The following is a 52,391-nucleotide window of genomic DNA, read 5'->3' as shown; positions in this document are numbered from 1 at the left end:
CTTTCAGAGGTCTATTCCACAAAGATCTCTTACACCTGAGTTGACATTGACCACAAATTGACAAAATCTTGTTGAGGAATGGCCCTGAAATGTGAAAGTTAATTTCACTACTTCGTCTTTGCAGCGCTGTTACAAATATCTTGAACACTGACCGTAGCTATTTGCCCCCCTGGCATATAAACTCATAGAGGTTTTGACCACTGACTTTGGCGGTTTGATATCTTTTGCTATTTGGTATTTAAACTCATACAGTTATTTGTGAATATGGTGAATGCGAAGATTTGTTGTTGCCTGTTATACAGGGGAGTGTTTGAAAGCTGTCTTACGTTGAAAGCAGAGAGAATTCATATGCCAGATATGCATGTAGTATGGAAATCATTGATGTAGTCTGTGTTGTTGTCAAAAAAAGTCTAGAAATCCACTCATTGCCCCCAAAAATCCATGTCTTTGTGCTCTGTCAGTTGAGAGTTAGATGATTAATGCATTGTGAAGCTTTATTTACATGTTGAAAGAGATAAGACTTTATTTATATTCTGAATGTATGTTTCATTGTTAAAGTCCTAACTTGTTGCCATGTTACACACATGCTACTCCTTTTTCATATCCCCTGTAGTTCAGGTTCATATTTACCTAATATGGAGAAATAGTGGATTAGCTTTTATTTTTCAAATCATGTAAAACTTCCTAGATTAAACAATGATCTCACTTCCATCTTGTGTTTTTGATAATAATGTTAATGAAATTACCCCTGTGGTCTCGTGGTTGGTTTGTTGTTTAACGCCGCACTCAGCAACATTCCAACTATATGGCAGCCGTCTGTAAATAGAATCTCGACCAGACAATTCAGTGATCAACAGCATGAGCATCAATCTACGGTACGTAATTGGGATACGATGACCTGTGTCAGCGAAGCCAGCGAGCCTGACCACCCGATCCCGTTAGTCACCTCTTACGACAAGCATGGGTTACTGAAGACTAATTCGAACCCAGGATCTTCATGAGTTGGTACATACCTAAAGACAAGAAGAGATGGTACTTGTTTTCCTGCTTGCCAGTAGGAAGACGGAATAAAACAAGGACTGGTAGTCAGTATTCGTGTCTGAGGGAGGTGCTTGTGCAGACAAGTGCATACACTTATCGTAATGATGCAAGTTATGTTGACCCAATTATACCAAACCACCTTGTTTCAAGGAGATCAATTAAAGGTATTTTAGGATGGAAACGTTTCCACATCCTCTTTCCATTTGGCTTGAACAGGGTACCAAATCTCACATCAGCTCAATCAGAACCCAAGTATTCTCAAGTGAGATTATCCTGACAACATTGACGACATAATGTGCCTTTATCTGCTTTAAAGCACACAGCTATGGGCTAATGAGTGTTAATCATCTGGGGTTCTCATGTAGTACAATGCTTTCCCAATAACCAGTTCATTTTGTTTCAAGATGTACCGAGCAAACTTCCATCTATATGACAGCGTAAATTATGGAATAAGAATATACAACATGTTGTACTTACACTTGTTTATTGCACACATAGATACATATACTTACAGCAAGTTTCATAACGGAGCAGAATAAATCATCAGTATTGAACAGATCTGTTGCATACCATAAACTGTTTGACATTCTTGAGGGATACACATTCTTGAGTAAAAGGAAAGCACCACCAATGTGAGATCCTGTATGCTGAGCTATATCACCAGTGTATGAAATAAGGCCCGTCCGACAGCCCGAGATGGGCTAGATTTCTGAGGGACGGTCTAAATTTACAGCCAGTCCGATGGTCTGGTAAATGTTTTTTAGATGTTCCATACATCTGAGTAAATTAACCATATATTGTGCATTCTCTTCCCACAGAGGTTACTCCTGTCATATCTTCCTACGTAACCTCTGTTCTAATACGGCCATATTTCCAGGTTCTCGTAAAATCCCCTAGCGGCAAAAGATCGCAACACGAATTATCTCCCTTCTTTCTATCCAATCAGAACACCTGTTACATCCACTTAGATTCAACTTGACTAACACAAGCAAATGTGAGGCCACAGATATCCCCCATCTGCCGGGGACTTGTGTTGATGTTATACACAAGACGTTTAATGGCTAGCTTGTCCGTTGTCGACGAGGGCGATGGAGACGCAACTGACCCGCCATAACATGACTGAGTTCTGTCTAGAAGAAACGTTTGCGCATCGCGCAGGGGAAGAAGTTTAGTTTTCTCGAAGCATACGGAAATTACCGAGGCCTTTGCGAATGATCACTTTTGAAACAACGTCGCTGATTGCACAACTAAATCTGATTGTCTCCAATCACGAGTCTTGAACGCTCACACCATGAAAGGGCCGTATTAGAACAGAGGTTACGTAGGAAGATATGACATGAGTAACCTCTGTGGGAAGAGAATGTATATTGTGGTGTCTGGTCTGGTTAAATTCATTTCGGACTGGTAACATATTGAAGTCTGGCTGGTGTTATGGGCTTATTTCATACACTGATATCACTCAGAACATGTTCAAGAACATCCCCAATTGGAAGGCCATGTGTTGCCCACAAGCCATGACAGATTAAGTAGTTATATAAAGAAGGTTCTTTAGTTTTTGTGAGTAGTATATGTTAACAGCCTAGCTGAGATATGCATTATTTTTCCATGACAGAGAAATGTATCACTCACAATGTTAAATACTCCCTAGTCAGTGTTTGAGATGTTCCAGATCAGGGAGATGCCACGTTCTGCCCACTTCCTTCCCTCAGGCTCTGAACCGTGGGATTACTCAGAACAACCAACACGATACAAAGAGTTACAGATTATCTGTCCTGGGTTAAGCAGTGGTGTCAGCCCCTTTCTTTGGAAAGGCAATTGCTGCACTCATTCCAGAGTGACAGATTTTTAATTCTGATTCTTGAATACCTTATCCTATGAATGACTCAGAGACACTTAAGAAAGAAAAGTTAAATGCACTTTAAAAGAGTTAAATTGCAATCCGCCAATTCACAGGATATGATGTGACTAATGATGGATGATGTCATGAATGAATGTTCTTCACAATGAAGCCAACAGATGTAATAGTGCTACAGCATTAAGAATCACCAACATTATACAATTATAGACAGGTGACGAGGCCAATACCTGTTTTTATGGACCCGCGAAAAGCAATACTGACCTCGGAGTCGGACCTGCGAAAAGCAATATTGACCTCAGAGTCGGACTTCGTCCTCGGTCAATATTGCTTTTCGCGGGTCCATAAAAACAGGTATCGACCGAATTCACCAGTCCATAAATGTTTTATTATGTAATTACCCAAAAAAAGATTCTAAAAACCAAAATGTCCATTTAGTCAAGAAAAGTAATTTTATTTTTGCTACAAACCAATAATGTTATGTCAACAATATTGCGACATGTAAACAATAGAATGACGCCATACCTTGATGTCAAAATCTATATTTAGTAACCCAAGTCAATATGACTTTTGGTCGGACCTTGGTTGGAGTCAATATGCTTTTCTGTCGACGGTCACGAGACCGCCTCTAGACCAATCAGGTAACCGGAAAAATATGCTTACATAATAAATCCACATATTGATATGTGATTATACTTGATCCTCATTACACTGTTTCGGTAGATCAGTCCTAGACATAACAGTTTGGCCTTTTATTTCCTGTCTACTTTAAGAGCATAGAACAGTCAATAGCAAACATGGGAATATTGTTTCTTATCAGTATCCATTAATGTTTTACAGTTCATCACAGTAACCATGGTACACTCGAAAACATATTTGGAAGGAAGGATTAGTGTGGCATACAAGTTACACAAACACTTTCATACAGCAGGAAGCTCAACATTGAACATGAGCATGAATCTGACACGCGAAACTTCAAATATAACATGGAGCAGATCTAATCAGTGGCTCAGTTTTATATGTTATTGTTTTATATTGCACTCAGCTATATGACAGCAGTGATAAACAGTATGAGCATCAGTCTCAATGTGCAAGCAACAAAAATTATACATGTGCTCCAACAAGCCATTTCTGCATGTCAGGGGTGGAAATAAGTTTAAAGTTGCTAGTGTACTCTGGTACAGTGGCACATGTAAAGTCACTTGCCCTGATTATTTTCCCACTATACCAACCGTTTTCTTGCTGATTTTTTAAATAAACAACATAATAAACATTGGAGGAAAGTCAACTGGACACCGGTGCAGTGTGATATACAAATTTGCTTGCCCGACAGAAAAAAACACTGGACTCGGACGTCGGGCAATGGGTTATTTCCACCCCTGCATGTGTAACAAACTCTTTGTCTATCATTGTCAGGTATAGAAAAACCGAACCAACAATGGATAAGAGAAGTGTTTATTTAACCTGCTTTTAGTAAGGCAGATTCTATGAAAGAAATAAAAATGAGCAAGGTTTTAGAAATTAAATATCACAGTAGAAGCACCATGAAAGATCATTACATCTTTGTGAAATCAACCTGGTCGTGATAAACAACCACTTATCAACATCCCCAATTTAATAAGAATGAGACATAAAAGATATTGTCTGTCTGAGCACTTGTTTTATACTGCTATGAACTCATCTATATCATTTCTACACAGCCTCAGAAATTTGTCTTCTCCCTTGTCCTCAGCGTAATGCCCACATGGGTACAATGTGTGAAGCCCATTTCTGGTGTCCCCCCGCCGTGATATTGCAGGAATATTGCTAAAAGTGGCGCAAAACTAAACTCACTCACTCACTCCCTAGTCCTCAGAGTTTGTAGCGAGTCCTTGAACAAGACAAAAGTAACTATGTACGGGATTTATACATATCTTCAGCACAACTTAATTGTCCTGAGCCAGCCAAAAGAGTGACTTTCAAAGGTTGCAATAATATAGTGTCTCTACAACAAAACATAAAAATCAGCAGAGAATATATGGATACAAGTAAACGACAGGTATGAGCCCTTGACTTTTAGAACAGTATCCTCAGCACTAATTATAATACAGCTCATTTATCAGGTAAACACACATGCACCTCTTCACAACTGACTTAAAGGAAGTCATCAAGCAGCACACAAAGACTGGAAAAGCTGAGTACCATATGACCTAAATGTCACAGGTACCAGAGTTGGGATGTGTGTTGAAAAAATGAGATGTGCGATTGTGTAATTTGTGTATATCCATGCTTTGAACAAGTGCTTGATATCTCCCTCTAATAACACAGTTGTGTACCTGAAGCCATATCACATGATTCTGTTGTTCTCGGTACAGTGTAATCACGAGTTCCGGATCTTCAGGACCGGTGAGCTCTGTGCCACAGGCGTGGTGTCTGTGAAGGTGGAGGAGTCGTTTGTAGGGGTGGAGGCGCTGGTGTCCTGAGTTGTGGGAGTCAAGTTGTTATGTGCAGATCTCCTCTTAGGAGTTCCATCTCTTGAAAGGGAAGATCGTTTCTTTGGGGTGGTGTCTTTAACTAGAGACGATCTTCGTCTGGTCTTCTTGAGAATATGTTGACCGAACTGTAAATCAAAGTATTTTTTCATATTTTCATTTGTAATCTTCAAAGGGAAGCGACAGAAAACAGACAAAGCTTCGATTAAAGTGCAGATAGTTGAATACGATGTGATATTCACCTCGCTAGGACAGCATGCACATCATCTAGTTATTACATTCGTGAACTATTAAATAATGAAAGATACTCAAAGTTTCTTCATATTGATTGAAACACTGTCTGACATAACTGAACCATAATCTCAAATATACTATTGTTATCAGGCAATGTTATACATTGTGCAACAATGTTTCACCTGTTATATGTTGTACCTGCAGATCCATTAAGTGGCAGTGGTGTGCTATATTTAGACTTGTACTCGATTTAAACAAAATGATCTGGAAAGTGCTACAAGCCACTCTCCAACCCAGTTCCAAGCAGCCAGCATAATGCGATTTGTGACAATTTGTCACATCATACACAGTCCATTCAATATATTGTATATATTTTATTTTTGACGAGTCTACACATCTAATTAACTTATTTGATAGAATAGTTTACTGTTGCTGACAAAATATCCTAAAACGTGTAACACTATTTTGATTTGCGTAGTGGTTCTTTGTTTACATAGGTTATGCGGTAGGCCTGTCTTTTCTGATTTACAAATATGCATGTTTGTTCACAAACAAGAGTAAAGTCCGGTCACGTGATATGCAAATTACCCTGTTGCAGTGATGTTAGGCTAAGTCATCACTCTGCCGGAGTGTGGCTTGAAGCAGCTTATTCCAGAATTATCTGTCTTACAGAGGTTTATAAGGGGGCAGTAACTCTTGCCTCTCATCTCAAGCCAGAAAAAAATCAGCCCTGCATGTGATCACCATAACACCCTTAACACTTTCTGCCTTGCCCTTTCTTAGACTGACTGACTGACTGAGTTTGGTTTTACGCCGCTTTTAGCAATATTCCAGCAACATCACGGCGGGGGACACCAGAAATGGGCTTCACAAATTGTGCCCATGTAGGGATTCGAACCCGGGTCTTCGGCGCCCCCTTTCTTAGAAATTGGAGTACTGTTGCTGTGATAGATGAATATCACCATCATTGTCTTTATTGCTATAATCACTGCTTTCGTATTGTATAACATCTGAATTTGTACAGCCACTCTAGCTTGTACTACCATAGTAATGCCTTTGTACTGATTATATTAATTAGTGAACTTAGTTCATTTCAGAACACAGTTGTTAAGCACATCACATAGCTTTGTTGCTTGTCTTTTCAAACTGATGGTCAGTTAATGCAGCTTGGTGACAGGCTTTATTGATCTGAAGTGAAACCTTATTCTTTATTGATCTGAAGTGAAACCTTATTCTTTATTGATCTGAAGTGAAACCTTATTCTGTATTGATCTGAAGTGAACCCTTATTCTTTATTGATCTGAAGTGAAACCTTATTCTGTATTGATCTGAAGTGAAACCTTATTCTTTATTGATCTGAAGTGAAACCTTATTCTTCATCAACCTACTGGCAGTCTAGGGCTCATATCTGGAGAGCTGAAGTCAGGGTTGTTCTCCTTGTCGAGTTCTGGGCTGTACAGTCTGCGATGCGCAAACTTCTTCTTCAGTGCTTGAGCTATGATAGATGCAGCGTCAAGTGAGTCTGAGTTTGGCTTCCCTCGTACTGGTGTACCCCCTGGAGATCTGGTCAACAAACAGACATGTACACATTATTTCCTGATTGATCTTGGGAGTCAAAACAATATTTCAAAACAACCATTTGACAGGACTTAAGCAACAATATAATTTTTTTCAAATTCTTCCTAATCACTGACAGAAGGACAATCTGTGATTGTCTTTATAGCAAAGTCTTTAAAGCTTTTGCAATTACTATGGCTGTTATGCTGGAGATGCATTTTACCACACTGCAGCAGCCTGTAAGTGATGAAGTCAGGACCATCAACATCAGTGCCCTAAGATTTAATAACAATAAAAAACAGCCAGAGTACATTAACTTTGAGGATTTGTTTTTAATGTGGGTTTGATCTTGATTTTACTTGTATCCTAGTATGTCAGGTGTATGTGAGAGGTATGCCCTAGTGAGACTGGAGACAGTGGATCCAAATTGCAGCACCAGGATTGTGCGCATTAACTAAATCATTTATGTGAAACAATGTTTGCTTAATCTTAACCTAACGTAGAGTTAATTATTATACAGCCAACACAAAGTCTTCCTCAATGTGCAGATATTTTCTAAATCTGAGAATATCAGTCTCAGTACAATAGTTGTGAATATGCTGAAGTGAAATGAGTTTTAACACACCATTTTAAGATAACTGCATTTCTATAGCAGCATGAATGTATGTCTGTTTGTTGCTGCTCGTAGCTCTCCATAATTCTGTCGGTTTTATCTCTACAGCCCACTGACATACCAGCCCTTGTTTCATCCATTTAATGCTGAGTTGAGAAGAAAGTAACAAGGACACTATAGGACAGGTGTATCTTGAAACAGACTTACCTTTTGATAGACTTTAGTTTGACTGTTCCCAGCCCCTTGAGGATCTGTGACATGTCTGGCACTCCATCTGTCGCAGTGCTGTTGCTGGGGCGATTGGAATCCTCAGCTGTCTGTAGACCTGACTTTTGCTGAAACAGATGACATACATTTAGCTGACCAGGAGGGTTCAGATTCAGTTTGACCTACTTATCTTAGAATTTATACACAAATATTCTGTCTGACCGGTGAAGATCCAGGTTAGAATTGATCTTCAGTAACCTATGCTTGTCGTAAAAAGCGACTGACGGGATTGGGGGTTCAGGCTCGCTGACTTAGTTGACACATGTCATTGTATCCAAGTTGTTTAGATCAATGCTCATGCCGGATCACTGGATTGTCTGGTCCAAACTCGATTATTTACAGACCGCCGCCATATAGATGGACTATTGCTGAGTGCAGCGTAAAACTAAACTCTCTCACTATCTGCCTATCCTATTTTAGGAGTCTAGACAATAGTCATCATGCTGCTGAGTTTATTCTGTAAACAGACTAACATGACCATAGCTAAATTCAAGCTTTATTATATTTCTGACCCCAAAAAAGGTTCACTGCATGATGAAATCCAAAATTATGAAGTGACTTTACTGTTACAAATACTTCACCTGTTTGAGCAAAGCTGCTAGAGACATCCCACTTGCTTTAGGCTTTATACCAGGCACAGCTGTGGAGGGTGGCGGTGGAGGGAGTGGTGGAGGAGGCGGTGGGGGACAGGAAGGGGGAAGTGGAGGAGCAGGAGGAGGAGGGGGACAAACTGCTGGGAGAGGGATGCTGGCGCCGTCAGGATCAACTGGAACAAATATACAAAAATCAATTGGACTGAAAATATTCCCCATATTTTAAACCAATATATATCTTGAAAAATATTCACTGGGCTTTGCTTAAATGGTTAAAGGTGAAACAAGGTTTAATGTTTCATTCAAGATTGTTTCAATTTGATACATATTTATATACTTGAAAAGTACAGTGAGAAGCGAAACCTCTTGTAGCTCAAAACATACAGTTTCATTGAGTAATGTCATACTCTTGCAAATCCTAACTTCAACTACTGTGAACATGGAGAGAAAAATATTATGGAAAACACTCCCACCTCTGATAGATTTATTTGTCTCCTGTGTGAGTACAAGCAGCGCTATCTGTTTGCGTAGTGCTGCCAGCTCTTCCTCCATGGCTGTTAGCTTCAACACTGTGCTGGCATCCTGCGTCATGTTAGACAACATCGACAACGACTGATTCAGAGGAGTAGATGTCATCTCCTTCCGCTGTATCAAGAATGTGGCATCATCGGTAGCATTTATGATATCACATTCCTCGTCACTGTCCCTCTTCTCCACCCTGTGGCATCAGACACCAGTCACATACATTCAATTTACATGAGGTGTCAAATAATTGGTTCTTGGGCAGACCAGAAACAAAAAACACAGCAACTTCCCGAATGTGTAATCCTACCCCTGTTCTTCCCAGTTTTAGTGCTGTAATATTTCTTTCACAGGTGTGAAAGCTGGAAACAGATATGACTGGTTCTCCCTGTCCTGTCTAGGTAGGTTTTATTGTTTAACGCCACACTCAGCAATATTCCCGCTATATGATGGTAGTCGGTAAATAACTGAATCTGGTTCAGGCAATCCAGTGATCAATATTGTAAGCTGTGATACTGGCGTTGGGGAATAATGACATGTAAGTAATTAAGTGCTGAATGAATGAATGAATGAGTTTGGTTTTACGCCGCTTTTAGCAATATTCCAGCAATATCATGGCGTGGGGCACAAGAAATGGGCTTCACACATTGTACCCATGTGGGGAATCAAACCCAGATCTTCGGAGGCGTGACGAGCGAACACTTTAACCACAGGGCTACCCCACTGCCCTTAAGTCCTGAAGCCTGACCACACAATCAATTTAGTCACCTGTCATGACCAGCACAGGTAGATGAGTACCTGTTGTAACCAGAACTTCCACAGGGGCTGTCGGGATATGATCAGTGACCTACCTGTAGTGTATGCAGTTTTCTCCCCAGTCCTCCTCCACCCACTGAAGATCCTCAGAGGAAGTGGTGGAGAAACAAGTGTTAATACTCTCTGTGCTGCCATGGCGATAAACCAGCTGACTTGGGCCAAGCAGGTGACTCTGGAAACAAAGAGGAAACCAAGACACTTAGACACCACAGGAGAAGATAACCTATTACAAATGTATATAAAAATGTAATTTTCTGACTATAATTGATATTTTATACTTATCCTGACTCATGCTAATTATGCTTTCTCCTTCCTCTTGCGAATGATAGTGGAACACTTGAAATCCCTTGAAGTTCCCTTCTAAAAAAGTGGACGTAAAATCACTCACCAACGAGTAGCTCCCGCTCCCCCCTTTTGGCGTCCAAATGGTCACATGATCGGCCATATTTGTCACTCTCTCCGTATGTAAGCCCGACACCCGGATTTACAGGGAAATCCAGAGTGCCATAAGAGGGGAGGTTGGGAGGGCTAACCCCATGAGTCAGGATAAGTATAAAATATCAATTTTAGTCAGAAATTTACATATTTTTCCTTATTCTGATTCTTGCTAATTATGCTTGCAGAATCCGTCGGAAATGGTGGTGGGTCAGGCCACATTCTGGATTCACTCGTTGTAGGTATACGTCGTGTATTACCCCCCTTGGGAAATTATGACGGCACTGTTGAAGATTCTGTTCTTTCAACTTCTCTCTGATGAATCTGGGGGGACCACAACTTGTCAGATTTCTTCCGAAACTTCTGACATTTTCATGTGGATTTTAGATATACTAATATTCCATTAGTTATCTATTGCAACTCCATCTCTTGATGCGCGCATCAAGTGGAGAAGCGACCCTTCTTCATGTACAAGTATGTCCTATACAAGTACAGGGTCTATCACTCATGCTAGTCTGTCCTAGACGTGTGCATGGACTTATAGCCATTGCTCTCCAGAGCATTGTTTTCACAAGTCACGTGATAAAAGGGGTGAGATTTACTCAGAACCTTTGTGGAACCGTTAGTTGTTGTGCTACAACAAGTGGCCCAAACTGGTGAATGCCTGAGACGTCTTCGGTGGCAATGTCTCTGAGGTAGTGGTTGGCAAACACTGTGTTCGATCTCCAAAAGCAGCCCTCCATTATAGTTGTAATCGAGCAGTTTCCATGCATGTTGACGCCAGGGCTCTGACTTCATGTGGATTGGAGGCTCGTGGAGGCTCAAGTCCTGCTGCTTTATAAGGCCCTTAGTATAACGGCTCTCATCTAGATCGATATTGTTGTCCGAGAGACTTCCGTGGGCATCTCTGTTGATAAGGGGATGAATAGGCGCTTGAATTTTCGTCTCCTTGTTTTAGTTCTTTGTAAGTAGACTCAAAGTCCAGAGCATGTATTTCTGACATCCTTGCAGCTGTTGCTAGGGAAATAAGGAACAGCGTTTTCTGAGTTAGTAGTTCAAACGATGTCCGTTCTAGAGGCTCGTAGGCATCACTGGTGAGATGTTGTAGAACTATGTTGAGATCCCAGGCAGGAGCCTTAAATTTCTTTTGTTGGTCTTCCAACTTGAACGAGCGTAGTAGTGCCAGAATCTCTGGTACTTTGGTCAGCTTGATACTCGTTTTCATGGTGATAACTGTACTGAGGGCAGCTAAGTACGTTGAGAGTGTTGAACCTTTTAAGTGTCTCATCTATCGTAGATGACATAAGTATTCCGCCACTTGAGGATGTGTTGCTTTCACTGCTGTAAAGCCTTTCCTCTTTGCATATTGTTCAAATCTCTGCAACTTGTCGTCGTACAAGTTGCGAGTTGATCTGCATAGAGCTGGTGTAACTGCTTTCGCTGCTCTGGCGGAGTACCCTCTAGTCTTCAGGCAAGCTTTAATACGCTCCACGTGTGTAGCTGGAACAGTGTCGGGTTCCTGTGAGCTTGCTTGGTGTGTGGATGGACGAGTAGGTTCGACCACTCTGGTATTTTCAGGGTTGGACTTCCGAGTTCTTGTATGAGGACGGGAAACCATACCCTTCGCTGGCCAGTAGGGTGCAACCAAAATCAGTTGCAACGTAGTCGTCTGCTTGATTTTCTGTAGTACTTGTGGTAGCAGTGCAGGAGGCGGAAACGCATAAGCGTTTAGTCTGTTGCCCATGCCTGAGGATCTGGAATCGGTGAGACGAACGTTGGTAGCTGTTTGCTGAACTTTGTTGCAAACAGGTCTATTAGTGGGGATCCTATAGACTGTCTGATGAACTGGAATGCTTCTGGATGCAACATCCATTCCATCGGGGATGGTTGTAGTGGACGAGATAGGGCGTCGGCTATGACATTCTTTGCTCCCGGAATGTGGCATGCCTTCATGTAGATGTTCAGGTCATCGACTATGCTGAACAGGTGAAAGCTGAGTTGTAGCAGACTTGTTGATCTTGTTGACCCTTGTTTGTTAATGTAAAACGCCACTGTGGAGTTGTCAGTGTGTACTATGAATCGTGCGTTCTTTAGTACGCTTGACCAATGTTGTAAAGCATTGATTACTGCTTTTCTCCAACAGATTGATGTGTGACTTCTGATCCTGACTCGACCACTTTCCTGCTGCCACTTCGTTGTTGAAGTGCGCACCCCATCCTTGTATGGAGGCATCCACGTAGAGATGAGTGTTGCAAACCGGCTCTGACAAAAAGGTTCCTCCGCAAACGTTCGACTTCTGAGTCCACCATAGGAGATATGGTTTCAGGCTGTCCGGTAGTATTAACAGATCTAGACTGTCTAGGTGGGCGTTCACAAATACTTGTAGTGGGCGCAACTGTAATCTCCCTCTGCGAGTCATGTCTTGAGCTGAGGTGAGTAGACCGAGCATGCTTTGCCAAGCACGTAGTGTCAACGGAGAGAGCAATGCTTGAGATATCATCTGTTGTATCGTGACCCAACGATCCTCTGGAACAACTATGCGATTCACTGGTGTGATGAGTCGAATTCCTAGAAACTGCAGATCTTGTTTCGGCTCCAGTTCTGACTTGAGGAGATTCACTTGCCATCCTAGTTGAGTGAGCAAAATTTCTCCTTGGAATTCTTCTTCGGTACCAGGAAAATTGGGGAGTAAAACCCGGTCATGATGAGATCTTGATCTATCTCTTCTACTGCCTCTTTGTCGAGTAGGGTCTTGATAGCATCGTCCAGTTTCTCTATCTGGTCGGCTGCATAGTTGAACGCCATCGGGTTGCTTGTGAGCGACGGAGTGGCTTCCAACTGTATCTTGTACCCTCTGCGCAGTATCTGGGATACGTAGTCGTCCTGTAGTATTCTCCAATTCTCCAAGTACCGTTGAAGACGTCCACCCACTGTCAAAGGTTGTACAGGAACGGCTGGGGGTGGAAGACTCCAGTCGTTCCGAACCTGGCCTTCAGCGCTTGATTCCTCTTGCACCCCTAGGTGCTCAGCCTTTTCCGGGGTTACCTCTAGGAGCTCCGGTTGGGCGACAAAAGGAGCCTCTTCCTCCTTTCATACTGGAATACTTCTTTTCTCTGGCTCTCTGGACTCCTGCAAACTTAGATTTATTGGAGTAGCGTTGGGACGTCTGATGAATCACGTTAACCAAGGTGTCGATGGATTTAATCATCATAACCTCCCTGAGTCGTGAGAGACTTCTCTGGTGACTTCTTCAATTCCTCCTCCGAAGATGTAAGATGCTGACCATGGGGCTCTGTATAAGGACTTCATGAAGCGTTCACTCCAAGTGCATGCTGACAATAACCCTTGTCTTTTCAGGAGAGTCAAGCCCGCTGATGTGGATGCTAGGTGCTCCGACATAAACTGATGGTCCCTCTTCTGCATTAGTAGAGCGGAGTATATCATCCGGTCTTCTTCGGCGGAGGAATTCTTGAATTTCGAGATGAGTGTTTCGTTGATAGCCCTCGATCTGGCTAATCCAAAGAAAGTATGTCTGGTGGTTGTATCCAGCTGCGCTAACTTCTTATCCTCAATCTTGTAAGTTCTCTGACGGGAGTCGGTGATAATCTTGTAGTCATCATCAACCTCTGGAGCCTTCAGGAAGGGTTCCATCCTATGTAGAGGGAATTTCCTGGCATTTAACGTCAGGATGTGCTGATTCTGCGACTTGGTGGCTTTATCAAAAGCTGCACTGAGGTTGTCTGGTACTTGAGAGATTGGGTCGATCAGTGGAAAGGTGGGCGTGTCGAAATAATCGTTGGACATCTTGTTGGTAAACGCTTCATCTGTGTCCTTAGAAGGTGATGATAAGTCCAAGCCATTGGCGATCCAGGAGTTAACTTCCGAATCGGAGAATATGCCTTCACCTTCATCCTCTGATTTAGACATCTCTCGCTCTATGGATGCACGATGACTTGACTCTCTATAGGATGATCTGTAAGATGAGCTTTGCGCAGGTGATTGATCCGGATGCGATCTTGAATCCTTCCTGGAGTTTTGAGAAAATTCTCTAGGTCTTCGTGAAGGTGGGTTCCTGGACGTAGCTTCCCCTCTGTAGGAGTGTCTTCGCACAGGCTCTCGATGAGCGTCTGAATCCGATGGAGATGAAGACTCATATCTGCGACGTCTGTAGGGTTCAGGAGAACGCCTCGATTCCTTCCTGTGTGGAGACTTCTTAGCAGCAATCTCTGGAGCGTCTATGTTGGTAGCCGAGTCCAGACTCCTCACTTCAGATGGGGAAGACCGTTGTGTCCATGAGCCTTTGCGCAGGCTTCCCTCTTCATCCTCACGTGGTGGGGAGACTGTAGAGCCTTCACACAGGCTAGTAGCTGATCTTAGACTTCGTTGAAGTCTTCATGGTAGTAGCCTTTTTCTTCTGCGATGGGGTCAGCTCAGTAGACGATGATCTCTTATGGCCTCCGACGTTCACCACTGGTACATCGACCTGCTCCCGAGAAACGTTCAGCAATTCACTGGAATTAAAAATATCTGCAGCAGTGGTTAACACATGGTTATCAGCGCAATCACTCGATTTAGACATGACTTTTGAATGCCTTCGTACCCAGTCCTTAGCACGTCTATGGATGGAAAAAAGGTAATTATTAAATTCAACCAAAGTTAAATTTACAGAAAAATTACAGCGAGAGCTGAAAGAACATGAAACAGTGCAATTAGGACATAATAAATGAGGGTCAGCCGCAGACACTCAGTGCAGTTTTCATCAAATGTAAACATGAAGAAAACACAAGTCAAACAATGGAAAAGTTATATTAAATTTCAAACCGCAATGTAGAATATAATCCTAAAAACCGTATACAGCAATAATTTTAATGTAAGGTCCGAAAATATAAAAGGATATGTGCCGTATAGGGACCCAGGTGCTCTCACAACCGTCCTCAAGGGCGAAGAAGGAGAGAGTGACAAATATGGCCGATCATGTGACCATTTGGGCGCCAAAATGGAGGAAAGGGACACTACTCGTGGGTGAGTGATTTTACGTCTGCACTTTTAGAAGGGAACTTCAAGGGATTTCAAGTGTTCCACTATCATTCGCAAGAGGGAGGAGACAAGCATAATTAGCATGAGTCAGGATAAGGAAAAATAACTGAATATTATACACTATAAAAGCTGACATTCTGAATAACTTTACAGTTAAGTATCAATGTTTATTCAAATGTGGCAAAGTTACCATTCAAGCTAGCATTGTAGTATTACAAAAAGAAATTATAGAAATACAATGATTGTATTGATCCCTATGTCAGCAATACATGCAGGAGCTGACATATACAGTTGTACAAATGTACCTGCAATCTTATTCTTCTGGCAGGTTTGCGGGGTAGGATGGATGCAATGAGCCGAACCAGGCTCCGTCTCCTCACACCTCTCTCCCTATTACGTCGCTGTCAGGGAGACAATACATTTCAATTTTTAATGGGTTGTTTCCATAACGCCAGCATGATCAAGGACAGTATTAACAAATCACCACTCCAGCTGCAAGACTAAAATTGGATGTCAGGTTCCTGGGCCTTGTAATGCTTAGCAAGACGTTAAGACCATGCTGCAATAAACCATGATTTACAATTACATAACTTGCATCACCCAACAGAAACATAACTTGAAATGAGTTTGTAACGCGGGGCGAGCTGTCTAAGGCGCCAGGCTAGTAATCCAGCAAGCTTGGAGGTGCCGGGGATCGAGCCCACCTGTGACCAGGTGCAAAAACCTTGGAGTCAACTTTGTATGCAGACTCTTTCAGTGTTGTCACAACCTCTAGTGTACAGTACACAACCCTGTGCACTTAAAAGAACCCACGAATCCATTGGTAGATGACCAGATGGTGGCCACATGAATACGTGCAAACACCTAGTTGCGGGTACAGCAACGTGCAGTAAAGTTGGACAAAGTACTGTGACTATGTGTCCCAGTCCACCCACCTGGGAATGGGTACCCCGTAAGGATGGGAAAGCCACATTAACTCGGTGCGCCGAGTAGGCAGCAAGAGTTGTATGATCCCCAGGGAGTTTAGATTGAAAATACGATGTGCCGTTGTGATGGACATCCAATGATCGAGGAAAAACAAAGCGCCTTTGAGCAGTTGTACTGGATATCAGCCCTATACAAATGTATGTGTGTGTGTGTGTGTGTGTCTGTATGTCTGTATGTATGTAACATGTCCTGTCCACCAAATTTACATGTTTTCTTCATTATATTTCAGTGCTAATTTGAAGCGGAGTTAAAGCATTGAAAACTGGACCAGAATTATTGATATCAAATGCAAATATCCAATGAATACCATGTTTGGAGCTTTACTTTTTGCATGTTTACATGTTTCAGTAGTGTCAGTCTGGTGGACTATCATGAATAGTTGCTCTAGCATTGTCTGGTAATCCATCTACCTAGATACCATGGTAACAAACCAATATCACATTCCCAATAACATATGATATGGAACATAAAGCTGGCCTTCATGATACCTGACAACCATAGAAACATGGAACTATATTTGGGATCTTTGTGATAATTGAAGGTCAAAGTATATGTTCAATAGCTGAAATGGTGTTATACTTACAATATTCCTCACCAGTTCATCAACATTTATCCCAAGATAGTCTAGCACAACCAGTAGAATGTTTTGCAAGTCTTCTATGACATCCATGAGTCTTCTATGAGTCTTGCATCATATGTCAATAATCAGCAAAGTTTGGACATTTTCTGAAACATACCAAAGGTTAATCATGTCTAAATAGATCTGTATGTAACTGAAGTGTGGGAAAAAAGGAGAAATATTGTTTGGTTAGCTCTAAACAGAGAGCATAAACTAACTCTGCTCTAAACATCTAATGTAACATCATCAATGACAATGACCATCGTTTCAATAGGTAAATTTGTAAATATATGCGAGGTTGTCAGGTTTAGTTCAATGCTTTCAGGCGCATTTAGAGGTTTGAACAGAGACCGGTTTGAAGAACACGAATACATGACATTTGTTGTCTAGTTAAATCCGTTTTGAGCTGTTTGAAGACATTTCTGCGTCACTTGATGAATATGCATTTAAGTGCACGAACTATCATTAGCTAAGGCATTAGGCCACGGTATAAATCACCATGCAAATCAATGACATTATAATTTTTATGTGCTAGATTACAAATGCGATGGATACTTCACAGCGGATGGTTATTTTCGTTGAATCTATCGAAACTGAGAAAGGTGTTGCTGGGCCGAATGATATCAACCCCTACAAGGATTACACCTGCTGTCTATTTCAGAAATTGTTATCAAAATGGTGTTTAAATTTCATATTTTTCCTGCATGAGTTTCTTCTTTCAAACGTACCTCCATTCGTAGTGTGGACCCAATCGTTTATCACTTCCGGCTGAACTAATTCAAATGTTGTAATGGAAAATGAAACGAAAAACTAACATTTACGTTAAAGGACAAATTGTCTTGCTCGTGATATAGACAATTATTTTAAGTTCAAAGGACTGTTTATGACTGTATCTATCAATATATATGGAAATAAATATTCTTTAAATGTACTTTTCGCGAAGAAATATATGATGAAATATCGTTGTTCGACATGACGCTCTAAACTTTGACAAAAATACGATCAAAACAAATTTATCCAATCAGCACGCGTTTCTGAATGTAAACGATCCAATCAAACAGCAGTATACTGAAGAGGCAAATTCAACCTTCGTGTGCTTGTGTTTATTTCTTTTCCAAAGGCAATTTGAAATTATTTTTGTGGTAAGATGCATTGTGTATATTTGATTAATATGTATTCACTGACGACACTTACGCTCATGATCAATAAATATATGTTTGGTGTTGAAGAAAAGAAATCGCGGTTCAGTTTACAATGATACATGATTTATCCCCAACATTGCTCAACATTATCATCGAGGATACTGTTTAGATTATGATGAAACGTATTACCATTGCCTTCAACGCACTTGCTAAACAAAGCAAGAAGAGACAGTCAATTGTATCTTCTTGTGAACAGGTCCGTTACAACCGAAATGTCAGCAAGATTTACAGGCATTATGATTTTATGTAAATCGGTTGCATCCACGAATCAAGGTTAGGCTACTCCACTTCATGAACTTATATGTGGATGATTGTGTGAATAATGACTGCAGATAATGTGTCTGCATGCACAGGAATGTTCTACTTCAATTTCAGATTTTTTTGTAGCCAGGTACCGTGTCAGATAAATTTCAAGATGGTTACAACTGATGCTATCAGTGCCATGAAGGCACTGGCCACTGATCCAACGAAAAGAGCAGCACTTGCAAAGGTTTGTGTGTATCTGGACCTACCTGCATGTCATTACCTTCAAATTGTAAGAATGAAAAGATCGCACAGTTCAGTTATGAAGTTTCAGCTGAAAAAGCATAACATCAATTTCAACAAACTGTTTTATGTAATAAGTTCAGGATTACCGCCGATTTCTCTAATAGTGCTAATAACAAAGAAACAATAGGCTCAGTTTCACACAATGCACCTGTTACAATGGAAATGCATGACCATGAATAAATAGCTGGCCTTGGTTCATGACTACATGGTGTTTTAAACCTAATCAAACCTAATTCACTGAACCATTTTATGAATTATTATAACTTATGGAACAAGTTGACAGTACAAGTTAAACCTAATTTAACTACAAGTCGTCTTCTTATTGAGTTTCAGTTGCATGTATGGCCTTCTGTGTTATAGGATGCTACATGTGTTGGAGGACTCGTAGTCGTACTCTCAAATTCAGACACGAAAGTTGTAAAATTAGCCCTTGAGGTATGTATAAGAACCATGTACTGTCACATGCATATGTTCAAATATTTTCATGCAGAAATGCTTTTCACCCAATATGGACTCCTCATATTTCGACCAAAGGACATTTAAATCAATGTATATGCCTATTCTCACATCTTCTTGTGCATGAATCACTTTGTCAAGATATACTGTGTATATATAAGTTATTTTAACTTGTATAACTTATCAAAATACCCTCATATTATCATCATAATTACATAGCTGCATTTTTTCACAAAGATTTTTTGCTGAATCAACTCTGTTGATCTCACTGCTCTGATTTTTTTTACTGATTTCATTAAAGTAATGAGACTGTTTAAGGTATGTTGATCATCGATGGAGTTGATGTTGTAGACATTGCTGTTGCTCGTGGAGAGTGGGGAAAATGTGGCACCACTGAAAGACTTCATGGGTATGCTGGACCAGCTAGAGGCGCTCATGAACAGGTCATTGTGAAAACATTGTCCACTTTTAACCTAAAGAGTTGTCTCCACACTAACACTGAGAGTAGAACTATAAAAACAGATTTATGTCTCCAGCAATTTATGGGCAAGTAGATTATCAAACTTATTTGTCAGGACAGTGTGTGTTTTCAGTCCTTGATATTATATCTTGTTGGTTTGGCCACAGTTGAATTTTTACTTTTTCATTTCAAATGTGCCCATTTGAAACTTATGGGAAATTATCATCATTACCATAATTTCCATTGTTTCCATACTTGTTCTTTCACCAAATATTCTTTGATATTTGAAAACCTGCCTATTCTTATGTTCCAAATGATAATGTTCACATGATAAGGGCAGCATTTTTTATTATGTGTTTTGCTTAGCCACCATGATCTAAAGTTTGGTTAGTCGGTCAGTTTAAAACAGAAAATAGGAATCTAAAAATATCTACATCAGAAAAGAAGACAAAAGCTTCTACTTTGATTCTGATGTATTTTTTACTGTTTTGGAGTGCCTATGGTAAATCTGCATGTGATAAAGGAGAAAGACCTCTGCTGCTGTTGACTTTCCCAGATAGCTGGAGATAGCACTTGGATAAGATATTACAATTGCTACACAAGTGCTTGTTAGATAACATTTGTCCTACAATTGTTTCAAAATATGTCTAATGACTGAACACACACACACACACACACACACACACAGACAGAACCTGAAACTTTAAACTTTTATTTACTTGTGTTGATATACTTGACTGCATAAGACCCAAGGGTAACATTCTCTATGTATGTACAGGAGCGATGGAGAGCCTGAGTTAAGGGAACTGACAGAAAAGCTGTACCTCATCCTGACAGAGGTGGAACAACAGACTCCACTCCGAGACACCAGCAACATTCACTCATCAAGGTGGGAAAGGGAGGGTTACCTGTAGATCTCTGGCATTAATTCTCTTTGAACCTAGTATTCATATTTCTTCATATTCATCACATTACTTTTTCGCTTTTTCGGAATTTAACATGTATTTAAAATCTATACAAACTATTAGCAACAAAACTAAAGATAAGTATGTACAAATCTTACCTCTGCATTGACAACCCTGCTGGTTTGTAGAAGAACATATTGGTTTCTTTGTGTGTTTGGGGCAGTTTGATAACCTAGTGGTTAAAGCCTTATATCATCATGGTAAGGGCTATGTGTGATACCTCACACAAGTACAATATGTGAAGCCCCTTTCTTGTGCTCCTTGGTGATATTACTGGAATATTACTCTGGGAGGTTAAATCTGCCCTCAACTGTCCTATTGAAATGTTTGCTACAAACTACAATGAAAGTTCACCATTTGCTGCTACTTCTAATGATGTAAAGACGTCGTGGTTACTGTACTTGTAGAAGAAACAGCAGCAGCTGCAGCAAGAAGAGCAACAAGAGTCTCAGCTACCATAGCCACAAACACAAGTCCGTCATCCTGCAACTCAGGGGCATCACAGACAGGGTCAGTATTCAGCATTGTACTAATGTACTGTTTGCCTCATGACTACATAAGTAAACACAGTACCAGAAGTAAATCTAAACTGAATGGTTGGTTGGTGGATAGTTTTTGTAGCAAACAGTAAAGTAACATCATATTATAAATCTTTTGCCATGTTTACTAGCTTGTACAACGATAATGAATAATGACACCCACTGAAAAGCCTGAAATTGTTCATATTCTTTCTATTTTACCTCAACACAACAAACTGACTGGGGCTTGTGGCTTGTGTGTGTGTATTCTCCCATGATGGCCAATTACTCTTCTTATGCCCCAGATATCTATACAGAGATGCATGTGAAGCCCATTTCTGGTGTCCCCCGCCGTGATGTTGCTGGAATATTGCTAAAAGCGGCGTAAAACCAAACTTAGTCAGTCAGTCAGTATACAGAGATGCCAACCCATACGATTTTATCGTATTTGTTATGAGAAATCAACACAAAATATGCGACTATGCTAGCAGTAAAAATATACAATTTATAAAAAAATATACATTAAATTAAATTATCAAATAGCACATGTACCACATTCTATTCAGTATCAAGCTGTATGTGGATACTTTCTGCTGATTTAGGGAAGGACAATGTTAATAACAAGTTCTTAGAAAATCTATTTTTATTATTAAATGTAAAAATTCTTTGTAAAACTTAATACTAATTTTGACCCCAAAATACTAATTTTTGCATTACTTTTTGGCTAAAACACTAATTGGCCTAAATTGGGGTTTGCATCTCTGTCTATATGTCTTACCTTACTGTAGGGGTGGTAGGGTAGCCTAGTGGTTAAACCGTTCGCTTATGATGCCGAAGACCCGGGTTCAATTCCCCATATGGGTACGATGTGTGAAGCCCATTTCTGGTGTCCCCCTTCGGATATTGCTGGAATGTTGCTAAAAGTGGCGTAAAACCAAACTCACTCTTACCTTACTGTAATAGTTTTTGTTCCGGATTTGTACGTAAATTGTTGGTGCTTTTATGGTTTTGTGTGTTCACTTGTTGCCAGAGTGACCGGGAGTTGTGCATGAAGCTGCTGCTGCAGGTGAAGGGGGTCATCAGCATCACATTCGACATGAACAAGAAGAGAAGCATACTGCGGGTCAAGAACGACGTCAAACCTGAGGTTAGTTGCACTGTGGTGGAGAATGTCAGTTGGAGAATGTAGATGACATGCACATAGATAGAAGGAATATGGGAAATTGCTTTCAATTACTTGGAGCTTTCAAACAGTCTTCGATTAATGTCAGTTACTCTGCACATCTCTGTTTGCCCATGCAGAAGTATGATTTGAATGTTGTTTCGAGTTTTGAAACTAATAGAGTATTTCAATCGAATCTCTGGTTTCATGATAAAATGGCATGTCCGTGTGAAGGAGAATGTTCCCGAATGCAACACAGCAGTATTTGTGAATTTATCATGTCTGTCAGCAGGGAGTGAGAAGTGTCTGTTTTTAGTGTTAATTGAACCCCCAAACAAAATACCTTAGCTGGGGGAAGCTTTTTGGTATCATAAGTCGTCATTGTTTGTGTTCCCCCGTGGGTATAATGTGTGAAGCCCATTTCTGGTGATATTGCTGGAATATTTGCAAAAAGCCGTGTAAAACTAAACTCACTCACTCATTGTTTGTAACCTAGTGGTTCATGGATTATGAGTTCTACACATTTTGGTGTTGTGCCCCAACTAGCCCAGTGGGGAGTTGTAGTTGGGGGCAGTGATAGTGTTGTGGACCCTGCTTACAGGCTAATGCTGTGAGGAGCTTGTGTCCGGAACATCTCCGTTTGAATCCCATATATGCCATGATCCTGGGTCTGTAATGGTGAATGTTCATGAGCTGTCTTTCCTCCGTGATGAAACTGACAGTCATGTGACTCAAATGTCCCGGGTGATTGTTGTTTAATGCCACATAGCCTTCAGTGTCTTTAATGTTTCAGAGCCTGGTGCAGGCTGTAGCCAGGTCGCAGACCATGGCAGCCCAGCAGGTGGTCCGAGACGACAATGGAGAGGAGGTGAGGAGGCCATGTGTTGGTGCTGCTTCTGCAGGAACTTGTATAGAACTCATTCATACGTGATAGTTTTGTGGATAGGCAGTTGAAAACTGAAGGAAAATATAAATAAACTTTGCAACATGATGCAGGTGTCTTAGACAGGTAGGTCCTTGAATTATTATCTGTTGTGCATGGCAATTGGAAAGGTGTGAATCTACAGAATGGATTTTCTTATGTAATGGAAGCTGAAGTACTGTTCTAATATCCAAAATATTAACGTTATTGCTACATTTCACACTGTTTCACAAGTACCTCTACCTGTATTTCTGTCAATCGAGGAGTTGTATATGTTTTAAAATGTTTATAGAATGTACCGGTAAATGAACTTCTTTTTAATTCAGCTTTTCCTGTCATTCCGATCCCTTATGGAAGATGCTGAGAAGGAGAACTCTGACATGCCCAGTTACCTTGCTGACGATGCAGACAGTCCCGTGATAGATGACAAGGCCATCTCTCGCACTGCACGTGAAGAGAAGAAGGGGGGCGGCTGGCTGAGTTCTGCAGCAAGCTTTCTCACTAACTCATTCTACTGGTGATGATGTATTTTACAGTTGGATAAATGGCGAGTGGATGATGCTATGTGGATATCGCAGCCAAATGGTGCTTTTAATGACAGCACATGAGTGAAAGAGGGCCATGCCTGGCGAGATAATTCTTATATAGATGTATGCCATTTCACTAGTAAGCAGTAACTAGTCAACTGCCATGGACGTCCCAGGCTTGCAGTATGTATGTGTGGGGGTCCAGGTCATCCTTGGAGGCAATCAGGCATACTTGACGTCTGCTGCATCCTGTGTATACTTGACGTCTGCTACATCCTGTGTTTCATGACTAATGAAAATGTGGTGCACAGTTACTGGATTAACAATTTTCTGCTTTGTGAATCGCAAGGAGTCCTATATATTTGTAAATTGGCATCCCTGACAAAATAGTCAAGAAAGCAAGATTTATGGAATAACCAAGGTTCACTGTACTGGTAGGGAGTTTGTGAGTGATGTGTTTAACCACACATGTACTTCTAGTAACAACCAGGATAAAAACTGTGGCTGTCGACTTGTGTGTTTTGAAGAATGAACAAACCATGTTGTTTTTAGACTTTTTACTGTTTTTAGGATTGTCCATTGTGAGAATGAGATGAATGCGCCACCCAATTAAATCTTGGCTTTGTTATCTGGTGTTAGTACTGACTAAGTACTGAAGCATGCTAATTGTGAAATTATTTCCCCAAATTGCACATTTTCATAAAGCCCATACTCTTTGGATCCAATATCTGTCGCTAGATTTCAAAGCCTGGATTTTATGGAGAATTATGACATGACGCTCCTGACAAACAAGTTTAATGTGTTGCTGGGCATCCTGGAAGCTATTTTATCCCTTACGAACCACATTGATATTGTGCCTACCTTTCATCACAACTCACATGCGGGGCGTTGGGGTAGCCTAGTGGTTAAAGCGTGGGCTTGTCACGACAAAGACCCAGGTTTGAATCCCCACATGGGTACATTGTGTGAAGCCCATTTCTGGTGTCTCTCTCTCTCACTCCCCCATATGATGTTGCTGGAATATTGCTAAAAGCAGCGTAAAACCAAACTCAGTCAGTCAGTCACAACTCACATGCATCACACTTACATACTATACCAACACAGCACCCAGCTGACCAGCAAGCATTGATACTGATAACACAACTGTACAGAAGAACATTAAACTATATTATGCATATATGTTGTTCTGTTTTCATTTTCAACAAACCTAATTTAGACTCTTCTGTAAAGTCATACCCGTGAAGATCCAGGTTAGAATTGGTCTTTAGTAACCCATGCTTGTCGTAAGAGGCTACTATCCCTGACTTGGTTGACACATGTCATCGTATCCTGATTCCGCAGATCGATGCTTATGCTGTTGATCACTGGATTGTCTGGTCCAGACTCGATTATTCACAGACTGCTGCCATATAGCTGGAATATTGGTGAGTGTGGCGTAAAACTAAACTCACTCACTCACTCTGTAAAGTAAGATTCTGTGTCTTTGTTGATATTATATCTTTGAGTCTGGGTCGTTGATCACTACATGGTTGACTAGATTTTCTGGTCTACACTTGAGCTGTAATCCCGCATGTAACATATTTGATCAATTCCTATTGTGACTTCTACTAAACATTTGACTTACCTTTGCATGTGTTTATGATTTCGTGAACATGGTATTACTACTGTTTGATGGTGATTGATAAACACTTGCTTCTCATATAGTTGAAATGGTACCATTAGTCTACTCTGATTTCTTATGTCAATGGAAGTTGTTCCCATTGCTGGTTTGTATTACTTCAACTGAATGCATTGTCTTTGCCTTTATAAGTCATTACATGTTTGGAGTAAACAGTTTTAAGAAATGTTTAGTACAAATTGTTACGGTACTCATACTTGAATATTGTCAGCCAAACGCTGGGCGCGTATGTTGCAAGTCCTATGATGGGATTAGAACCTTCTGATCCAAGGTCGGACGCCTAGTCCATCTGACCAAAGAAATTAACCCAGTCACTAAGCTGACATTGTAAGGATGTCATGTACGGAATGACTCCATGCATTGCTAAAAACAAGACTACAGTTTGCATAGAAAGAGGCTGCCATGGTAAATGAGATGATACATTGAAAACAATCAACGAATTATTAAAGAAAAGACCCAAATAGTGTGACTGACATCAAAGAACCATCGGCAGTACATCGACGGCTTGTTTTTAGCATTGCGTTCATGAAATGTGAAATGGCGTTGAAAGTTGCGTTCACAATTACTTCGCTCATAAAGTATAGTTCCGGTCGTATCCCAGTTCTGGGTGCCGTTGTACAAAACAGCCTGGTTCACTGTCAGTGTCGGAGCGTTAGTGCAACTTTAGCGTTACCACTGTCGTAAGTCTGTGTGTTACGTTATGGGAATTACGATCACATAAATTAGCGCTAAGATCACTTTGTAAAAGGATACCCTAGTCACTACAAACGCGTGTATATGTGTGTGGCTGCTTGTATCAGTCGTGCATTATTAGTTTTAGCGCATCAACACACTAGTCACAGATGCCGAGCAAGGTAAAACTATAAAAAAAATATAGTACTTTCTTTTAACGTCTTTCGAAAAGTCGTAGCCGGGGATCGAACCTCGACCTTCCGCCCTCCTGGCAGGCGTTCTTATCCATGTGCTTGACCATTGAGATGGTGTCTATATGCTTATAAAACTGGCACTCAAACGTCACACTTATTACGCAAAACCTCCTCGTCAAAAACAGTTTATAGTTGCGTAATATGAAGCCACCACTCCCGTATTATTGTCAGTGAGAAAATTCGTAAAATACTGCATGATTAACATTCCGAAAACTACATCAGAACAAACTTGATATCATATCATTATCCATGGTCCATCTTCTATAGAAACTACTATAGATTACGCATAAGTGCCATGTAGAATAATCTCTATCCTGAAAATGGAACACATTATACCCACGCGGGGAATCGCACCTGGGTTTTCTGCGTGACGAGCGAACACATCAACCACTGAGCTATCCCACTGACCCTTCAACTTTGAGGAAGCCCCAGCACTTTCATGGCAGGGGATACAATGATGGATTTCACATATTCTACCCATTTGGGGAATCGAACCCAGTCCTATCGAACATTTTAACCACTCAGCTATCCTCTAATTAACAACTGCAATATAAGAGCAGTAATTACAATATTTCAAACATATATTCTTCTCGTGCGTTTATTTTCCTGGTATAAGCGGAAGCGACATGTTATGCTCCGCTATCAGGGCCTGAGAGGCTGTCAGGGCGAAGAACGTGTAGCCCCGGCCGCACTCGATGAGGCCTTGCAGCAGCTCGTCAGGTAGGTAGGACGCCCCGGCTACATCCCGAGCCCAGTCCACCCAGTTGGTCCGCCCGCCAACACTGGTGTCGTGAGTCGCCTCCAGCACTGGGTAGTTGTCACGAACGTAACTATAAAGAAAGGCGACTTGGTACCGTACTGTAAACCAGCGTGTATAATTCTTATATGCATATAGCACAGTTTCCCGTAGGAGCAGTGTGTGTGTGTGTGTGTGTGTGTGTGTGTGTGTGTGTGTGTGTGTGTGTGTGTGTGTGTGTGTGTGTGTGAAGTATCGATTTATTCGAAAACTATCTTACATGTTGTTGCATATGTGTAATGTCTTGAAGCAACCTTCATTCAAGTCTGATATACGTCTTGTAAGTAATTTTCTTTGTCTGCTAGTCCTATTTCTACGAAGGGCATCATTCAATCAAAAGTTGCCTTACTTACAAACATGCTATCTGACATGGTTAAAAACGAATAAGAGCAGTGTTCCCTTGCCATAAAGATTCGACATCTTTGAATGTCGGTTTCGAATAGGAGAATGTCACCTGTATCTCAACAAACATACAGAAAGTGTAACATTGGTGGTATACTAAATACGACGTTCTTTGGTTTCCAGGAACCAGATCTCTTTACTTATGATACTTTTATGTCGGGCTAGTCTCATTGATCTTTCTCAATTTGACGATAATAACTGGGGATACACAATGCAATTTTGTTTCATACCACTATAATACGGTTAATGCTAAGTTCTTTGATGATACAAGAAGAGGCAAAAATAATATTTAAAAAATAATAATAATAAATAAATGGAAAAATGTTTTCTGATGTATGCTTTAGGTATCATATAAATAAAAAACAGATCACAATAGGTTGTCAGTTATTGTCACTGATTAAACGTCGTCCAGCTCACATGAAACAATCGCTTGTCATGGTGAAGGTCCTCTGTATATCAATATATCGTTTTCACGACAAAAAAAAGAGATAAAAACGCATCGCTTTCAGAGCCCAAAAAATCATGTTGGTCTGTTTGGCCGCCACAGGCTCTCCCACGTGGTTGCGATTTCCCCCCGACATTTTCAGTATGTTTGGCCGTACTTGATTCCATCCGTACAAGTCACTCTCGACACTCGCAGAATGAACATCTGGTTTTCATTTTGTATGAATATTAGCAAAACACCATCGATTGTTTTTCTATTTTTGCGGGGTTTTTTCTGCAGAGGATAAGTTGTACCTTGACAGATAGGAACATCCCTCTTTTTCGTGTCACATATTACATTAACTATAAAGCCAATGGGGCACAAGTCATTGCACAACACGTTACAGTTGAAATGTAAAACCATTAACTTACTGAGCCATGTACAGGCATCCCTTATGCACCACATACGACAGGGCCCCGCGTCTTGCGTCGTGTCTGTCACAAACAGAGACAACATTGCAGGTCATGCACAGACAGAGAGACAGCTGTTACACTTTACGCCAAGAAACGTCAACTGTTCTTAAGAACCAAAGTAATTAAAACATAAAACAATCAGGATGATTGAAACTGAAGCTCATTTACCTCTGTGACGCCACGAAAGGCAACAGTGTGATTAACCCAATAGCCCAAAGCAATCGCGTCGCCATTTTGGTCCCGTCTGTCGTTTCACACCAACTACTTCCTATTCCGTCATAGATTGTGCTGGTATGTTATATGATTCCCCTACTTAGACTAGTGACACAGAAGAGTTGATGATTTCCCGAGGTGCATAAGACGTTATCGCCGTCAACTGAAGGGTTCCGTGAATTTCGAAATCCATCAAACTGTTTCCAGTCTCTTGCCACTCTTGAACCCCGAAAACCAATTAACACAAATAAGGACAAAAAGAAAGGTTCGCTTTGAAGTTTAATTACTGAAGAAAAATTGACACACACACTAACTCGGCGCGCAAAAGTCGAAGTATACTAGCCACATAAAGAAACTGTGCATTGTCAAAATATTTTCCCAGGTGATATGTACGATAACAATGTCAAAGGTATATATAAACTTTAATGGAGGGATCATGAGACCATAACAAGTCGGGAGAATTTCAATTGAAAACATGCTCTATCGGGGAGAGATCCGGTGAATTTGCAGGCCAAGGCAGTAAGTCAACGTTGTGGTGTTGCAAGAAATCCACAGCTACCCTTGCCGTATGAGGGCGGGCATTGTCCTGTTGGAATGTTAACCCAGAAAAGAAATTGCCACAGGTCGAAGAATCTGATCCCTGTAGCCCACTCCAGTTAAGTTGCCCTGAACAATCACCAAAGGAGTTCTTTGGCGTGCTGTTATTTCACCCCAAATCATCACGAAACCACCACCAAAGCGATTCCTCTCCAAGACACAGGCCTGTGCATAACGTTCTCCCACGCGTCGATAGGCACGTTGACGTCCATCACTATGGGAAATGTTGGACTCATCTGTAAAAACAACATTTCTCCACCAAAACAAGGGTCTGCGGACATGATTTCGGCACCACATTCGGCGAGCTTGTCGATGACGTTGTGTCAGGATAGGCCGTATGGCGGGACGTCGTGGTCTGATCCCGTGATGACATAAATGTTGTCGAACTGTATTGGGGTGGATACGGCGAAGTCCTGGGATGGTTCGGGCAGTCATCACTGCAGTCTGAAACCTGTGGTGAAGTTGGGTCACCCTTATCCATCTGTCCTGTCTTGGCGTTGTTACACGTGGACGTCCAGAACGTGGCCGGTCGATGACGTCATTTGTGTTCTGTTAGCGTCTCACCAGTGCAGAAATGGTGTTCCGGTAGCAGTGGAAATGTGCAGCCACTTGTCGTTGAGACATTCCCCCACGGACCATCCCAATGGCTTCATGACGTTGTGCAGACGTGAGCCTTGGCATGCTATGCGTTTCAATAGCCGTTTAATTTTTTAAACGATCGCAAGGGCAGGGGTTGAGCTTTCCAAAGTGACAGTATTGGATGGCATTTATTTGCTCTGTTTCTCTTTCCCGGAATGCACGTGCAACAACGTATTGCACGTCTCTAGGACGAACCCACCGACGTCACGGAAAGTGGCACGTGCATGCATATTGGATACATGTCACTAATCTATGAGTTTAAATCCTTATGTGTCCACACAGGTTTGATAAATTTAGATTTTCAATTTTTGTATGCACAGTTTCTTTATGTGCCTAGTATAGAAGTGGTAGTCGTATTAAGTAGTTGTGGTGATTATAATAGTAGTAGTAGTAGTAGTAGCAGCAGCAGCAGCAGTATTAGTAGTAGAACACGAAGGACTACTAGTACTACTCCAACAGCTACTGCTACTACTACTACTACTACAACTACTGTTGCTGCTGCTACTACTACAACTACTACTACTACCGCACCGAGAGGCTACTGGTAGCTTTAACTTGTGTCAAATTAGCAAATTCCTTTCAATTTCTCTATTCGAAGATTTAAAACTGTTAGAACTCATATATTAATATCAAATAGATCATTAATACAAAGATCTTCATAGTTCCTAGTGCGAACAAAGAACAAATATTCATTTTAGATTTCATTTATTTCCATTGTTATGATTTCCCCTTGTTCCTGTAATAAATCATTTACAGAAACAATGAATCGACACTTGACCAGGAACATTCGTTGTGAATTTCCCCTTAGCACCTTCTGTACACTTTATGAGTGAAGACATTGAATTAGGGCTGGGATGGGTCCAAATGTTCTACCGGGTACCCCACACCCTATTACCCTTTGGACAGAAAATGCATCATTTCAAGATTTGGCGTTTCAGTTTTCAAATCTGTGAACGGATATTATTTGATGCATTTAAAAAAAACCTCTGTACAAAAGTATTGTCCCACATGCTCTCCACATGAACATACTTGTGGAGTTCTGTACACATTGTTCTTGCCATTCGTAGTTGGCAAAAACAAGTTTGTTTGTTTGTTAATTTGTTTCTAGTATATCATCAAGATCTTTGTGTAAAAGTGATACCTAAAAGATTAAAGTCGCTTTGGTCCCAATTAAGATTGAGTTGGGGGCATAGTTTTATTTTTGATCGTTTCTTTGATCCAATCCATATGAGACGCGTTTTTTCAGTGTTAACGTTTAGACCTGAGAATCTGGCAAGGAAGTTCAGTACATTAAACACAGCAAAGAGACATTGTTCAGAGCCATCTAAGATGCATGTTGTATCATCTGCAAATTGATTAAGTAGAAATTCTATATTACCTATTGTTATCCCTTTGATGTTATTATTATTTTTCAACATTATAGCAAGTATTTCAGCACATAAGATGAATATGTAAGGAGAGAGTGGATCCCCCTGACGACATCATCTTTGTATATCAAACATAGGCGAACCATAGCCATTTACCAGTACATTTGATTCTATGCCGTAGTATAACGTCTTGATCCACAAGCGTAATGATTGTCCAAAGTTAAAGAAAGCGAGTAGTCTTAGCAAAAAAGCCCAAGTTGATTCTTACTTGAAAACGATGCAAGAACCTGTATCGAAACGTCGTGCTCTAGAATAAAAGAAGTTGTCTTCCATATATACTTGTTCTATCTGACTTCCAACTTCTAAAATGCCACTCAAAGAAGTCAAGTTGACCGTTGATGACGGTGATGTTCTTTGAAATACATATTGGTAGCAGACGACCAAATACACCATTTTGGTGTTTTAAATTAATTGCTTCAGATATTGCACATGGAATTTTATAACATGTACTGAGGGGCAGGTAATACCAAACTATAGCAAACTTTTAAAATTGTAACTCTTGAAGTTCCGACTCAGTGTATTGTTCACGAATGGTTTAAAACACGTCTCCCAAACGCAATTTTTGTTGAACCTCGTATCACTCCATTTCATGTGTCTAGTTCCTGGGTGGCATAGCAGTAATTATTTTTGACATCTTACTTACTTGCTTTTGCTATTCATTACGAACTTACATAGCTCTATCATACACTGGGTGTGTCTCTCTGTGTCTGTCTATGCCCCTGGGTGTGTCTGTCTCTCTGTGTCCCTGAGTGTCCGCCAGTTCCTCTGCCTATGCCCCTGGGTGTGTCTATCTTTCTGTCTATGCCCCTGGGTGTGTCTGTCTCTCTGTGTCCGTGAGTGTCCGCCAGTTCCTCTGCCTATGCCCCTGGGTGTGTCTATCTTTCTGTCTATGCCCCTGGGTGTGTCTGTCTCTCTATGCCCCTGGGTGTGTCTATCATTCTGTCTATGCCCCTGGGTGTGTCTGTCTCTCTGTGTCCCTGAGTGTCCGCCAGTTCCTCTGCCTATGCCCCTGAATGTGTCTATCATTCTGTCTATGCCCCTGGGTGTGTCTGTCTCTCTGTGTCCCTGCGCGTCTGCCAGTTCCTCTGCCTTTGCCCCTGGGTGTGTCTATCTTTCTGCCTATGCCCCTGGGTGTGTCTATCATTCTGTCTATGCCCCTGGGTGTGTCTATCATTCTGTCTATGCCCCTGGGTGTGTCTGTCTCTCTGTGTCCCTGAGTGTCCGCCAGTTCCTCTGCCTATGCCCCTGGGTGTGTCTATCGTTCTGTCTATGCCCCTGGGTGTGTCTGTCTCTCTGTGTCCCTGAGTGTCCGCCAGTTCCTCTGCCTATGCCCCTGAATGTGTCTATCATTCTGTCTATGCCCCTGTGTGTGTCTGTCTCTCTGTGTTCCTGCGTGTCTGCCAGTTCCTCTGCCTTTGCCCCTGGGTGTGTCTATCTTTCTGCCTATGCCCCTGGGTGTGTCTGTCATTCTGTCTATGCCCCTGGGTGTGTCTATCATTCTGCCTATACCCCTGGGTGTGTCTATCATTCTGTCTATGCCCCTGGGTGTGTCTATCATTCTGTCTATGCCCCTGGGTGTGTCTGTCTCTCTGTGTCCGTGAGTGTCCGCCAGTTCCTCTGCCTATGCCCCTGGGTGTGTCTATCTTTCTGTCTATGCCCCTGGGTGTGTCTGTCTCTCTGTGTCCCTGAGTGTCCGGCAGTTCCTCTGCCTATGCCCCTGGGTGTGTCTATCTTTCTGTCTATGCCCCTGGGTGTGTCTGTCTCTCTGTGTCCGTGAGTGTCCGCCAGTTCCTCTACCTATGCCCCTGGGTGTGTCTGTCTTTCTGTCTATGCCCCTGGGTGTGTCTGTCTGTGTCCCTGAGTGTTCGCCAGTTCCTCTGCCTATGCCCCTGGGTGTGTCTATCTTTCTGTCTATGCCCCTGGGTGTGTCTGTCTGTGTAAGCGAGTGTCCGCCAGTTCCTCTGCCTATGCCCCTGGGTGTGTGTTTCTTTCTGTCTATGCCCCTGGGTGTGTCTGTCTCTCTGTGTCCCTGAGTGTCTGCCAGTTCCGTCTCACTGTCTGTGGCCATGGGTGTCTACCCGTCTCTCTGTAGTGGCCATGGGTGGATATTTCTATGTGTCCGTCTCTCTGTCTGTGGCCCTGGGTGTCTACCCGTCTCTCTGTCTGTGGCCCTGGGTGGATATTTCTGTGTTCCCTGATGTGTCTGTCACTCTGCCTGTGGGCCCGGGTGAGTCCGCCCATGTCCCTGAGTGTCTGTCAGTTCCTGTGTCTATGCTTCTGGATGTGTCTACCTCTCTGCCTGTGTCCCTGTCTGTCTGTCTCTCGGTCTGTGTCCCTGTCTGTGTCTGTCTGTCTCTCTGTCTGTGTCCCTGTCTGTGTCTGTCTGTGTCCCTGTCTCTCTCTCTCTGTTTGTGTCTCTGTCTGTCTCTCTGTCTGTGTCCCTGTCTGTCTGTCTCTCTGTCTGTGTCCCTGTCTCTGTCTGTCTGTCTCTCTGTCTGTGTCCCTGTCTTTGTCCGTCTGTGTCCCTGTCTGTCTGTCTCTCTGTCTGTGTCCCTGTCTTTGTTTGCCTGTGTCCCCGGCTGTGTCTGTCTGTTTGTCTCTCTGCCTGTGTCCCTGTCTGTCTGTCTCTCTGTCTGTGTCCCTGGCTCTGTCTGTCTACCTCTCTGGCTGTGTCTGTCTGTGTCCCTGGGTGTGTCTGTCTGTCTCTCTGTCTGTGGTGTCACTGCCTGTCTGTCTCTCTGGCTGTGTCCCTGGCCGTGTCTGTCTGTCTCTCTGTCTGTCTGTGTCCCTGGGTGTGTCTGTCTGCCTCTCTGTCTGTGTCCCTGGCTGTGTCTGTCTACCTCTCTGTCTGTGTCCCTTCCTGTGTCTGTCTGCCTCTCTGTCTGTGTCCCTGGGTGTGTCTGTCTGCCTCTCTGTCTTTGTCCCTGGCTTTGTATGTCTACCTCTCTGTCTGTGTACCTGTCTGTGTCTGTCTGTGTCCCTGTCTGCCTCTCTGTCTCAGTCCCTGTCTGTGTCTGTCTACCTCTCTGTCTGTGTCCCTGGCTGTGTCTGTCTGCATCTCTGTCTGTGTCCCTGTCTGTCTGTCTCTCTGTCTGTGTCCCTGTCTGTGTCTGTCTGCCTCTCTGTCTGTGTCCCTGGGTGTGTCTGTCTGTCTCTCTGGCTGTGTCTGTCTGTCTCTCTGTCTGTGGTGTCCCTGCCTGTCTGTCTCTCTGGCTGTGTCCCTGGCCGTGTCTGTCTGTCTCTCTGTCTGTCTGTGTCCCTGGGTGTGTCTGTCTGCCTCTCTGTCTGTGTCCCTGGCTGTGTCTGTCTGCCTCTCTGTCTGTGTCCCTGGCTGTGTCTGTCTGTCTCTCTGGCTGTGTCTGTCTGCCTCTCTGTCTGTGTCCCTGACTGTGTCTGTCTGCCTCTCTGTCTGTGTCCCTGGCTCTGTCTGTCTGTCTCTCTGGCTGTTTCCCTGTCTCTCTGTCTCTCTGTTTGTGTCTCTGTCTGTGTGTCTGTCTGTGTCCCTGTCTGTCTGTCTCTGTCTGTCTCTGTCTGTGTCTGTCTGTCTGTGTCTGTCTGTCTGTCTGTCTGTCTGTGTCCGTCTGTGTCCCTGTCTGTCTGTCTCTCTGTCTGTCCCTCCCTGTCTTTGTCTGCCTGTGTCCCCGGCTGTGTCTGTCTGTTTGTCTCTCTGCCTGTGTCCCTGTCTGTCTGTCTCTCTGTCTGTGTCCCTGGCTCTGTCTGTCTACCTCTCTGGCTGTGTCTGTCTGTGTCCCTGGGTGTGTCTGTCTGTCTCTCTGTCTGTGTCCTGTCACTGCCTGTCTGTCTCTCTGTCTGTGTCCCTGCTGTCTGTCTGTCTGTCTCTCTCTGTCTGTGTCCCTGGGTGTGTCTGTCTGCCTCTCTGTCTGTGTCCCTGGCTGTGTCTGTCTACCTCTCTGTCTGTGTCCCTTCCTGTGTCTGTCTGCCTCTCTGTCTGTGTCCCTGGGTGTGTCTGTCTGCCTCTCTGTCTTTGTCCCTGGCTTTGTATGTCTACCTCTCTGTCTGTGTACCTGTCTGTGTCTGTCTGTGTCCCTGTCTGTCTCTCTGTCTGTGTCCCTGTCTGTGTCTGTCTACCTCTCTGTCTGTGTCCCTGGCTGTGTCTGTCTGCATCTCTGTCTGTGTCCCTGTCTGTCTGTCTCTCTGTCTGTGTCCCTGTCTGTGTCTGTCTGCCTCTCTGTCTGTGTCCCTGGGTGTGTCTGTCTGTCTCTCTGGCTGTGTCTGTCTGTCTCTCTGTCTGTGGTGTCCCTGCCTGTCTGTCTCTCTGGCTGTGTCCCTGGCCGTGTCTGTCTGTCTCTCTGTCTGTCTGTGTCCCTGGGTGTGTCTGTCTGCCTCTCTGTCTGTGTCCCTTCCTGTGTCTGTCTGCCTCTCTGTCTGTGTCCCTGGCTGTGTCTGTCTGTCTCTAACTGGCTGTGTCTGTCTGCCTCTCTGTCTGTGTCCCTGACTGTGTCTGTCTGCCTCTCTGTCTGTGTCCCTGGCTCTGTCTGTCTGTCTCTCTGGCTGTTTCCCTGTCTCTCTGTCTCTCTGTTTGTGTCTCTGTCTGTGTCTGTCTGTGTCCCTGTCTGTCTGTCTCTCTGTCTGTGTCCCTGTCTCTGTCTGTCTGTCTCTCTGTCTGTGTCCCTGTCTTTGTCCGTCTGTGTCCCTGTCTGTCTGTCTCTCTGTCTGTGTCCCTGTCTTTGTTTGCCTGTGTCCCCGGCTGTGTCTGTCTGTTTGTCTCTCTGCCTGTGTCCCTGTCTGTCTGTCTGTCTCTCTGTCTGTGTCCCTGGCTCTGTCTGTCTACCTCTCTGGCTGTGTCTGTCTGTGTCCCTGGGTGTGTCTGTCTGTCTCTCTGTCTGTGGTGTCACTGCCTGTCTGTCTCTCTGGCTGTGTCCCTGGCCGTGTCTGTCTGTCTCTCTGTCTGTCTGTGTCCCTGGGTGTGTCTGTCTGCCTCTCTGTCTGTGTCCCTGTTTGTGTCTGTCTACCTCTCTGTCTGTGTCCCTGGCTGTGTCTGTCTACCTCTCTGTCTGTGTCCCTGTCTGTGTCTGTCTGCCTCTCTGTCTGTGTCCCTGTCTGTGTCTGTCTGCCTCTGTCTGTGTCCCTGGCTGTGTCTGTCTGTCTCTCTGTCTGTGTCCCTGGCTGCGTCTGTCTGTCTCTCTGGCTGTGTGTGTCTACCTCTCTGTCTGTGTCCCTGGCTGTGTCTGTCTACCTCTCTGTCTGTGTCCCTGGCTGTGTCTGTCTACCTCTCTGTCTGTGTCCCTGGGTGTGTCTGTCTGCCTCTCTGTCTGTGTCCCTGGCTGTGTCTGTCTGCCTCTCTGTCTGTGTCCCTGGCTGTGTCTGTCTATCTCTCTGTCTGTGTCCCTGGCTGTGTCTGTCTACCTCTCTGTCTGTGTCCCTGGCCGTGTCTGTCTCACCTCTCTGTCTGTGTCCCTGGGTGTCTGTGTCTGCCTCTCTCTGTCTTTGTCCCTTGCTGTGTCTGTCTACCTCTCTGTCTGTGTCCCTGGCTGTGTCTGTCTGCCTCTCTGTCTGTGTCCCTGGCTGTGTCTGTCTCCTCTCTGCCTGTGTCCCTGGCTGTGTCTGGCTGTCTCTCTGTCTGTGTCTGTCTGCCTCTCTGTCTGTGTCCCTGTCTGTGTCTGTCTGTCTCTCTGTCTGTGTCCCTGTCTGTGTCTGTCTACCTCTCTGTCTGTGTCCCTGGCTGTGTCTGTCTGCCTCTCTGTCTGTGTCCCTGGCTGTGTCTGTCTGCCTCTCTGTCTGTGTCCCTGGCTGTGTCTGTCTGCCTCTCTGTCTGTGTCCCTGTCTGTGTCTGTCTTCCTCTCTGTCTGTGTCCCTGGCTGTGTCTGTGTGCCTCTCTGTCTGTGTCCCTGGCTGTGTCTGTCTGCCTCTCTGTCTGTGTCCCTGACTGTGTCTGTCTGCCTCTCTGTCTGTGTCCCTGGCTCTGTCTGTCTGTCTCTCTGGCTGTTTCCCTGTCTGTGTCTGTCTGTCTCTCTGTCTGTGTCCCTGGCTGTGTCTGTCTTCCTCTCTGTCTGTGTCCCTGGCTGTGTCTGTCTGTCTCTCTGTGTGTGTCCCTGACTGTGTCTGTCTGTCTCTCTGTCTGTGTCCCTGGCTGTGTCTGTCTGCCTCTCTGTCTTTGTCCCTGGCTGTGTCTGTCTGCCTCTCTAGCTGCCTCTCTGTCTTTGTCCCTGGCTGTGTATGTCTACCTCTCTGTCTGTGTCCCTGGCTGTGTCTGTCTGTGTCCCTGTCTGCCTCTCTGTCTGTGTCCCTGTCTGTGTCTGTCTACCTCTCTGTCTGTGTCCCTGGCTGTGTCTGTCTACCTCTCTGTCTGTGTCCCTGTCTGTGTCTGTCTGCCTCTCTGTCTGTGTCCCTGTCTGTGTCTGTCTGCCTCTCTGTCTGTGTCCCTGGCTGTGTCTGTCTGTCTCTCTGTCTGTGTCCCTGGCTGTGTCTGTCTGTCTGTCTGTCTCTCTGGCTGTGTGTGTCTACCTCTCTGTCTGTGTCCCTGGCTGTGTCTGTCTACCTCTCTGTCTGTGTCCCTGGCTGTGTCTGTCTACCTCTCTGTCTGTGTCCCTGGGTGTGTCTGTCTGCCTCTCTGTCTGTGTCCCTGGCTGTGTCTGTCTGCCTCTTTGTCTGTGTCCCTGGCTGTGTCTGTCTATCTCTCTGTCTGTGTCCCTGGCTGTGTCTGTCTACCTCTCTGTCTGTGTCCCTGGCTGTGTCTGTCTACCTCTCTGTCTGTGTCTGTCTACCTCTCTGGCTGTGTCCCTGAGTGTGTCTGTGTACCTCTCTGTCTTTGTCCCTTGCTGTGTCTGTCTACCTCTCTGTCTGTGTCCCTGGCTGTGTCTGTCTGCCTCTCTGTCTGTGTCCCTGGCTGTGTCTGTCTGCCTCTCTGCCTGTGTCCCTGGCTGTGTCTGGCTGTCTCTATGTCTGTGTCTGTCTGCCTCTCTGTCTGTGTCCCTGTCTGTGTCTGTCTGTCTCTCTGTCTGTGTCCCTGTCTGTGTCTGTCTACCTCTCTGTCTGTGTCCCTGGCTGTGTCTGTCTGCCTCTCTGTCTGTGTCCTTGGGTGTGTCTGTCTACCTCTCTGTCTGTGTCCCTGGCTGTGTCTGTCTGCCTCTCTGTGTCCCTGTCTGTGTCGGTCTTCCTCTCTGTCTGTGTCCCTGGCTGTGTCTGTGTACCTCTCTGTCTGTGTCCCTGGCTGTGTCTGTCTGCCTCTCTGTCTGTGTCCTTGGGTGTGTCTGTCTGCCTCTCTGCCTGTGTCCCTGGCTGTGTTTGTTTGTTTTAAACATATTTTATTCATGAGAAAAGGATTGGGTACAAGTTATACAACTTAGAACACCCTCTCCGTAGTATTTACATAGTATTATTTACATTCATTCTACAAAATGGACAGAGAAGAACAGAGCAGAAATATGGGAAAAAAAAGGAACAATTGCAATATTTAAGAAAATCGTTTTGAATGACAAATATATGTTTGAACAATTTTAAATATGTTTTGATTTATGTGAACAGTCAGATCTGCATTGCCATGTAATAGTAACTCATAGGTTATATCCACATTTGTAATACTGCGTAAATTAGTCATCATGATAGTTCTCTGTACTGTATATAATTGACAGTCAAATAAGTAATGATGAGAATTTTCACAAACATTTCCACAAGAACAACTTGGGTTATCTCTTAAACCAGCACGGAATAGATCATAATTCAACTGACTACAGGTGTAACGTAGTTTTGTAAGGATGATGTTAGTGATTCTCGGTCCAGAATCAAAGTATTGAGGAGCAGTTTTTATGTTTTATAACAATATTCGATATAAAAAGAATTCAATGACTCGCTTTTTCTCACTTCAACTGGAAGTTCATTCCACATTCTAATTGTGGATGAAAAAATAAGAATCATGGGAAAATTTTAATCATGAGAAAGGAAGTGAGATATCATCAGAGTTGCGAAGATTATAGCTACATTTAGATGCTACGTCCCCAGGAACAAGATCAATAAGGTACGATGGTGCCATATTATTCTGTATTTTGTAAAAAAGGCGAAGTTTACGCTTTCTCCTACGTTCTGCTAAAGATTCCCAACCAGTTTCATAATACAGATGTTCATGATGAGTATATTTAGGTAAACCTGTAACAATTCTTGCTGCTTCTAATTGCAGTTGTTCTAATTTATTTGCTTGATATTTAGCACATCCATCCCATACTTCACACGCATATTCAAAATGGGGTCTTATGAACATTACGTAAATTCTATTCAATACAGAGCGTGGTAATAAAAATTTGAGTTTACGTAGAGAAGATATCATTTTGAAGTTATTTTTACAATATTATCAATATGGTCAGACCATTTACAATCTTTTGAAAATGTTAATCCCAAATGTTTATGATTATTAACTGTTTTGACACAAACCCCGTTAAAGTACAGATTTAGTGCATCAACATTCTTTTGCAAGGAGAAAAAGATTGCCTCAGTTTTATCAGGATTGTATGTTATAAGCCACCGCTTTGCCCAAGCCCGCAGCCTTTCCAAGTTTGAATTCAAATCTCTTTCAATGAATAGACGATCATGAGAAGATGACCCAAGAGACGAATCATCAGCAAATAATCGTGTCAAGCAGTTTAAATCATCAGCAATATCATTGACATAAACAAGAAATAAGAAAGGACCGAGGACTGACCCTTGAGGGACACCAGCTTGTAAATACCCCGGCTTGGATAGGGCTCCATTCAGAAAGACGCTTTGTGAACGATTACTTATGTAATCTGCTAGCCAATTTAACAATGAACCATGAATTCCGTATTTTTCTAATTTCAACAATAAACCTTTATGCCACACACGATCAAAAGCTTTAGAGACATCACAGAAAACCATACAATAGTGTTTTTTATCATCTAAAGCCGCACAGATTTGGTCATATATTTCAATTAATTGATGGACAGTTGAGTGACCAGACTGAAAACCTGATTGATACTTATACAATAATCGATTTGCATGAAAATAGTTGTACAGACGTTTAAACATCACTCTCTCAAACACCTTGCCCACACAACTGATCAAGGATATAGGCCGATAGTTAGAGGCCATTGAGGGATCACCCTTTTTTAAATAGGGGCATTACATTTGCTTCTTTCCACACACTTGGATATATACTACTTTTTAATGACTGATTAAATAACATGCACAGTGGGATACTTATTGAATGTACAACATTTTTAAGAAACTTATGACTGATTCTGTCCGGGCCAGAAGCTTTTTTAAGATGTAAACATTTGATTATATCGGACACTTCATTTACATCAATTGTTACACTATCTAAAACAGAATCAGTGCGTTTGTCAAAGAATGGCATATCTGTGTTTTCTTCATCAATACTAGATATAGACTGAAAATACTGATTAAGTTTCTCTGCTTTCTGCATATCAGTAAATAACGTTGGGTTTTCATCTGCATCATTTTGTCTTAAAGACGGAATGCAAGTGACTGATCCTGAATCATTAATCAAAAACCGAAGTAATTTCCAATAGGAATTTTTATTACTAGAATACAGATCAAGTAAAAAATCGTTTGTGAGACTGGCATAAAATGAATCCTTTGCATAACATTTCATATTATTTACTTTATTTCTTTGTTTCTTATAAACCAAAATATCTACTAGACGGTTTGTCTTTTGGGCCTTTTTTTTCTCATTCTATTTCTTTTTCTACATTCTCTCCGAAGTTCTGAATTAAACCAAGGTTTATCAGTTGGTCGAATGGTGACCGTTCTAGAAGGAATACACACAAATATAAAACGGTTGAGATGCTTATAAAACAGTGCACAGGCTTCATTAACATTCCTGCAACTACTAAAAATGTTATACCAATTTGTCTCATTAATCATAGCATTGAGTTTGTCATAGTCACCTCTTTCATAACATAATACGTTTCTTTTGTAGGCTAACCTGGTATTTACATGAGCATTAACGGTGATATACGTACCTTTGTGGTCACTTATACTTTTACATAAATCTACAACACCACTGTCTAAAACATCAACATCTTCAGATATAATGATGGGATCAAGCAGTGTGCTCGTTGTTTTTGTTACTCTCGTTGGGTCTTTAATAACATTATTCAGATTTTTTCTAGCTATTAAATCATGCAGATACGTGTTATTATTGGACAAAAGGTTTGCATTTAGATCGCCAACAACGGTAATTTTACTCGAGATATCTAATGCAGTCTCAATGCTACTATCAAGCCGACTCCAGAATTCTAAACCTTGGTATTGTGGTCTGTAGGTGACACATAACACAAGCGGCTTTTGTGGGATAAATACTTTAACCCATATAGATTCATCACAGTGATTTTCAAGATGACATAATCTCGTAAAACAGAGAGCGTGATTAATATACATGATAACTCCACCACCGAAACAATTTCTGTCTTTCCGTATGGGTTCATGAAAATTCACCCATTTGAGCGTATCAGTATCAACATCGGAATCTAAATGGGTTTCAGTTAGGCAAATAATGTCATATTCAGATAAATATTCAGACAGGTATTTTAGTTTGTGGCGTAAACTTCTCACATTGAGATGGAAGATTGAGAGTGATTTGTCATAGTCTGCACGTGAAAATGGCCCTGGATTTAACTCTACGTCTCCCGCAAGCTGAATTAACAATAGGAGATGTAATACTACATTGATATTGACAATTTGCGACTGCAGCACACAAAGCGTAACTAACACACAGCTTGATTTACATGAAATTGTTAAGATAGTATACATGCAGGAGAGTTCAGTGAGAAAATCTTCTCTGAACGATTTGCCACTCATGCTGAAAAAATAATGTTTTACATTCATACGCAGTTGTTTGCAAACCCTGGCTGTGTCTGGCTGTCTCTATGTCTGTGTCTGTCTGCCTCTCTGTCTGTGTCCCTGGCTGTGTCTGTCGGTGTCCCTGTCTGTGTCTGTCTGCCTCTCTGTCTGTGTCTGTCTGTCTCTCTGTCTGTGTACCTGGCTGCGTCTGTCCGTCTCTCTGTCTGTGTCCCTGGCTGTGTCTGTCTGCCTCTCTGTCTGTGTCCGTGGCTGTGTCTGTCTGTCTCTCTGTCTGTGTCCCTGGCTGTGTCTGTCTGTCTCTCTGTCTGTGTCCCTGGCTGTGTCTGTCTGCCTCTCTGGCTGTGTCCCTGTCTGTGTCTGTCTGCCTTTCTGTCTGTGTCCCTGTCTGTGTCTGTCTACCTCTCTGTCTGTGTCCCTGTCTGTGTCTGTCTTCCTCTCTGTCTGTGTCCCTGTCTGTGTCTGTCTACCTCTCTGTCTGTGTCCCTGGCTGTGTCTGTCTGTCTCTCTGTCTGTGTCCCTGGCTGTGTCTGTCTGCCTCTCTGGCTGTGTCCCTGGCTGTGTCTGTCTGCCTCTGTGGCTGTATCCCTGGCTGTGTCTGGCTGTCTCTCTGGCTGTGTCCCTGGCTGTGTGTGTCTGTCTCTCTGTCTGTGTCCCTGTCTGTGTCTGTTTGTCTCTCTGTCTGTGTCCCTGGCTGTGTCTGTCTGCCTCTCTGGCTGTGTCCCTGGCTGTGTCTGTCTGCCTCTGTGGCTGTATCCCTGGCTGTGTCTGGCTGTCTCCCTGGCTGTGTCCCTGGCTGTGTCTGTCTGCCTCTCTGTCTGTGTCCCTGGCTGTGTCTGTCTGCCTCTCTTGCCGTGTCCCTGTCTGTGTGTGTCTGCCTCTCTGTGTCCCTGGCTGTGTCTGTCTGTCTCTCTGGCTGTGTCTGTCTGCCTCTCTGTCTGTGTCCCTGGCTGTGTGTGCTATTTCTTACATCCTATGAAGATAACGCTATTGAAGGCTGTCCGGGTTGACTTCGCTCTTGAACCTTTCAGCAACACTCTCATTAATGTCAAGTCGGTAGTTTATGAGAGGAAGTGTTGTTGTTTACGAGGAGGACGTACATCAATCAATGATTATCGGTGACACAGTTAAAAATGTAACTTTATTGCCTATTTTCGACCGTTTTACCACATATACATTTGAAATTATAATCAAGTTGCGTTAAAGTCATTAACATTTCTCAACTTCTCCATTAGGTAACTGGAGTGCGAGTTACAGTTCAGTCGATTTACAATCGCCTACACGCAGCACATCTCAATGCTCGACGGACACGTGTTGTGCCGCCCTTTACACATTGCCATGTTCAAACAGACAATAATGGTGTACACAAGGTCGGAACTTGGGTAATCGTGACAGTTTCCTGTTTTTTGAGCCCTGATTCCCTTCCTTGTCTGGCGTTGGCGTGCCTGGCGACGTCGACATCAACGCCAAAACAATTTCAGGCTGGGACGTGAAATCTTACGTGGTGGATCATTTAATGTAGAGTGGAACCACTAAGGACAGCACCTTAGGTCAAGTAGACGGACACCCTCGTCCTTCCGTTTGCAAGACGTGGGGTCGAGGTCTTGTCTTTCGGACAACAGGCCAGTGCTCTCCCTGCTTGAATCGTGAGTTTCTCGGACATTTTACGGACACGTGTGCGTCAACGTCATAACGTTTAACGCTGGCTAGTCTTGCAAGAAGGGTGAGATAGACTCCCTTTTTACAAGAGTTAGTAATATATGACGACTCGTGAAGACCTTCCGCCTCCAGCCCTATTGAATATCACTAGTCTGCATCGTCTTGTTACGATCTTCATGAAAATTTTAATTTGAAATGGACAACGTCAAAGGCAACACACAAAAGGGGATGTAACCTCAGATGTAGTTGAACGCCCGAGTGGCTCCTTCCTTCCTGCTTTACGAGGGACTGTATTCACCCCAGATTGCGTGTCTGGTTACCGCATTCAGCTGTATAATTATAAGAAGCTTGACGCACCTCTGTTGCGGTTTCAGACGTGATACTGCCATGGCCGGTGTACAGAAGGTAAGACTTCTTGGTGTTGCTCTTGAATTCATCTTAATGTTTTCTATGGTTATTTTAAAATTATCATATACTCAAAAAAAATAGAAACTTCACACCTGCATTATTGTTCATAACTGTGAGCGAGACAATTTATTTTAGTTACTTGTGTCATAAGTACACTCGACAATGGAATGTAGACTGTTTGAACGGGGCCTTCGTCGTGAATTTTTTTTGATAAGGTTGAGTGAACAGAACTATCATGTCTTGCGTGTCACGTGATCACCTCTGAGGTCGGATATGCGTAGGACTTCAGCACAAACAGGAAAATGCATGGAAATTGCAAGTTCAGTAAGTTAGCGACTCGCAAATCAGTGCCGTGATCGTGCCGTGATTTGGCTTAATGTTGAATAACCGGTTGCAGCAGTTTCTCGAGGAACGGGCTGTACACAGTTTGAGTACCGGTGTGCAACAGGCTGTGGAACTGAATGTTTCTTTTTTGTCTCGCCTCATATTGCGCTTTGTCGATGTCCGCCAAACAGGTTATGTGACACACAGCGTTGTGTTCGTGAGGAACCCGATTTGGAAAGGTTAGGGGAGCAATTGTGCCAACGGTTGGTCACAACTGAGTCTGATTGTCGTATATGGGAATCGTACAGCCATACAGTATCGGGAGGAAGGTTTTGACTCAAGTCCTGCCATCCATGACGCTACATGGTCCTGCTTCTTTGAGGGCTTGAGTTCAATGGTACAAGAATCTGTATCGAAACGTCGCACTCACAAAACAGAAGAAGTTGATCTCCATAACGTTTATCAAATATTGTAAATGGTCCGGGGTGCCGTTGTACAAAGCGATCTTAGTGCTAAGGTGAACGTAACTCCCATACTTTAACATAGACTTAAGGTAGTCTTAGCGCTAAGATTGTTTTGAACAACGGCACCCTGGACTAATATTTTGACATGACAACGTTACGCCCAACTGGAGCTCTGACGCGCAACTACTTACCTAACGCCGATGTCATGGACTGGCTTTTCCGTTTCCCAGAATCGAACATTTGGGATAAGCTAGGAAGACGAATCAACCCTTTGCAAAAACTTGGGCAAACACACATTTACCAATGGCGGCGACGTTAGAGTGTTCCGACAGGTTCTCCTGTCCATGGGAAGGTGGGGTAATGGTTAAAGCATCCGTTCATCACACTGAAAATCCGGGTTCAATTCCCCACATGGGTGCAATGTGTAACGCCCATGTCTTGTGTCCTCCGCCGTGATATTGCTGGAATATTGCTTAAAGCGGGGTAAAACCCAACTCACTCACTCTCCTGTTCATGAGGTCACGGTCGCCCTCATCAGACTCGTTATTGACTTCTTCTGTTCGAACAGTTTCATACATGTTTAAGCTCGCGCTGGTTAATAGCTGTATGATGCATATCTATTTCATTATAATTTATACACTTCCATTGTGGGATTCAATATAACAAGTGTCAAGTTTTTAATTTTTTGAGTTCATTTCTTAAACACCTGACCCGTCCACGATTATTAGATTATTTCCTGATTGTAATTTATCGCGAACTCACTTACGTCTGTGTCGAATGTTTACGATTTTTTAGTGTTGATAAACGTTCTTAGTCTAATCTAGTTTTCATTGTCGGCACCATGATTATTGCAATGGGTGAGTGAGTGAGTTTAGTTTTATGCCGTCACTCAGCAATATTATAGCTATATGACAGCGGTCAGTAAATAATCGAGTCTGGACCAGACATTCCAGTGATCAACATCATTAGCATCGATCTATGAAATTGGGATACGATGACATGTGTCAACCAAGACAGCGAGCTTGACCACCCGATCCCGTTAGACGCCCTTTACAACAGGCATTGGTTACTGAAGATCAGTTTTAACCCGGATCTTCACGGGTGCTTATGGGAATGGACAAAACATGTCGATTCGATGCAAAATCGGTGCGACTTAAGAATGTGTAAAAATGCAAGATGTAGAGATTACTACATTCGTGCCTGTCAGATGCCATTTATGTTATACCGAACAAGTGTAAACGTCACCGGCGGCGCCTGGTTGGTACTACGGGAAGGGTTTAGGTCGGCTACTAAGGGACGGGTCATAATATGTGGCTAGGGTGGGCTCGGGTGGGGTGGGTGTGGGTGTGATGATGGTTTTTATGGAGAAGCATGTACAATGTGAATGACCCCCTCTCTCCCTCCCTAAAATTAATGTACAAAGTAAGTGAGCTCCCCTCCACGTCATGGACAAAATCAATGACACTCCCCTATACATGTGTACAAAATTGATGTCCTTCCCCTACCCCACACACCCAAGAACAAAATAGGTGACACCCCAACCCCCCTTAAAATCACCACCAAACGCACGCACGCACACACACACACACACTCGCGCGCACGCACGCACGCACACACACACACACACGCACAATCGCAATCTTCGCAATGCATAAGAAGGAAGGAAAAAGCTTTAACCACTTGGCTACCCCACCGCCTCAAACCTTCTAAAGACATTTCACACAAGGCGTTACGTGTGCCATCAGTTTCACACAAGGCGTTACGTGTGTCATCAGTTTCACACAAGGCGTTACGTGTGTCATCAGGTTCACACAAGGCGTTACGTGTGTCATCAGTTTCACGCAAGGCGTTACGCGTGTCATCGGTTTCACACAAGGCGTTACGTGTCATCAGTTTCACACAAGGCGTTACGTGTGTCATCAGTTTCACACAAGGCGTTACCTGTGTCATCAGTTTCACACAAGGTGTTATGTGTGTCATCAATTTCACACAAGGCGTTACGTGTGTCATCAGTTTCACACAAGGCGTTACGTGTGTCATCAGTTTCACACAAGGCGTTACGTGTGTCATCAGTTTCACACAAGGCATTACGTGTGTCATCAGTTTCACACAAGGCGTTACGTGTGTAAGTTTCACACAAGGCGTTACGTGTGTCATCAGTTTCACACAAGGCGTTACGTGTGTCATCAGTTTCACACAAGGCGTTACGTGTGTAAGTTTCACACAAGGCGTTACGTGTGTCAGTTTCACACAAGGCATTAGGTGTGTCACCAGTTTCACACAAGGCGTTAAATGTGTCATCAGTTTCACACAATGCGTTACGTGTGTCATCAGTTTCACACAAGGCGTTACGTGTGTCATCAGTTTCATACAAGGCGTTACCTGTGTCATCAGTTTCACACGAGGTGTTACGTGTGTCATCAATTTCACACAAGGCATTAGGTGTGTCATCAGTTTCACACAAGGCGTTACGTGTGTCATCAGTTTCACACAAGGCGTTAGGTGTGTCATCAGTTTCACATAAAGCGTTACGTGTGTCATCGGTTTCACACAAGGCATTACGTGTGTCATCAGTTTCACACAAGGCGTTACGTGTGTCATCAGTTTCACACAAGGCGTTACGTGTGTCATCAGTTTCACACAAGGCGTTACGTGTGTCATCAGTTTCACACAGGGCATTACGTGTGTCAGTTTCACTCAAGGCATTAGGTGTGTCACCAGTTTCACACAAGGCGTTACGTGTGTCATCAGTTTCACACAATGCGTTACGTGTGCCAGTTTCACACAAGGCGTTACGTGTGTCAGTTTCACACAACTTCACAGGTGCAACTCGGACACCTTGCTGTTCTACCAGCAAGTGGTCCTCCCTCGTACAAGATAGCGAAAAGTGACAACAAAATAGTGATCGTTTGTAAAACAACTTTTTTATTCGGGTGTCCAACAGACAAGTCGAGTGATTACCGATGAGACAAATCATCAGACTTGGTCTGTCGATTTCATGTGACTATGCAAAATTTGGTTTTGTGGCAATTAATAGATTTTGTGTTGGTGAACAATTCATCGGTCTAAACTGAAATCAAACGGACTGTAGTTTGCTTTTTCGCCCAGCGGAAACTGTTTCGGCAGATAACTTATTATAATTTGTAGTTATGATCTGGCGTTTACCTTTAATAATATGCGCATGAACATTAACAAGCACCGCCTGAACCCAAGGTCAATGTCTAAACATTGGTCCAAACGTGCCGATCATACCCAAACATACTGGTATGTTAAAACTACGTACATAAAGGGAGTGACATGGCGACACCGATGGTTGTCATGCCATGACATATTGACTATGGTAATGTGATAGACTGCAATTTTTGAGTGTATAATTAAAATGAGATGGTCAAATCTGCATGAGATGAAACATTAACTCTAGAAGTCGTGTGTTATATATAACGTCTATTTAGGAGTATATATAATATAATTGTTTTTATGTGAATGAAATATGTTTTTACAGTTGATGTGGGTTGCATTCCTTCTGCATTCTGGAGCCGCTGCTGTTGGCGGTGAGCGTGGTGATCTCGACTCTTGTGAACCTTGCACATGCTCACATACGCACGTGAACTGTTCCTCACGACACCTAACCACCGTCCCGAAAACCCTGCCTAAAGGAATCCAAACTCTAGATCTCGCTCACAACTCAATTCATGAGCTGATAAAGACATCCTTTGATTCCTACGGAGACCTTACAGCACTGAATATATCATACAACAAGCTTAGATTCCTGGACCGAGATGTCTTCCAGCACTTGATACGTCTGCAGACATTGGACCTTCAACATAACCAGATGCCATTGTCGGATCGATCCTATCCTGTAGGACTCTTCAGGAATCAGAAGATGTTACGACAATTGTTTCTCCAAAGTAACACTGACTGCAACAGCGGCTACAATTATCCTGACACCGTGTTCAGTGACCTTACCAACTTAACGGAACTACACATCGATGGTTTGCAAAACTTCGTATTTGGGAAAGGCTTCAAGAATCTCACAAAACTCACGTCACTACTTCTGGAGGGAACATGTGATATTGGCACAGTCCGAAATGACAGTTTTACCTACTTGCCGAGTGTGCAAAGTCTTTCTCTTGTGAATTGTGGAATCATCTACGTAGAACACTCTTCGTTCTCGCCCTTAAGCAATAACATACGTTATTTAGATGTTTCTGACAATGTGGACCTTGGACTGATTCGTTTTGGTCAAGCAATGTATGGACTTAGAAACAAAACGGTTAGGATTCTGAAGGCAAATCGGCTACACAGGCATCGTGGAACAGGAATTGCCCTGGAGTGCAAAGACTTTGCTTCTCTTAAATACATAACATTAGAAGAACTGCACATCGATGACAATCGCATAGAAGTACTTGACATGGGTATAACTGGGCTTCTTTCTCATCTAAAGAGACTTTCAGGAAGAAAGAATTTATACTTGTTTGGTCCATATGTTCTTACGGGTCAGGCACTGACAAAGATTGAATGGGCAGACCTTTCAGGACAAGGAGCTTCAACAGCTGATCTGTTCCGTCGGAATGCAAACAACATGCATCTACAAAAGTTAAGAACAGAGCCAACTTGTTTTACTTCGGATGAGATAGAACAAATTTCGGGTATTTCACATGAAACTGTTGCCCATGTAGCCAGGAAACGGTGGGATTCTATCCCGAATTTGATCCAATCAGGCTGTCTATTTCATCTACCTCAGAAGCTTACATTTGCCAATTTCAGCAGGTCCAAATTCAACCTCCATATCAGGAACGTACGATTTTGCAATTCCAACTTAACTAAACTTGATCTGTCTCATAATCTATTTACAAAATGGGAAGGACCAATTAGAGGTTTTGGAAGCCTTGAATACTTAGATCTCTCTCACAATTTCTGTGACTATGTAAATAATTCACTTTTTAAAAGCGTCAGCAGGCTGAAAACGCTGAAACTGGGGACAAATTTTCTTGGTTTTCCAATGAAGGATCTACAGTTTAACCTTAGTACTTTAGAGCATCTAGATTTGACAGATAACAAAATCCAGGATCTGACAATTTCTAATTTCATTTTACTAAGGTCCCTCAAGTATTTAGACCTTAGTTACAACGATCTTGTATCATGGAATGCTACCATTGAAAATATGCATAATTTAACGACCCTGAATATCTCACACAACTTATTTGTTGACTTTCCAATAAGTTTGGCATCGCAAATTGATCAGCTGAACAGCAAGCACCTGAGGGTTGATTTTCAAGGTAATTCCTTGCAATGTAACTGTCTCACTTTAAAGTCACTGCAATGGATAAATAAGAATTCAAATAGGTTTGTTAACATGCAAGGTTTGGAATGCACATTCAATGATAAGAATATAAATCTAACGAACATTCGTAACATCGTCCTTCAACTTGAAAAAACATGTGCTTCATATGTAGGATTAATGATAGGAATCCTCACCATTGTCATGTTAGTAATGGCTCTATCGATAGCAGGCGTTTTGTTCAGATACAGGTGGAAGCTCAGGTATCTGTACTACGTGATGAGAAATCGACATCGCGGGTACCTCCCCGCTCAGGATGTCGACCACGAATTCGAATTTGATGCCTTCATTTCGTATGCTGATGAGGACCGCGGATTCGTTGTAAGGGAAATGCGGGAGGTGCTTGAAGACCAGGACGACATGAGTCTGTGTATCCATCACAGAGACTTCCTCCCAGGAGAAGCCATTGCTGCTAACATCCTGAAAGCCATCAGTACCAGCAGAAAGACCGTGGTGATCCTAACCAGGAACTTTCTGAAGAGCCACTGGTGTAGATACGAACTGGAGATGGCCAAGATGGAAAGTATCTACGCTGGGCGGAACACCTTGTTGATTGTGTTGATGGAGGATATTCCTGTGAAGGATCTTCCCGTGGATATAGTGGAGGTGATGAGGAAGGACTCTTATGTCGAGTTCACAGATGACACGGAAGGGAGGGATGTATTTTGGCATAGCTTGAAAAGGGGGCTCAGAGCGTGAAGATTGGTCACTGGAATACTGATAGTGCTGGTACAGAAGTGGAGTGCACATTTTCCAAGACGGTTAAACAATCATTGCTCCAATATGGTAGTACAATTCTATTTTAACGAGAAGGGATATTCACGTTTTATGTAACATCCTGATACGATGCAATGCAGTGCTTTCGGTGTCAGTAAATGTAAAATCAAGATGTATTTGGTTATTGGTTGTTTCGTCAGTATGTTTTGTTTGTTTGAACATAGAGACTTTTCTGTGTTTCATCTTCTTTTTATTGTTTGGTACAACGTTTCAGGGCTTGTTCTGGCCCCATTATCAACTAAACCTTTTAGTTCTACCTGATGATGGGGCCAGAACAAGCCCTGAAACGTTGTACCAAACGTTGTACCAAACAATAAAAAGATGAAACACAGAAAATTCTCTATGTTGTCTAACGCCTCACTCAGCAATATTCCAGCTGTATGGCAGCGGTCTGTATATAATCGAGTCAGGACCAGACAATCCAGTGATCAACATCATGACCATCGATCTACGCAATTGGGATACAATGACATGTGTCAACAAAGTCAGCGACCCTGACCACAAGGTCCCCGTCAGTCGCCACTTATCGTCAACATGTAAATGCTCGCCGCAAATAACTGCAAAATTGCTAGTGCGGTGTCAAGATAGATTTCCTCGCTCAATATGTAAATGTCATGAGGATGTACATATTACGGAGAGTTTGAATATTAGGTAAGTCTTGTAGCCATGCATTATATGTACACAGATGTGCAGGTGTATATACGAACGTTAACCACAATGTACTATCTCGGCTTTTCGTATATTCTTGTTCATGATTAACACTTTCTCTGTAAACCAAATTTATGCAAACATTTCATATACACTGTATACATTCATGAAGGGATTTGTATGCTCATAATGTTTTTTATGTATGTTACTGTGAGGTTGTTGTATGATACGTCTCTCAATATGTCAGTCTCTCTTTCGTATGTTATAGTTAAAACAAATGTTTCTCGTCACTATATGGCCGAAAAATTGCCGATGTGATGTAATATTTAAGTCACTCACTCACTCTTCTGTATGTGACCGGAGCTTAACCACAGATACAAGACATCTGCGCACCTTGAGTGTTTTGTTTGTTTGTTGTTCATCGCGGCATTCAGGAATGTTCCAGCTACATCTCGGAACGTAGTCTTACTCCTTCATCGCCTGACCTTCATCAGCTGATGAAGCAGCAAGAAATATTCATCTACTTCCTGTTCTTCACATTACAGAAATTGGCATCTGTAAACACTTCCCCTTTCTAGTTTTGATATTGTATTCTG

General features: G+C 42.8%; 4 protein-coding genes across 6 annotated transcripts; 2 read left to right on the top strand and 2 right to left on the bottom strand.

The window, feature by feature from the left end:
- Positions 1-4,337: 4,337 nt before the first annotated feature.
- On the bottom strand, positions 4,338-17,858 carry LOC124275350 (mitochondrial fission regulator 2-like). 2 transcript variants are annotated; one of them, XM_046710851.1, is made up of 9 exons: positions 17,776-17,858; positions 17,012-17,154; positions 15,747-15,842; positions 10,005-10,141; positions 9,105-9,349; positions 8,620-8,804; positions 7,979-8,106; positions 6,990-7,164; positions 4,338-5,495 (listed from the first exon to the last, which is right to left on the bottom strand). In XM_046710851.1, the coding sequence occupies exons 2-9, from the start codon at positions 17,096-17,098 to the stop codon at positions 5,256-5,258; spliced, it is 1,293 nt and encodes a 430-aa protein (XP_046566807.1). In that variant the 5' UTR covers positions 17,099-17,154; positions 17,776-17,858; the 3' UTR covers positions 4,338-5,255. The 2 variants fall into 2 exon arrangements, with proteins under 2 accessions (XP_046566807.1, XP_046566806.1); XM_046710850.1 differs by having other exon boundaries at positions 17,734-17,802.
- Positions 17,859-18,088: 230 nt separating this feature from the next.
- On the top strand, positions 18,089-24,985 carry LOC124275348 (armadillo repeat-containing protein 1-like). Of its 2 annotated transcripts, none has more exons than XM_046710847.1 (9): positions 18,089-18,189; positions 18,637-18,739; positions 19,159-19,233; positions 19,606-19,697; positions 20,493-20,603; positions 21,087-21,189; positions 22,228-22,344; positions 23,153-23,227; positions 23,608-24,985. In XM_046710847.1, the coding sequence occupies exons 2-9, from the start codon at positions 18,665-18,667 to the stop codon at positions 23,800-23,802; spliced, it is 843 nt and encodes a 280-aa protein (XP_046566803.1). In that variant the 5' UTR covers positions 18,089-18,189; positions 18,637-18,664; the 3' UTR covers positions 23,803-24,985. The 2 variants fall into 2 exon arrangements, with proteins under 2 accessions (XP_046566803.1, XP_046566804.1); XM_046710848.1 differs by having other exon boundaries at positions 18,625-18,739.
- Positions 24,986-26,996: 2,011 nt separating this feature from the next.
- On the bottom strand, positions 26,997-28,835 carry LOC124275222. The gene is made up of 3 exons (XM_046710707.1): positions 28,676-28,835; positions 28,466-28,528; positions 26,997-27,242 (listed from the first exon to the last, which is right to left on the bottom strand). The coding sequence occupies exons 1-3, from the start codon at positions 28,738-28,740 to the stop codon at positions 27,011-27,013; spliced, it is 360 nt and encodes a 119-aa protein (XP_046566663.1). The 5' UTR covers positions 28,741-28,835; the 3' UTR covers positions 26,997-27,010.
- Positions 28,836-44,084: 15,249 nt separating this feature from the next.
- Positions 44,085-51,259, top strand: LOC124275347 (toll-like receptor 4). Its single transcript, XM_046710846.1, has 2 exons — positions 44,085-44,238; positions 48,532-51,259. Exons 1-2 carry the CDS (start codon positions 44,221-44,223, stop codon positions 51,067-51,069), a joined length of 2,556 nt encoding a protein of 851 aa, XP_046566802.1. The 5' UTR covers positions 44,085-44,220; the 3' UTR covers positions 51,070-51,259.
- Positions 51,260-52,391: the final 1,132 nt, after the last annotated feature.

Source organism: Haliotis rubra, unplaced genomic scaffold (assembly GCF_003918875.1).
Source record: "Haliotis rubra isolate DU_JTF1 unplaced genomic scaffold, ASM391887v1 Scf2, whole genome shotgun sequence".
In the NCBI taxonomy this organism is placed as follows: domain Eukaryota; kingdom Metazoa; phylum Mollusca; class Gastropoda; order Lepetellida; family Haliotidae; genus Haliotis; species Haliotis rubra.
This window is presented reverse-complemented; position numbering and strand designations above follow the sequence as displayed.

What these genes read in the sequence shown, in the direction of transcription:
- LOC124275350 (XM_046710851.1), bottom strand. Translation starts at nt 17,098, where the DNA reads ATGGATGTCATAGAAGACTTGCAAAACATTCTACTGGTTGTGCTAGAC. An exon ending in TAGCAGCTTTGCTCAAACAG is followed by an intron (nt 8,107 to 8,619) that starts GTGAAGTATTTG and finishes CATCTGTTTCAG; the next exon opens with CAAAAGTCAGGTCTACAGAC. An exon ending in ATATGAGCCCTAGACTGCCA is followed by an intron (nt 5,496 to 6,989) that starts GTAGGTTGATGA and finishes TTTGATTTACAG; the next exon opens with TTCGGTCAACATATTCTCAA.
- LOC124275348 (XM_046710847.1), top strand. Translation starts at nt 18,665, where the DNA reads ATGGTTACAACTGATGCTATCAGTGCCATGAAGGCACTGGCCACTGAT. An exon ending in CTAGAGGCGCTCATGAACAG is followed by an intron (nt 19,698 to 20,492) that starts GTCATTGTGAAA and finishes ATGTATGTACAG; the next exon opens with GAGCGATGGAGAGCCTGAGT. An exon ending in TCAGGGGCATCACAGACAGG is followed by an intron (nt 21,190 to 22,227) that starts GTCAGTATTCAG and finishes ACTTGTTGCCAG; the next exon opens with AGTGACCGGGAGTTGTGCAT.
- LOC124275222 (XM_046710707.1), bottom strand. Translation starts at nt 28,740, where the DNA reads ATGGCGACGCGATTGCTTTGGGCTATTGGGTTAATCACACTGTTGCCT. An exon ending in CCTTTCGTGGCGTCACAGAG is followed by an intron (nt 28,529 to 28,675) that starts GTAAATGAGCTT and finishes TGTTTGTGACAG; the next exon opens with ACACGACGCAAGACGCGGGG. An exon ending in GGATGCCTGTACATGGCTCA is followed by an intron (nt 27,243 to 28,465) that starts GTAAGTTAATGG and finishes CTTTCTTTATAG; the next exon opens with TTACGTTCGTGACAACTACC.